At 37.7% G+C, this 72089-nt stretch overlaps 1 protein-coding gene across 1 annotated transcript; it reads right to left on the bottom strand.

Moving 5' to 3' along the window:
- Nucleotides 1-14160: 14160 nt before the first annotated feature.
- On the bottom strand, nucleotides 14161-53640 carry NAF1 (nuclear assembly factor 1 ribonucleoprotein). Its single transcript, XM_012438979.2, has 8 exons — nucleotides 53115-53640; nucleotides 50632-50806; nucleotides 35653-35746; nucleotides 31765-31847; nucleotides 26494-26654; nucleotides 25391-25442; nucleotides 21587-21689; nucleotides 14161-18543 (listed from the first exon to the last, which is right to left on the bottom strand). The coding sequence occupies exons 1-8, from the start codon at nucleotides 53477-53479 to the stop codon at nucleotides 18092-18094; spliced, it is 1485 nt and encodes a 494-aa protein (XP_012294402.1). The 5' UTR covers nucleotides 53480-53640; the 3' UTR covers nucleotides 14161-18091.
- Nucleotides 53641-72089: the final 18449 nt, after the last annotated feature.

Raw genomic sequence — 72089 nt, 5'->3', positions numbered from 1 at the left:
CTTCTATTTTGTTTTGTTTTGAAACACAAAATAAAATGAAATAGAATGGGCTTGAGCAACTGGAAGGATGGAGTTGTCATAAACTGAGGGAGCAGAAACGTCCAGTGGTGCAAGTTTGAGGTGAGCTTAGAATTCATTTGGACGTGTTAACATATCTATTAGTCAGTTAAATAAAGACGTCAGGGAGTTTGTGCATTTCTGAGTCAGAGTGATGTCTGGAACAGAGATGTGTACACAGAAAACATAAATGGACCAAGCATGAACTCTGTGACCCGCCTACCTTAAGAGACAGGGAAAAGATAATCACCTAGAAAAGAGACTGAGAAGCAGAGCCACTGCTAGTGTTTTGTTCTAGGTAGATGGCATTTCTTGGAATTGTGTGCTAGGTGGCCCACCTGAGAGTGAGCCATGAACTAGGAGAAAAACTAAAGCCTGATATCCTAGGAGCCAAGTGGGAAACATTTTAAGGAGTAGAAGATTTTATCAATCATGCAAAAGAAAATTAAGTATGACCAAGACTGAGCTCAGACCATCATAGTTTGCATTATAAAAGCCATTGATGACTTTGTAAAGAGCAGCTTCCACTAATGGAGGAAATAAGCTGCAGAGAAAATGAGAGAATAGGAATTGGGAGTCTGAGCTTATTAATAATTTTGCAAAAGAAAGCAGAACAGCACAGTAGCTGGTGAAGTGGGCCAAGGCAAGGATTAAAAAAAAAATAAGATGGGAGAGATAATAGCAATTTTACAAAAAGGAAAAAATGATAGGAGGGGAGAAAGAATTGCTAGAATTCTCTCTCTCAGCAAGCAAAGGCTGTACACAAATGAAGTGATTAGCTTTGAGCAAAAGCACTCTAAAGAAGGCAGTCAGGATATTGGGGAAAAAAGCAGTTTGGTAGGGGAACATGGTGATGGAAATCTGAATGTGTTTGCGGTACCACAGGTTGCATTCATTGGAAGCGAATACTGAGATGGAGTTTGGAAAACTGCTATGTGTTAGGATCAACACCTAGGGAAGGGAGAGAGAGGAAACAAATGGATGGAGGAGAAATTCAAACCACAGTACACGCCTGGCAAAGCATAACCACCCCAAAGAGAGCTCTGGATTTGTCCCTCCAGCCTTTACGCGGCCCTCACCACTCCTTCTGGAAATGGACATTGGATTTGGACATTGGTGCACTCTGGGCTCTCCATAAGTGAGATGGACTTTATAGTTGCTGAATGCTGGAAGATATCTGCTGACCCCAGCAGCTGCGGTATAAGGCTCTTTCTGTGAAAAGGGAGGTGGATGATACAGCTCTGTGTGCACCCAATAGAATTGTGTTTCCATTTTCTCAGTACAAAGAGGAAAGCAAAACTGCTCCCGGGGAGTGACGAGGGACAGTGAAATCAGGGAGTGGAGGGCTCGAAGAATGAAGATAGAGGAGTTATGAAATTGTCACCGAGGTGAGTGATAAGTGAATGGACTAGAAAAATAATATTGCAGCTTTAAGCCTCCCTTTTAGGTTTGGTAGTTATGAATCTCAAGTGATACCAGACAGCATGGGTGTTGGGTTTCCTCCAAGCATGTTCAACTGTTTATGTGTTGACGCAGGAGCAGAGGGAGAGAGAGGAAGAAAAGTTGAGAAATCAAACTATTGATTAGTAGGGGGCTAAATTATTTAGCCTTGTTGGCCATTTAAAGGATCTTGTCTTTTGTTTCCCAGTTAGATAACAAGCCCTTCAAGGTTCCATTTAATCCTTTTAGTTTTGAGAAATAATACATATATAGAAAATTGCAGAGAACCTAAGCGTGCAGCTCAAAAAACCATCACAAAGCGATCACGCTTGTTACCTTAGTCAGGCCGAGAAAGGGACCATGGCCAGCACAAAGCCAGTCCCCTCTGGCCCTCTCACGATTACTATTCCTTCTCCAGTTTCATAATTTCTCTCCTAACATGTATGGTAATCCGTTTCTTGTTTGTTTGGGTTTTTTTAAATAATTATACCATCAAAACTTGTAAGGTTAGTTTTATTTTTTCATCTTTTCAGAAATGGAATTAAATCATATATCCTTTTTGTGTCTGGCAGTTTTGCTCTCCATGATGTTTTTGTGATTCATCACATTGTTGCATTCGTAAGTTCAGCCACCCACAGGATCAGACTTCAACCTTGGTTTTCAGAAATTTTAACCCTGCAGCTACAGGAGATAGTTCTGTTTGTCTGTGTTTTCCAGGACAATTATAGAAGTTTCCAGACTTCAAGCTTGGTTTTCAGATATTTTAACCCTGCAGCTACAGGAGATAGTTCTGTTTGTCTGTGTTTTCCAGGACAATTACAGAAGTTTCCTGGATCCCTACCCAGGTTGTGGATTAGGATTTAAAGCCATGAACCCATCTTTTCCTTCCTTGACATTCCCCAGTACGCTTAGCAGAAATCGAATTAATACAAAAGCGTTTATTATTTATTCCCATAATAATGTTTACTGCAGCATCTTCCCGATCACTTAAAAGTTGTCTTCTCTAGACCCTAGGAATGTGTTTAGTTACTGCATGCCACGGACTACTTGTGTTTCATTTACCCTGGCAATAAGGTCACTAACGCCTTTAAATCTAGTCAGAGTCTCATCCTTAAAATTCTATTGCTTCTATTCTAATTCACTTCCATTATCGAGAACTGTATTAGCCAAGATTTGGTCAGAAAAACAAAGCCACTAAAAGTATCATGTAAAAAGGTGGTTTATCACAGGAATTAGAGCATACACCAATGTGTGGGAAACTGGAAAAGAAATGACTGGAAGAGAATGGAGAAATAACAGCATCACTAATATGACGGTGGGTATGTAGGAGTGAGACCAGTTCCAGGATGAGGCAGAGGCTCAGCTCTCCAATAGGATGTGTTCTTCCAGGCTCTTGGTCCCTCACTCACCCAAGAATGGGGGAGAGGACCCCGACAGGCGCAGTGGGCTCATAAGTAAATATCGGACCCCAAAGAGTTTTGCAGAAAGTGATTTATTTAGGCAGAGAGAGAAAAAGGAGAAATAGATACAGAGCAGCTCCCACAAGGTTGTGGAAGGGGATCCAGTAATGGAGTCCACACCGATGTGGGGGAAGGGGACTTTTAACCTGGGAGTAATTCCCACCCCTTTCAATTTTTCTGTCCTATGAAAGGAGTTCCTTTAAACTTCCGCTGGAGTGATTGACTTTTAGTTTCTTCCCGTGCCCACGAAACTCAAACATAAACCGTTAAATCTCCTGGATGGAGAGAGATGGGAGGGGGACATGGTGCTGGGAAATTCTTGCCCTTAAAACTACGCCACCTCATGGACCCGGAAAAAGAACACATTTCCTCACTATGAAAGGAGTTCCTTTAAATTCCCGCTGGAGTGACTGATTTTTGATTATTTTCCCTCACATATGAAAGTTAACAAAGACCTCTAGTCTCCTGGATGGAGACGTGGGTGGAGGTATGGAGCTGGGAAGTTCTTGCCTTTGAAACTACGCCCCCTTGTGGACCTGGGAAGAGAATAATTCCCTCAGGAGCACAAGGTCAAATTCAGGAAACTGTATCTGGTCACTGAAGTAAGACCACAAAGCGGGTGTCTGTGGAGAGGTCTGCGGAATCTACCACCTCTGAGGAAATAGCAATAAAGCACTTAGGGGTCAGCAGGTCCAGGAGCTGGGCCGAACTAGAAGGTAGAGCTACCTGTGTCTGTCACTGTATCTGAGACCAGGAGCTTCCTCCTGTTACTTACTCTTCCTTTGCTTCTACCTGTCCAATCTTGTGAGTGCCTTTTTGATTAACTCGAATCCAGAATTGTGCTGAACACAGGATTCCAGAAAATATATTTCCAAGGCTTACACAGAAGTGGGAGTGTCAAGTCGATAAATTCAGAATTTTCTATTCATGTGATGAACAACGCTGATGGGTAATCACGTGTTAAACCAATCTTGTATTCCTGGAATGAGTCCCACTTGGTAGTGATGTTGTTAATTTTTGTGAGTAGTATTTTTATATCTACGTTTATAAGTGAGATCTGCCTGCAATTTTTCTTTTTTATAATGTCCTTGTCAGATTCTGGCATCAAGTTTATGTTGTCCTCACAAATGGGTGACATTGTTTCTTATGTTTCTATTTTCTGCTATAGTTTATATAAAATTACATATTTTCTCCTAAAATATTTAGTAAAATTCACTGGTAAAGATATCTGGGCTTAGAGTATTTGCTGTGGGAAGTTTTTTTGTTTTTTTTTTTAACATGGTTTCTACTTAATAGAGGACTACTCTGATAACTTATTCCTTCTTGTATCCATTTTCATTAAGTTTGTTTTTCTAGATATTTGGCTATTTCATTTACATTTTAAAATTTTATTGGCATAAAGTTATTCATAAAATTGTCCTTTTTTATGACAGTTATTTTAACCATAAAAATATAACAGTCAACCAGACTTTCTTCATAATGTTATCATAAATAAATTTCAAAAACTAGGATTATTAGGACCAACGACATGAAAGACTCTTTGTACATTTTTTCTAAGCTTCTCTCGATAAAGTCTGACGCTATCAGTGGTATAGAACAATAATGTTTTTGGAGCCATTGCCATACTCAGTATGACAATCATATTTCTATTTTTTGCCAATTTGATGTACTCAAAATAAGTATTTTTATTAATTTTATCTTTAAGTTTATTTGGAAGGTTGGGCAATATTTTTGCAAATTTTTATCGGTAGGTTTTTTGTTATTGTTGTTGTGAGTTGGCTGACACATCCTGTGGATTATATTTTGATTTAAATGATTAAACAGGCAAAATCGACAAACAAAAGAGTCAAGTTCTTTCCATATGACCACTGACAAGTGTTACTAATAGGAAGCAATATTCTTTCCTACTGAAAATACAAGTTGCACCTTTACAATGTGTACAAATGCAACAAAATCTTGCAGCTATTTTGCATAACTCTTCCCTATCAACTGTATTTGTAGAGATCTATTTCTATGCACAATTTTCAAAGTAAAACATAAAACTACATGTTTGCCAAATTATCATGTATACTAATATCATCATTATGACACTAAATTGCCTCTTGAAGCAAAGTTGATTTAATAAACCAATAAAGATGCAACAGATGTATTCAAGATTTTAGAAGTCTAAATTCTTGCTAAACTATTCTAAATAAATTCCTAAAATTGACACACTATGGCGATTGATACTGATTTAATAACTTGAAATGTATATACGAATTTAGAAAACAATCGAGTTTCTTACTGATTACATCAATTTTTAAAACAACTAATTTGTGACTAACTTTAACAACAATCCAGTTTCCAACTAATAGGTGCCAAAATGTTATGAAGTTTTAAGCCAGTGGTGTATACAGAAACAAAACTCTTGGAAATATGTAGTTTAACACACGTCCTCACTCAGGTGGGTGCTGAACAATGAGAACACGTGGACACAGGGAGGGGAGCATCACACTCTGGGGTCAGTTGTGGGGGAGAACCAAGGAAGGGACAGCAGGGGGTGGGGATGGATAACGTGGGGACAAATGCCAAATATAGATGGGGGGATGGAGGCAGCAAACCACCTTGCCATGTATGTACCTATGCAACAACTCTGCATGATCCGCACATGTATCCCAGAACCTAAAGTACAATTTTTAAAAAATGTGTAGTTTAATTATGTAACTGCTACCACAAGTATCCTTACTATGGAATTCTGAGAAAATTATAATTGGATGAATAGAAAAATATATCATTGAGTTAACTTTGAATTATTTTTGTTCGTGTGTGTGTGTGTGAGAGAGATCTGTATTAAGGCATATGTGGGTATTAAATGTATGCTGAGTAGTTTCTAGCAGAATTTCTCAGCACTAGTGTCTCCTTAAATATATATGTAACAGTTTTTTTTCCTTAGTCTTTGTTATAACATTTCTTCTTTTCTCAATTCTAACTTCTGAAAACCTTACGGCTTACTAGTGCTTTTGAGGAAGACTACAATGGTAGCTACAAGCTCAGATCCTGGGATCAGACAACTCTTGTGTTCTATAAGATTTCATCAAGTACTAGCTGCAAAAAAATCAAACAAAATCTTTAAACTATACAAGTCCTCACTTTTCTTCTTTATAAAATGATAATAATGTTTACTACCTAATAAAATTGTTAGGAAGCTGTAAACATATAAAAGATGCAAAATATATCCCTTTTCTCAGGGATTACCACCCCACCTAGCCACTTAAACCATAAATAAAGCTGAGAGTATTCCAGACACCTTCCTTCTGCAGCACACTCCCTAACCTTGCTAGTCCTGTCAATTCATGTCCCATCACTTCCAGGATAAAATCCAAACTCCTCAGTAAGGCCCCAACGGTCTCTTGTCATGTGACTTCCAGTTGCTTTCTAGCTCTAGGAATTGTTTTCTTCTATTCCATCCTTGTACCCTGTTCATACCCGTCATACCTATCTATCTGCTGGTTTCAAAACATACCTAGCTGTTTTATAGTTTCTATGGCTTTTCTAAGGTTTATCTCTCATTTTGTAAGATTCAGCTCTAAGATCATGTTTTCTGTGTATTATTCCCTACCTTCCTCCCCTTCCCATCCTTACCCAAGATGGAATAGACTTCTCTCACCTGTGTTCCCACTATACCCTGTACAAACATACACTTGTGTCCTTATTTATCAATTTTCTACTGTTGCACTCAGCATTGCATTCCCAGGATGAAATGACTGACTAATAACAAGCACAAAACAAATGTTCATTGAATAAATGAATATATTAAATTTCAATGGCTCTCTGAACCTACTTTCACTAGGTTGGTTCATTAAAAGAAATATTAACAGCAACATATATGCATTTCCCCACTTGTTGCTCTAAGAGATTTACAGGTTTGTGCTTCTATTCTTTTTTTCCATATTTTCAAGTAAATCTAAGTGCGTGGCCTCAAATGGCTTTTTCATCTTTCTCATCCTGAAGCTATTTTACGAAGTAGAGAAAACCAGAAAGAAAAAGCAAATGTTTCCTAGGATACTAAGTCTTCTCTTATTCTTTATTTTTAAACTCCCTAGAAACATTACTTACACACACACATACACACAAACACACACACATGCATACATCATCCATTATTTGTTGCTATCTATAAAGGTCAGCATTCTGGTATATTTATGGACAGAAAAGCATGGATACAATCTTACTGAATGATCATATTGGGATTAACCTTGCAGCAGATTGATTATCCTTAATCATTTGGTAGCCAAATTTTAGCATCATCTAAAGTTGAATTTTTTAAGCAATGCTGTGATTTCCAAATTAGAGATGATAGGGCCCTCTCAAAACCAGTGCCAAGAAAAAGAGAATTCATTTTCCATTTATCTTTCCAAAGCCATTTTTGAGGAACAACTGGCCTGGAAATCTGTGCTAAATCAGGTTTATCACACCCTGTGAAATACTTTGAAGTCATTAATTAAAAAGAATCCTCACTAATGCTTGTGGCAATCATCTTGAATCCACACATATAAACCACTATACTCTAGAAACACAAAGGCGAATCCCAGGGGTGAAGAATCAAAGTGGTATCTAGAAACAAGGTTTCAGTTACTGTCTCCTATGTAGCTTCTCTGTGCTAGAGTAGGGATAGGTGTGATAAAACAGTGCTGACCCTCAGAGAGATAGTAACAGAAAAGGTCATTTAAGCAATCAATTACAATAAAATGTCATGAGTATTATGACAATGGAAGGGGAGCACTGTATGAGAACTGAAGTCTATTCTCACATCTCATGGTACAGTCAGACAGAAACAAACTTATTTTTGGCTGGGTGTGGTAGCTCAGGCCTGTATGTAATCCCAGCACCTTGGGAAGCCAAGGCAGGAGGATCACTTGAGGTTAGGAGTTCAAGACCAGCCTGGCCAACAGGGTGAAACCCCGTCTCTACTAAAAATAAAAAAATTAGCTGGGTGTGGTGGCACATGCCTGTAGTCCCAGCTACTTGGGAGGCTGAGGCACAAGAATCACTTGAACCCAGGAGGCAGAGGCTGCAGTGAGCCAAGATCACGCCACTGCACTCCAGGCTGGGCAACAGAGCGAGACAGTGTCTCAACAACAAACAAAAGAAATACAACTTATTTTAAATCAGCATTTGTAAGGGTCATTGCTATTGCCCACATTAGGAACTGTCATGACATGTCTATCCACTCCATGTAGCTAGCTATATATAAAAGAACCTGGATGGGTCCTTTGACTAGAACTCTGTGAGAACTAACAAAAATACTAACTAGCATGATTGAATCTAATTTCTTGTAAGGGCAATTTATATATTTTGCTTTTCTATAACAAAAATCAGTTATGCAACTGTACGTGTTATATACAAACTTCCAGGTCCTCTACTCTAAGTAAATGGAGACACCTTAGCCTATTAGACTCATGAGAATGGTCTCATTCTGGTCTTGTCTCATTTCTCTCCTTCCAGAGACTTTTCTGAATGATTTTCTATGTTCCATTTGGATCTTTTCCTTGTCTGTTGTTGATGCATATGAGCATTTTTGAAGTATTTGTAGAATGTCCTTAGAATTTGTGTGGACTTACTCAGATGTTACTGTTTATCACAATATGCCTGGAATGAGCTTTATAAAACAGAGACAAACCATTAAATTTGTTAAGCTGAATACAGTGTCCCTTCTTTTAATATAAGAATGATTTTTCTATTTATATCCTAAATGAGGGACTCTGTCTCCAGCCGCTCTCTTTCTCTGTCTTCAGATATTACTTTGAAAATGGCTTTCATGGAATCTCCCTCCGATAAAAATGTACATCTTACAGACTTTCAGGGAGTTCTGGAACACCAGCAACCACAGAGTTCACACTAATGAACAGCAGTTTCCTAACCTAATGTGAGAGATTGAAGATTTCTTCTGGGTCCCATGATCTTCTAATAATTGTCTTCTTAGCAAGACTAGACACATCTCCAAGAAATGTGCACTACCATGAATGTCTTCCAGCTATCTTCTATGACAGCACTTCCCATTGTGTTGTGGGGAGTAACAGTACAGGGTGATGTTCTATGAAGAAAAACAAATACAGGAAGTAATATATTCCACAGTCCATATATCAGACTGCCTACACAACAGCAATTTGATATAGTTTAAACTAATAGGATTTGAATGAATTAATAAAATTAATCCCTACAGCTATTTTCTTCTGCCCTTAAATGTTTTTCTGCCCATAATCTTGGTAAGCAGAATTCATCTGAACTTATGTTGCTGCCAACAAATATATGAGCAATTATACTTAGTCAAAAACAAAAACCAAACTGATGTTAAAGAAAATTAATCACTTGCTTTGAATAAATCAGCTATTAAGACAGCTTACATAATTGAGTCTGACAGTGCCAAACCATGTCTGAGATGAGACACTGCATGATACATAATCAAACAGATATTTGCAAGAGCTGCGGGTTGGGGGAGAGTGCAAATGTTTCCCAGTACTCCCATGTCATGGGAGTATACAATAAAACAAAGAGCTGCAATAATAAAAGGTTTAAAGAGCTACAATAATAGGTTTTGCACACTGTAGTGGCTACTGAGAACATTTTAGAATTTCATATCTATCATCCAAACACTACACACCACCATAATCTATTTATTACCTCTTAATAGGAATTCTATGCTAATAAAAATTTTATCCCTTTGCATTTGCTCTATTTTACTATTTGGGTCATATCTCTTGTTAGAAACAATGTTTGGCCCATCTATTCTCAATATAAATAAAAAGCTTTTACCACATAAGCAAGGTCAGTTTGTTCTGTTTGAAAGATGGAGTAATGGAACTAACTACAAGATATGCAATGTAAAATTTATTCCCATTTCACTTTTATATGAGTAGAAATGAAAGGTACTCAACTAAAATATGCGTAACAATTAGGCTTTCTGCACCAGCCTCCAAAGAAATACATATATATTCATACATACAATAATGTATATGTATGCTTTCTATAGAATGCACAGAAGAGAATATTTGATGTTTTTCTTCATGACATATTTTCCTTATTAAGTATTTTACCATTTGATACACAAATTTGTACTTTGTTTTGAGGACACTAAGTAATTGCATATATCTAGTCTGCCAATGACAACAATTTATGATTGCACTTATAGTAAAAAATGAGATCTAATTTCATTGCTGCTAGTAGCTCAAAATAAGTACTTTGGTCTTTTTTTTTTTTTTTTTTTTTTTTTTTTTTGAGAGAGTCTCGATTTGTCACCCAGGCTGGAGGGCAGTGGAGTGATCTAGGCTTACTGCAACCTCCACCTCCTGGGTTCAATGAGCAATTCTCCTGCCTCAGCCTCCCGAGTAGCTGGGATTACAGGCACGTGCCATCACACACAGATAATTTTTGTGTTTTAGTAGAGATGGGGTTTCACCATGCTGGCCAGGCTGGTCTTTAACTACTGACTTCAAGTGATCCACCTGCTTTGGCCTCCCAAACTGCTGGGATTATAGGCATGAGCCGTAGCGCCCGGCCTGATAGATATTAAGGAAATATTTTTCAACTTTAATTTCAGCCACACCATAGAAAATAGTTCCTTAGTTTTCTGGAACATAATTGCATGTAATCCATTTCCATGTAGGATATTATCCATATCCTAATTTATATCCATATAAATTTAGGATTGGACTGGGTCACAAAAAGAGAAGTTAAAAAAAACTTTTCAAATATTGGCAATTTATCTGCAGAAAAGGACATAAATACACGTATTTTTTTTCTTTTGTATCCTGAATGCACTAAATCATAAACAGTGTAACTGCAACATAACCTGAAAATAACTGTGAATAATACTGTTCTTCTTTTTTCTATATTTTCCAGCTTGCATTACTAAAATTATCTATTTTTTAAACATTTAGACCTCAGAGCTTATTATCATTGGTGTCAAACATGAAATGTCAGAATTAGTATTTTATGAATGCATATTGTGTGAACATGAATTTACTCTACCAATTAGTTTTTTTTTAAGATCTAATATTTAATAATACACTAATTTACTTTCCTTAGCACTTAACTATAGAAGTATATGACTACTTATTTCAAAAAATTCTAAATACCCTGAGTAGGTTAAGACAGTGTCCTAAGTAAAGAATTTCCTCAAGTCTACTTTATGTGCCTCAGCCAGATTGGGAAAGACTGAAAAGTAAAGACACACAAAGAATTGTTTATCTTCTTTTGCTTATTTTCCTTGATTTGAGTCCTCCAGAGGTGAAAGAGATTGCCTTTTCTGCAACAGAAAATAACTCAATAATGGGAAGTCGTATAGAACTAGTAGAAAGCACTGAATCAGTTTAACATACTGCCTAAAAATTTATAATATAAATTCATAAAATCAAATCCAAATGCCAAACACTACTATTGAAAGAAAATACATATAAATGACACATTACATTTGAGACTCTATGTCTTCCCAATTCAATATGATTGGTACCTTAAGAAACTGTTCCTTAAAACATACAGTAAGATTTTTAGTACCTGGGAATTTGAAATACCACTTCTTTATATTTAATAAATAGCTTAAAATTATAGCAAACTGAAATTCAGATTCTCATTTCTTCTTTATCAAATTGGCCTCAATTTTTTTTAATGTACTTACTGTTTACCAGCTCTAAACAATCAACAAAAAAATGTAGAACAATAAGAGGTGGGGAGGGAGTGACAAATCACAATTTGGTGGGAAAAAAGAGAATGAGAAAGCATTCTATATTCATTGCCCCGAAAAATGGAGACCTGTACACAGGCACCATGCTAACTACTTACAACTTCCCTATGTCCCACTTGTACATATTAATAATTTAGTGTCCCTTACTAGTCACTTACCTACACAGAAGAAATTGATACATTTTGGAATTTAACTATATGACTTAACTACATGGCTTTTAAGAAGTGTCCTTCAAGCCTGTAATCCCAGCACTTTGGGAGGCCGAGGCGGGTGGATCACGAAGTCAAGAGATCAAGACTATCCTAGCCAACACAGTGAAACCCTGTCTCTACTAAAATATAAAAATTAGCTGGGCATGGTGGCGCACATCTGTAGTCCCAGCTACTTGGGAGGCTGAGGTAAGAGAATTGCTTGAATCAGGGAGGGGGAGGTTGCAGTGAGCCGAGATCATGCCACTGCACTCCAGGCTGGTGCCTGGCGACAGACCAAGATTCTGTCTCAAAAAAAAAAAAAAAGAAGTGTCCTGCTATGGTTTGACTGTCTGTCCCCTCCAAAACTCATGTTGCAATTTAGTTGCCACTGTAACAGTATTAAGAGATGGGACTTGTAACAGGTGAGTAGACCTTGAGGGCTCCACCCTCACTGGGAGATCTGTACCATTGTAGGAGTGAGTTCACCCACCTCTTGTCCTCTCTTACCCTCTTGCCTTCACCATGTGATGACATAGCAAGAAGGCCCTCACAAGATGCCATGCGTTGATATTGGACTTCCCAGACTCTAAACTGTGAGCCAATAAATTTCTGTTCATTATACATTAAATTGTTACAACAGTACAAAACAGACTATGACATGTCCTTTGGTAAGCTATGAAATGGCACTCTATTCCAGGTTTCCCCTAGACAGTCTGTAATTGTCTGTTTTATATTGTTATAAAGAAATGCCTGAGGCTGAGTAATTTATTAAGAAAAGAGGTTTATTTAGCTTACAGTTCTTAAGACTCTAAAAGAAACATGACACCAACATCTGCTTCTGGTGAGAGCCTCAGGAAGCTTTCAATCACAGGGAAGGTGAAGTGGGAGCAGTATGTCATATGGTGAGAATGTGAGCAAGAGATGCCATGCTCTTTTTAACAGTCCGCTCATGGGTGAACTATTGGAGTGAGAACTCACACATTACTATGGGGAGGACACTAAACCATTCACGAGGGTTCTATCCCATGACCCAAACACCTCCACCAGGGTAACATTTCAAAACAAGATTTGGAAGGGACAAAGGTCCAAACTATATCACAGTCTCAACTCAGTCCTTCAATACCTATTTCCAATAAGTAAACAAGTCATCCAATTACCATGGTGTGATCACAGCTCATTGCAGCCTCAACCTCTTGGGGTCAAGTGATCTTCCTGCCTCAGCCACTTGTAGCTGAGACTACAGGCATGCACAACCATGCCTGGCTAATTTTTGTATTTTTTTATAGATGAGGTTTCACCATGTTGCCCAGGTTGGTCTTCAACTGCTGGGCTCTAGCAATCCTCTTGCCTCAGCTTCCCAAAGTGTTGGGATTACAAGTGTGAGCCACCCTACCTGGCCTACAGCTACTCATCTTAATAAAACAAATGTGTTAGCTTAGGCAATGATTTTAATTTCATTCTGTATCTGCAACTGTAGACATGCAAAGCAGTTATCCATACACAATCATGTGAATGTCAGCCTACCTTATTATACAGTAAAAGGCTAATATAAAGAATTCTCCATAGAAAGTGAGAAACTGTGTGAGTAGAACATTTTAAGTCTTTGCCTTTACATCAGTTTAAAGATCTAGGGACACAATTTTAAAAGTAGCACTGTAAGATTTAGATGAGGATGATGACAACTTCTCTCTTCCAAGTAAGAGAGAGTTGGTGACTTGTAACCAACTGTTGTAACAAAATACCACAGGCTCAGTAATGTATAAAAACAATAGAAATTTATGCTGGTCATGGTGGCTTGTGCCTGTAATCTCAGCTATTCTAAAGACTGAGAGAGGCATTGCTTAAGGCCAGGTGTTCAAGACCAGGTAAGACAACACAGCAAGACCCTGCCTCTAAAATAAATAAATAAATATATAAATAAATAAGCCTTACAGTCTAGATGCTGGCAAGTCAAGATGAAGGCATTAGCAGGTTTGGTGTCTGGTGAGGGTTGTTCTCTGCTTACAAGATGGCACCTTGTTGCTACATCCTCCTGAGGGAGAAATACCGAGTCGTCTTTACACGGTAGATGAGACTGAAGAGTAAAAGGATCTAAGCCAGTTCCTTGCAGCCCCTTTTATAAGGCACTAATCCATACATTAAGTGCAGAGCCCTCATGACTTAATCACTTTCCAATACCTATTAAACAATTTCTCTACATTATTTATGATGCCCAATATAACGTAAATTTTATAAAAATAGTTATATGCTATTGTTTAGGGAATAATTACAAGAAAAGAGTCTGCCATGTCAGTACAGGTGCAACCATACATTTTATTGTTTTCTAAATATTTTTGATCCACAATTGGTTGAACCACAGGTGCAGAATCCACAGACACAGAGGGCTGCATAGAGAGAGAGGCAATTGGACCTAAGTGGTTAAGATACCAACTTAATTGAAGCAAAGATCAAATAGTATAATTCAGATGCTTCTGTAGATATTAAATGTCCACTGTCAGATACTACAGGCATACACTGTTTTATTACACCTCACTGTACTGTACTTCATATATAGTGCATTTTTTACAAATTGAAGGTTTGTAGCAATCCCACACCTAGCAAGTATATCAACTCCATTTTCCCAACAGCATATGCTCACTTCACGTATTCTGTCACATTCTGGTAATTCTCTCAGTATTTTGAACTTTTTCATAATTGCTATTTGTGTTATAGTGATCTCAGTCAGTGATCTTTGATGTTACTATTGTTTTGGAGGCACCACAAACTATGCCCATATAATATAGTGAACTTAATGGATACATGTGTATGCTCCGACTGCTTCACAGATGTGCTGTTTCTCTTTCTCTCTCTCCTCAGGCCTTCCTATTTCATGAAACACTATTGAAATTAAACCAAGTACTAGCCCTACAATGACCCTAAGTGTTCAAGTGAACGGAAGAGTTGTACATCCTTCATTGTACATCAAAAGTTAGAAATGATTAAGCTTAGTGAAGATAGCATGTTGAAAGCTGAGGCTTTGAGACAAGCTAGAAAACTAGGCCTTTTGTGCCAAACAGTCAAGTTGTGAATGCAAAGAAAAACTTCTTAAAGGAAATTAAAAATACTACTCCAGTGAACATAGGAATAAGAAAGCAAAACAGCTTCACAGCAGATATGGAATAAGTTTAAGTGGTCTGGATGTAAGATCAAACCAGTTACAACACTCCCTTAAAGTCAAAGCCTGATCCAGAGCAGGGCCCTAACTCTATTCCATTCTATGAAGGCTGAGAGAAACTGTAGAAGACAAGTAGGAAGCTAGCAGAGGTTGGCTCATGAGGCTTAAGGAAAGAAGCCATCTCCATAACATACAAGTCCAAGATAAAGCTACAAGTTTTCCAGGTCTAGCTAAGATGGATACACTAAACACTAAACAACAGATTTTCAATGTATACAAAATAGTCTTCTATTGAAAAAAGCAGCCATCTAGGACTTTCATAGCTACAGAGCGGGAATCAATGCCTAGTTTCCAAACTTCAAAGGACAGGCTATCTTGTTAGAGATACTGTAGCTGGTGACTAAGTTGAAGCCAATGCTCATTTACAATTCCAAAAATCCTAGAGTCCTTAGGAATTTTGTGCTTTATAAATAGAAAAACAATGCTTGGATGACAGCACATCTATTTATATCATGGTTTACTAAAGATTTTAAGTCCACCCCTCAGAAAAAGATTTCTTTTGAAACGTGACTGATCATTAACGATGTACCTGGTTACCTAAGAACTCTGATGGAGATATACAAGGAGGTATTTTTTTAATGCCTACTAACACATCCATTCCATAGCCCATGGATCAAGGAATAGTTTTGATTTTCAAGTCTTATTATATAAGAATACTTTTTGTAAGGCTATAGCTGTCATATATTGCGATTCCTCTGATGGATTTGGGCAAAGTGAATTGGAAACCTTCTGGAAAGGATTCACCATTTAAGATGTCAAGAACATTCATGATTCATGAGATAAGGTCAAAATACCAATATTAACAGGAGTTTGGGAGTAGTTGATTCCAACCCTCATGAATAATTTTGAGGTGTTTAAGGCTTCAGTGGAGGAAGTTAACGGCAGAAGTGGTAGAAATAGGAAGAAAACTAGAATTAGAAGTGGAACCTAAAGATGTGACTGAATTGCTGCAATCTCATGAAAAAAACTTGAATAGATGAGCAGTTACTTCTTATGGATGAGAAAAAATGAGGTTTCTCAAGTAAAGGCTACTCATGGTGAAGATGCTAAGTACATTACTGAAATGGTAACAAAGGACTTACAATGTTACATAAACTTCTTAATTGATAAAGCAGTGGCAGGGTTTAAGAACCGATCCCAAATTTCAAAGTTTTACAGAGAGTAAAATGCTATCAAGTAGTATCACATGCTACACAGAAATCTTTGGTGAAATGAAGAGCCAATTAATGCAGTAAACTTCATTGCTGTCTATTAGGAGAAACTGCCACCTTCAGCAATCACCACCCTGATCAGTCAGTGACCAAGAACACTGAGGCCAGATCTTCCACCAGTTAAAAGATTACAACTCACTGCAGGCTCTGAAGGTCATTATTACTTTTTAACAGTAAAATATTCTTAAATTGAGATAAACACATTTGGTTTTTATAGGCACAATGCTATTGCACACTTAATAAACTATAGTAGAGCACAAATGTAACTTTTATATGCATTTGGAAACCAAAACTTGGTGTGACTGACTTGACTGTAGTGATCTGGATCTGAAGCCACAGTATCTATGAAGTAAACCTGTACCTGAGGTACAGAAATGGACAGGTTTTTAAATGCCGTGATGATCAGAACAGCTTGATGTCTAATAATAACATGTTATTGTTCCCATTCTTGTGGAAAAGGGTTTTGCATTTTTCTTTTAGTGCTTCTAGATACAATCTCATAAACTCTTACAGTATTCTACCAAATCATTAAAAGGTTGTGCTAACCTGTGAAGGTAACTTAAAGTTCCCAAAACATTTCAAGATAATGAAGAAAGTACTCACATTATAAAGTTAATATATACCAAGGCAGAGCCTCTCAACTTGTGTACTAGGAATGCTGCAAAGAGTCCCCTCAGCTCATGGGGAAAAAAAGTGGGGCCTCAGTGCAACCAGAATAAATGGGTTTCTGCTAAGTGGTATCTAGTTTATTCCAATGTGCCACACAAAAGTGTGTTAAGGAATGAAAGACTGGGAAACATCTAATTAGTGGAAAATGCTAATCAGAAAACCAGGAGATGTAGGTCCAACTCTTCATCAACTCACTAGCTGAGTGATCTTAGTTAAATTAACCTCTTTGGGACACTTGGGCTCATTTATTAAATGAAAACTAGAGTATTTCAATGTCCTCTTCTAGTTCTAAAATCCATAATTTCCCTAACATTGACACTTCATAAAATAAAGCAGTAGTCATTATTCATTTAATTAAAAACTCTAAATTGAGATATTCAATAAATACTTGTTATTTATTGAACCTAGTCTGCATGTGAGTATCTGGGAAACAAATATGGAAGATGAAATCCCTAAATAGATCTTATTATGAATAATCTTTGTATTCCTTTTAGGAGGTTAAATAGTAAAGCCTCCTGAATAGGTGCCTAAATAAAGGAAATCGCACAGATAACAGAAGCTTGCCTATGCATAATAAGTATGTACTTTAGCTATAATCAGAGCTTCTACCAATATCTAAGAATTTCCTCCTCTACACCCTTCAACTGCTTTCAAAAGAAAAATTATGGTCATTTAAATTTATTTGCAAATTACATTTATAATTAAAATTGATTTCTAAAGTATACATTTATAAAAATAAAGACTCTCAAAAGGACTTCATCTTATTTTCAGATTATAGCAAGAAAATCAATGTGCTCCATATATTTTACCCATGATGAAACTTACTCCATACCCATTTTTATATATATATATAGTTTAACTGGGTGGGTTTGGGTGGGAGAAGGCATGAATTCAAAATTTTAATTAAATATTACATAATTTAATGTTCTCCCAAGAATCTGAGCTGACATTTTCATATGAATACAATTTCACAAAGGCTACAAATATATATCAACTTACAACAGAAGGAATCATTTAGTATTTTACAGTGCTTTTAAAAATCTAGCTCCATAATCACTTTTTCTTAAAAAAAAAAAAATCCTTACTACATAATATGACAAGTCCACATTTCTCTGGAAATGCAGAGTCACCTAATAGTAAGGCCCAAAATGAGAATTACTATCTCCAGAAGAGGGTGGAGGAGGCAGCGGTGGAGGGGGAGGAGGTGGGGGTAGGGAGTACGGTAAGTTAAGTAATGGATGAGCTGCCATATTTGGTGTAGCCCAACGCATGTTTACAGGTGGGGGTGGTGGTGGAGGTGGTGGACAGAGTGAAAAATTATGCATATCAAACATTGGAGGGGGAAAGGGGTATTGTGGCATAATGGGATTATCTTGTCTCTGGGAAGGAAATCCTGAAGTCTCCTGAGATACCATAGGTTCTGAGTTATAGAACTGCTGAGGTGGAGGCCTGCCATGGCAAGATCGAGGGTATCTACTCCTGGAAAATCCTCGTGTGAATTCTCTGTTGCGATATCCTTTTGAATGTTCTGAAGCAGAGCTATGAGCATTCCAATTCTGATGTACTTCAACAAAATCTTCACCTTTGAGTGAGGGGAGGGAAAACATAAAAATGAAAATAAGTTTAATACATCAAAAAGCACTGTTATAAATTTCAATTATGCTTTTTCTTTATTATCTAGTATATCTTATGGCAGTTAAAACAGTATGTCTTAAAATAATCAATTTTAAAGGAACTGAAAAGAAAAAACTTAATGCCAAAGAAAGAGAACCTAGCAAGACAGAAAACACTTAGACAATAACTATTCTACTGCAGCCAAACACCACAGAAGAAAATGTGGCACTGTCTCTACACGCTCTCAAAGGCTGAGTACAGATCTTAGACTTCTATCCTTGACAGGCAGTAATGAGCTACTCCAACCCTTCCACCACAGTAGCATCTGGAACAAGCTGAACACGGTGTGGGTAATAAGGCCTCCCCGCAATGACAGTAAACATCACATGGGGAACCTGAACTTCTACCTCTTCTGGCAGCAACACAGTGTTCTTCCATCTTTTACACTGGGGTAATGTCAGAGAAGACTGAGTAGAGTTAGGATTTTTGCTCCCACCCAGTGATAACAAGGCCATCCTCCACTGGTGTCACTGCATGCCATATGGGGAGTAGTGACGAAGTACTCCTGTCCCTCCAGGAATAAGAAAAGACCCTATGGGATGTCAGAACTTCTACCTCATCCAGCAGTAACCAAGCACTCCTTGGCCAAAGGTGTCAACAGAGGCTAAGAGAAATACCTAGACTTCAATCTACCCTGTTCTTTCACTGCCAGAGTAGTATTTTAAAAGACAAAACAAAGAAAATGTAACAGCAAACCCAGCTAAAACAGAAGATCTACATAAGATCCATGGTCTTGTAATATATTACTCAATACGCCCAAGTTTCAATTTAAAAAAAGGTGCTCATTACAAAAAGAGCCAGGAAGATTTCATTCAATTAAAAAAAAAAAAATCAACCAAGGGCATCACAAAGATGTTAGAATTATGAAAGATAGTAAAGCAGTCATAAAAATGCTTCAACAAGATATTATGAATATTCTAAAAAATTAAAATTACAAAGTTTTAGCAAAAAAAGGAAGATATAAGAAAACAAATTGAAATTTTAGAAATGAGCATTACAATAACCAAAATAAAAAAAAAAAGAAACAATATTGAAGGAGAAGAATAAAGCTGGAGGACTGAAACTATACAACTTCAAGACTTATTATAAAGCTTCAGATATCACAGTGGTGAGGTACTGGTGAAAGAAGAGACAAATAAAGCAATAGGACAAAACAGAAAGTACAAAAACAAACCCATAAAACATAATCAACTGATATTTAACAAAAGAGCAAAAGCAATACAACAGAGCAAAAGTAGTCTTTTCAACAAATGGGGCTGGAACACCAGGACATCCATATGTAAAAAATAAAACTAGACAATAGCCTTACACCATTCATAAGAATTAATTCAAAATGAATCACAGACCTCAATGTAAAGTGCAGAATTACAAAATTCCTAAAAGATAACAGAGAAGAAAATATAGATGACCTTGAGTTGATACTGACTTTCTAGATAGGACACCAAAGGCACGATCCATGAAATAAAGAATTGATTCACTGAATTTCATTAATAAAAATTTCTGCTACACGAAAGATACTGTCAGTCAGGAAAATGAAAGAAAAAAGCTCAAGAGTTCAAGGTTACAGTGAGCTATGATTGTACCACTGCATTCTAGCCTGGACAACAGAGCATGAACACCTCAAAAAACAGGCAAACAAAAACAAAAAACCTCAGCAAGACATTTGTTCATGTACAGAACATTTGAAAATTTATAATGAAAGGTAAAAGACCTAGAATATCGCTAATATTTTTTAAAAACAGAAATAAAGTAGGAGTTATCACTCTAAGCAATTTCAAGACTAACTTCACTTTCTACACAAAATTTACCTCAAAATGAATCGCAAGTGTAAAATGTAAAACAGAAGACTACAAAACTTTTAGGGAAAAAATTAGAAGAATATCATTAGGATCTAAAGCTAAACAGCAAGTTCTCAGATTCCATAAACAAAACTGATAAATTAACATTCCTCCAAACTAAAACCTTTAGTCTTGCAAGAGGACCTCTTTAAAGGAGGAAAGATTATTGACTAGAACAAATTATGAACAAACCACGTATCTGACAGAAAGCAAGTATATCTAAAATATACATTTTTAAATTCTCAAAACTGGACAGTAAAAATCCAGAAATACTATTTAAAAATGGACAAAAGATACGGAATGACACATCACTGAAGATACAGATAGTAAATGAGTACATGTAAAGATGTTCAACATCATTAGCCATTAGGAAAATGCAAATTGAAACCACAATTATATTAGCACTACATACCTAGCAGAATGGCTAAAATTAAAAATGGTGATAACACCAAATGCTAGAGAAAATGCAAAGAAATTGTCACTCATATACTGCTGATGGAAATGTAAAATGTTACAGCCACGCTGAAAAACAGTATGGCAATTTCTTAGGAAACTAAACATGTAATGCAATTATTATACAACCAAGCAAATGTACTCTTGGGCATTTATTCCAGAGAAATAAAAATCTGTTTTCACAAAAATCTTGTAACAAATATTTATAGCTGCTTTTTTCCTAATCACTCCAAAATGGAAACAACCTAGATGTGCTTCAATGGATGAATGGTCAGGTAATCTGGTAAATTCATACCTGAAATGTTACGCTGTAATGAAGAGGAACAAACTATTATTGATAGTTTCAAATTATTATGAATAGGTTCTTCAAGTACTAGATCATAAAATTTCTAAAAATGGAAGCAAATGGGTATCTTAAGAAAAAAGTGCTGAGAAGCACAAGTAACAAGATTTAGTCTGTCTGTTACCCCAGGAAGCCATTTTTATATGCTTAAGCTCATAAAACTACCACACCTCCTGTTATGTAACCACTCTAAATGTTAGTAGAATGCTAGGAAGTAAACAGAGAGAACCCAGATGTTTCTTTCAGTTTTATTACTGATAAACTTATATAGATGTAAATGAAGATAAAGAATGACTATACATATTGTATTCACTCACCTGGCTCATTAAATTCAGATTTGAGTTTTTTCCGGCCTTGAATCTGAGATTTTTTCCTCTGTTTGGCTTCTTTTTCTTTTTCATCGTCACTGAAATCTAAGGCCTTGCAGAGAAAGGTATGTAATAGGTTTATGTTATGTGGATTTGCCAATTCAACAGTATATACTTGGAGGTGAAGAAAATAAGCCTATTATTAACCACTGACTCAAAAAAAAGTTGACTTTTTGAAACTTAATATTTTCTATATCTGAATTAGACATGGTAGAAAAATTAAGTATTTTTTGATAAATGCTTAATGACTCTTAATTAACACAGGCCAGTAATCAGCCTTCAGATATGAATCTGACTTCCAGTTTAGACTTAAGATTCATCATAGTGTCAGATGCAAAAGATACCAAAGGTAGGAGTATCAAGGACTAAGCAATTACACACTTTGTAAGAGCCAACAACAATAGAAGACAATGTTCCACAATTCATTCATTCAAAATACACACCCAAGCACTGTTCTAAACCTTCACAGGTTCATTCTTTACAGGTTTACTGTCTTTTTAAATATAATTTTAGGTATATAGCAAGGGCAATAAATAAATATTAAGGCAAAACAAGGGTATACAAGTCATGGGGATGCTATTTAGGTAAGACCATAGGCAAAGGCTTTTATAAGCAGATACATAAATGACCCAACTCCTAAAAGGAAATTATTTAAAAATTAAATGTGGTACAATTCACATGTAACTAAGAATTAGGATTCATTGTTATAGTCCACCAAGAAAACCAAGATTTGTGAGCTATATATATTATGACTGCCATGGTTGCAATACTCAGGCATTTTATTATTCTATTAACACCAGAAAACTTTTATTATTATGTTTCATATAAAAAATATATTAAAGCAGGCCCATTATGTATGCAGGGATACACATTTAAAAAGAAGAAATAAAATGTATATGAACATCTTTGTATGTAATTTTCAGTATGGCTTTGCTGGAATACATTCTAGATCAAATCCTCCATCAGAAATTTATACACTTCAGAGTCTAAAATCTAATTCGAAAACATCAACTAATTGTATGCCTTCAAAATGCACAAGTTCTTATTACTGATCTTAATGTGATACGATTTTTAAATTCAGGTTAAATCTGGTATCTGACAGACACTACTAGGAAGTATGGAGATCAGAGGGAAGACTCCTTCTGAGAAAAAAAATTAAATGTACAATGAATGAATGCCACAACTTAATGCACTATTATAGTGCTAGATAAAGAGAAAAAAGGAAAAGGAAGACTTCTTGGTATGGATAACCCAATATAAATACCTGATTGAGTTAGCTATGAAAATAAAGAAAATTTTCAGGGCATGGGAACTATATACACAGAGGTATAACAGAACATGGTATACACGGAAAAGAAAAATGGTAAAGAAAGGCAAAGTGAAAGCTGCTTCTTACACAGCAAAAACAGAAAAGATAAAATTGGAGAAGCTAATAAGAAACCTTACAGTGCCATTTGAAATAAATGAAATAATCATCTTAAGAGCAGAAGGGAGGGCTAAAAATTTCAATTGGGAATAGTTTATTTCAGAGAGATTACTCTGGTAGTACTTTGCTATCACCTCCTAAAATCAGAGAAAACTTTATGTTTCTTGTATGCAAATTAATTCAAATCTCCATTCATTAAACACTTATTCTACCTTAACGGACATGTTGGTGTATTAAAAATGGCTATGAAGATAAATATGATACAACCCAAGGTAATTTTTAGGTCCTTTGCACAGCCCAACATTTCACAGCACATACTTTTTCTTATTTTCTTTATGTAAGCTTTCTATATTCACATGATGTTTCTCTTTTTTCTTTAAGTTTAAACCAAACAAACTTCTAATTTTAATCTATGATCAATTAGGCAATAATTCTAGATTACAAGTTTCATCAACAAATATTACAAAATTAAATCCCAACATACTTAACAATCCAGTCAAGCTACCTGGAAAAAACAAACACCATGAACTATGTGAGATGCAATTTTGCAATTAACCTAGTCAAACCAATTTTACAAATAACTCACATTGCTGTAATTGATAAATTCAATGTTTAGGTCAGAAACAACAGGGATTCATTAGACTATCTGGATATTGGCCGGGCACGGTGGCTCACACCTGTAATCCCAGCATTTTGGGAGGCAGAGACAGGTGAATTACTGGAGGTCAGGAGTTTAAGACGAGCCTGGCCAACATGGTGAAATCCCATCTCTACTAAAAATACAAAATTAGCCAGGAGTGGTGGCATGCACCTGTAATTCCAGCTACTCAGGTGGCTGAGGCAGGAAGATCACCTGAATCCAGGAGGCGGAGGTTGCAGTGAGCCGAGATTGGCACTCCAGCCTGGGCAAAAAGAGCGAAACTCCAACTCAAAAAAATAAAAGAAGATTATCTGGATTTTACAAGAAACATGTTTTGAGATCTTTATAAACGTTCAAACACTTTTAAAACATTTAATTTCAGTAATAATATGCTCTAGATGCACTAAACATAATTCAGAACATTAAGTGAATATTCAGAGCCTTAAATGGAATCACATAAATACATAACATTAATTTACATAATTCCATTTCAATTCAGATACTAAGCAAGGATAATTCCCTGGTTAAGTGATTCATACCTGTATAAAACCCTTTAAGTGGGCATAAACCTGATTCATACCTCAGTATAATTAGAAACTAACACAGATCATGATTTAGCATTGCTTTAAGCATCTAAAATGACCAAGGTTAAATCTGTAAATATCAAAAATCCTACCTTTGTCTACCAGATGAGAAAAAATATATATATCAAAAATCGGTAATACTGGCTGGGCAAGGTGGCTCATGACTGCAATCCCAGCACTTTAGGAAGCTGAGGCAAGAAGACTGCTTGAGGGCAGGAGGATCACTAGGCCAAAAGCTTAAGACCAGCCTGGGCAACACAGTGAGACTCCCATGTGTACATTTGTTTAAAAAAAAAAACACTTCATCAGAACTGCTGAGCAAGTTTTAAAAAGTCTCATGTATAATTTTTACTTATAAAAATGTTTAAATACATTTTTATTTTATATTGTATAAATACATGCTATTTTTAAGAAATTAATATATTCACTGTTGTAATATTTGTATTTTAATAACTTCAAAAAAAACTCAAGATAATCTGCTTAAATACTTTCATGGAATGTTAACCAAGTAATTCTACTGAATCATTAACTTATTTACATGTTATTCTTAAATTTACTTCACATCTCTAGGAAGACTAGATTATCAAGTCATCTTGGATCATAAAACTACTGTTTTGCTGACATAGATCCAAAAAGAAAATCAAGGTCTCTTTGTAGAAAGGTAATTATATTGTAAAAAACAGAGAGGTAGGTAGCTTCCAATAATTTTGAACTTCCAAAAGAAGGGCAGCTTACTATTAAAAGCACCATGTCTTCATGTCCCATATGGTGTATTTAATAAACTGAATTAAAAATTTTTAAAATAATGACATCTTGCCTTTATCAGACAAAGTTGACAAAAATAGCAAAATATAATGTAAATGATTAGAAGATAATTATTAAAATACAGCTAAATGTAACTGAAAAAAAGTTTTTTTCTTAAATGAAAAAATCTTTCATTGAAAGGTACACAACAGTCCACCTAGGAGGGTGAGAGAATACAAAGGCTAGGACAGGATAAGGCAGTATGGCTGCTGGCCAGTATTGATGACCTCCCTAACATATTTATAAGATTAAGTCCTGCCCTACTTTCTAAAATATTGCATAAAAAGACTTATACTTACCTCTGGTGGTGGTTCCTGATCATTCTTCCACGATGCATCTGATCCCTTATCCCTAGGTGGGGTGGAGTAGGGAATCAAAAAAGTATTCATCACAATTCTGCTTATAACTTAAAAGTACAGAAAGTAAAAAGTAAAGGACATGAATTCAACCTTTAATTTTGCAATACACTTATGTTGTCTTTTCAAAAGATATGGGAAGCTCATAAGAAAAACAAAAGTTGGGTAAATATAAATATTAGGATTAGGCAACTGGAATGAAAAGCCAAGGCTATGATGCGCAGAGGAAAGGAGATGGGCAGTTCTTCTGATTTTCATGATATTCGCAGTTTTCATAAAACTCAGTTTAAAAAAATGCTTATTTCACACCAACTGTAATTGGAAGTTGTCCCACGTACGAAGGACACAAAAATGACTATAGGGCATTCCCTTTTCAAATATTTTACAGGTTTAATGGTAGAGATATCAAAATGAATTATTTTCTCCTCAGTTTACCTGAAGAATATCGACAATCCTCCATGAGTAACCAAGGTTTATTCCAACACTGATTCGCAAAGCAGAGAGGGTCAAATAAAGGCTAACTATTAATAATTTGAGGAAGAGGAGCTGTTTTAAAGATTCTAAAGGACAATGTAATGACCGGCATATGTGAAATGTGTAATAGCAGCTGAAAAATCAACAATTTTTGGTGGAGAGTTTTACACGTTACAACTAAAGAGAATTTTATACTTTACATCCAAAGAGAATTTTACTTAACTGAAAATAATTGTTAAGAAATGGTAATAATACTAAATACTAAAATACTAAAATAGCAAGTATATTAAAGAAAGTATATAATGAAAAAAAAAACACTGAACTGAAATCAGAAAATGTACATGGCTCAAATGTTCTTTTAACGGCTGATCATCTCATTTTCTGCAAAAGATATGAGTTCTACCCTACAAAAGTGATAATAAATTGTAGGCTTCAGAGATGTTATTAGGAAGATAAATGAACTCTTTGGAAGACAGACACAATATAATGATAAGAAATTACCATCACTGAGAATTATTCTTAAAATATAAACATTAGGTAAGCGAAGAACAACATGGCAGTAAAGTACTTACTGTTTAAGTTTTTCTGTGAATATATACTGGGTGAAATCTTTCATTGATGGAGCAAAATACATAGTCTCCTTTATTTTAATACCTTTACTTTCAATGTGATCTGAAGAATTAAACCGTAACACATAAAATGGATGTGCAACAGGTCCAAATATCTCAAATATCTATAATAGAAACATAAAGGCCTCTTTTAACATGTAAAATAATTATTTGAAAAGGTAGTAATGTTTTCTTTTAAAAATTCCACTGATAATTGCTAGAACAATATAATTTTGTCAGTGATAGGGCAATAATTTATTTATACTTGTCAATTTTACATATTCAGTCTTCATATACTAATTAAAATGCATTAGCTCATTCCAGATTTCCCATCTATTAATTTAAAACAACTGTAACAAGTTTGATCCTCACAAATTCAAATCATTTGGTGGTACCAACTACATGCAAATTATGATTTTGATTTTTTAAAATTGTTGCTCATTTAAGTTGTAAGGTACAAAGAAAAGAATTATAATTGGTAACTTTTGAGAAATAACACATTGTATGCATTTGGAATCATCAGATGGGAAATATAAAAGCAAGCTTCTGATTTCAATAGGTGTTAAATCACTTTTGTTGTTTACATAGTGTTAGAAATTTTGTAAAATTCAAGACTTTTTCTAATTTAACAAATAATAAAGAAGTTACTTATTTCCACAAAACAAAAGATGGTGCAGCCTTTAACATTTAACTAAAAGAACTGCTTTTAGCAGAACCACATATTTTATTTATGAAAACATTTTATCAATGATGAAAGGAAGCCTCTTGGTTTCAAACTTTATTTTCTTCTCAAAATTACCTGAATTAAAAAATATATTTTCTGATAACATATGCATATTATAGAGATAAGACCATGGCCCGTATAGATTTTTCCAGTCTTTTTTCTGTAATGCATATTTTTTTCTTTAAGACTATATTGTACTTTTGTATACCACCCCCTTTTAAAACCTAAAGTTGTTCCATGTTACATTCTTTGCAAGTAAAATTTTAGCAATTATAAAATACCCCTTTACAGATCCAGCACAACTTATTTAACTTTTTTTTTGTAGGACATTTAAGCAGTTTCCAATTTATTCAACATAATATATGATGCCATGATAAGTATCTTATATATCAATGTCTATACTTCAGATTTCCTAAAAATTGACTTTTAAGGAGTAGAAGTATTGAAGCTGAAAGTATGATAATTAACAGTAAGGTATAAAAGTTTTAATGGAAATACTAAATAGCTTTCTAAATAGCTTGGACCAATTTATACCAACTGCATTGAAAGTGGCTGTTTTATCACATCCTCAGTTCTTGATTTTTGATAATAAATATTCTTTACATTTTATGATCTTTAGTAGAGCACCGAAGCTTTTATTAGTTTTCACTAAGGCATAAAACAGTTCACCTAGCAGGGCACCACCATTCTGAAGGTATGTATACTCTAAAAACAAGTAGTGATATTAAAAACAATTAAAATGTATTATGAAATAACACTAATAGCATCACAAATTTAAGCCATTAAATAAATTTAAAAGCAAAAAAATTTAAGAAAATAGCAAGACATTTGCTTTGAAATGTTTAGATAAATCTAGTAGACCTCGTCCAGTGAAAGCTGTGAAGGACAGAAGAGCTGCACTGCAGCAGCACTCTTATCGGCCTACATGACGTGTATTTTAGTAATCTTACTTTCACTTAAAATTGTCTTTAAAATAATTCACAAATTTAACTCCCTCGAATATAGACAAACAAAATTCTTTGTTTGCACAGAGATTTAAAAATACCTTTTAAAAAGTTTCCTATGTATCCATTAATACAAGGTAAAATAATCATTGTTTGCAGCCTGGTACACTGACTGTTTCCCAGGGATTTGTTTCCTAGATATCATGAATCCATTTCCTAAGTGTGAAAAATGATTTCAATGGAAAAATTCTTTGCAAACTTCAGGTCTATGCAGTATGGTTTAAACTAAAATGTAAGTGACATTCAAAATTCTTGGACAAAAGAAAAGCATAATTTTTTAGTTGCCTGTTCCTAAGATCTGAAGTGTTTATGAGCTATAACTATAATGAAATCATTTAAAAGTTTTAAGTAAAATAACACCACAGACAGTAGGTAACAGGAAGCCATAAAATAAGACAGTATGTGGCGTGAGCCACTAACAACAGGTACGTTACAGGAAAACTTGACCGAGTTCACATAAGCAATTTAGCTAATTCAGAGTACAAAAGAAGAATTTAACAATATTTTAAATAGCTATTATCCTCCGAGTGTAGAGTTTACATTAACTAATACCTGAGAGCTAAACTGTAAAGAGCAACTTAAGACACAGCAAAGATTAGGCCAGCCCACTTCTCATACGGCTCCATATGAGGCACCTGTATTCCTGCTCAGTCAGTCCACCCAACTTAGGGGATTTTGTGACTTCCATACTCCCTGATTCAAGATAAAAGCAAAGAAAGTATAGATTGTAAGGAGAGTATAAGAAACTGAATTTGGAAAAGTAGCAGCTGAGACCTATACTATGAGGTGGGCAAGCAGCTTTCTTTTTATCTTTAAAAATGGAATTATTCTGTAGAAATGTTCATATAAAAATTTAATCCAACTGATGCTTTATACTTGCCCTGTCATTGAGAAGTGGTTTTCTAAGTATCCTTTCACTTGGCTCTAGCAGATAATACTCATCATTTTTTACTCAAAGGCATTATATTTTTGCTACAAGATCTCCAAGGATACCTATCACACACAGAGGTTAACAAACACCATGACAACAACATGGTACAGATACAATGTAGGGTCTGTTGGGAAAAATAACTGATAAGCAAAGAAGATATAGAGTGCATGCAGTTCCCCAAATTCCATCCCAGCATAGGCTGGGCTTAAATGTTCTGTGCACACCATGGCAAAAGTTTCAGCAGCGTGGAAGGCCTGTTTGAGCCAGCAGGCTGGATGTGCACAGACAATATTCCAAAAGGGAGAATGAGCTGTATTCTCCACCCCCTCTCCACACACACACCATGTCACAAACTTATGAGTTATCTAGAGGGGACTAGGTAACTTCCAGTTTCTCTATTATCTAGTGGGGACTAGGTAACTCCCAGTTTCTCTAAGTAACAAGAAATATATCAAGGAATCTCCAGGCCCAGGAACAATGCTGGCAGGCTGGCAGCCTGTGCCTGTGAAGAGCCAAGATCTGCATGCTGCCACCTGGAAACAGCCCTCAAAGAATGTCTCTCCAGGTGAGCCAGCTTTGGGTTAAACTGCCAAAGGGGAAAGGAAATGAGGAAATGAACCTTAACAACTATCCAACATGGTCTTTTATCAATCACTTTGTACTTTTTTCACTTCCCATTAACAAAAATGAAGAAAATACAGACGAATAGAGCATTCTAATCCATTAGTTAGGTAAACTGATTATTTCAATCACTGTGTATATTACTGTATCCCAAGTTACCTTGAAATATGTCATGAGAACTAAGGCAGTGGGGAACACTGCATCAATATAATATAGAGTCCTCTAGAAAATCATCATATCCTACCAAACAAGACAATCTTTTAAAAAGGAATCAGTAAAAATTCCCTACCCAGTGATATATGAGAAGGAAACAGATTTCACCAGTTATCAAGAAGAACTAGCAATTATTAGGATTAAAGGACAAAGGTAGGAATAAATATCTGAGACCGTCCTCCCTAAATCAGTGGGGAAAGCAAAGGGAGGCGGAAGGGAAATGAACCTGGGTTGGCAATCTCATCCATTTCAGATTTGTGACTTTTTAGCAAGGTTTTTCAAGTTTTAAAATAAAGGCAATTCTACTTTCTTTCAGGGTTTCAGTGAACTTAAAAAGTTAAACAACATAAATATCACCGTAGCTGATTACTATTGTGTTACTAAAGAATAGAGGGAAAAGATGTTCAACGGCTTGCTACTGAAGGTAAAACTAATTTAGTATTTAGATAACACATGCTAATAATCTAAAAGGGATTCAGTTTCATATTCGGGTTATTGGTTTGTCTAACAGATACTTTCTAATCTTCTCTACTTCCACTACTATTTTGGGGAATCATTTCAAGGCACTCAGATTTATAATCAAGTATTTTTGAAAGACTTGTCACAAAGTCTTTCAAAAGCATTTATAAAGCATTCTATGTAAAATTTAGAAATAGATTTTTTGCCAACAGGCTTATGCCATATAACTAAAGTTAGAGTTGTAAATGTTGTATTTTTATCTGACTTCTTTCAAAGCTAAATGACAGTTAAATATTAATATTATTAGCCACATTTACAAGTCTAGAAATTCAAATGTAGTGGGAAATACAAGAAAAAAATCTGTTTAGAGGTTTTAGTTTAGCAAAGTGTTGAGTATCTTCAGATGAAAACTTCTAAGCTAGGTACTAAGAAAAAAAGACAACTGTCATGAAAATCACAAATAACGCATTCTTATTTGTTTGTATTCAACTCAATATATATTTACTTGGCACAAATAATTTACAAAGAACTGCACTAGGCACAATGGGGAATATCAAGGTGAATAAACTGTCCCTATTGCCAGGAAATGCATACCTACTTGGTATCTATATTCTTGATTTTAGAAGGTTTTCTGTCTTCTGCCGACCAGTCAGAATTGCCTACTTACTGGGTAAAGCACACAGTGTTCTATATTAAGGTGGACGTGCAGGGCTGTTCCATTAGAAAGACGTTAAAAGGGACCAAATCTTATAGCAATTACTAGAGTGCACATATTTGTAATTCCCCAGGATGTGCTTACAGTGACAATTCACTGCTGTCTGTAAAATATTTTTCCACCTAGAATTAAGATTCCACAGCGAACTTCCACCTGAGGAAGTCAAAGTCTGCAAAGTCTGAGAGCCACTATTCAAAGGGGCTCACAAGTCAAAAATAGTTAAGAGCTACTATACTATGGGAAATCTTCACTCAGCTGAGTATCTAGAGGGTAGGAAACGATGTGTTATTCATTATGTAGACTCACTGCCTAGCAAATTACCTGACAAACACTAGGAAAGAATTCTATACACGTACATTTAACAACTCATGCAGCGAAGAATAATAATCAGTATTAACCAATTTAGACAGACAGAAAGTATTGAAGAAAATCAAGAATGTACTGAAACTTGACAGCTCTAGATTGTCCATCAATTAAAATCAATAAACTTTCTGAGAACTGATGGGGAAACTCAGAAAAACCAACCAATAAATAGAATAATTTGTAAGAACTGAAATTTTTTACAAACCTTTCCTGCTGCTTGTCGATCACTTTTAAAAATTACAGTCTCCTCATTAACTGGAGGTAGGTTAGTCATAGATTCAATTATTACTGAAAAATAAAATAGATTACTTTAAGATTTACTTACAAGAGAATGTAGAATTTAATGAAAATCTAAGCTTCAATTCCAACATAATTTAAAATAAAATTGAAGGTAGGATTAGTTACCTCATTAACTATTTCTCTTCAGTAAACAAAATCTTATTACCAAATAGCGCTGGGAAATGTTTTATAACTATTTTTAATACAAAAAGCTACAATTCTAAGAAAAAAATTAAAATATAAATCCCATAGAAAATCTGAATCATCCATTAAAGAGTCAACAAATTCAAGCTATGTACATATTCTCAAGTAAATTTTACCAAAAATAGTGTAATCATATTTAGTCCTAAAACTCCTGTTTTAAAAGAAATTTGTCTCCTTTCTCACTCTTAGATTCTTTTCTACAAAGCATTGTTAAGTTACTGGTATACGAAGAAGTTAAATAAAAGCTTCACAAAAGCATCTTCTTAAGAACAGAAGTAAAAGTGCTACAGCTCACAGTAATTTTTATCATTACATGAAAATTCCCTCCTCAAAAAGCAGAAGCATAATTTCCAAATCTCTAATTCTTTTAAATGACACAAATGCTACAGAACTGATCTACCACAACTAAGAGAAAATACAAACATACACACACACACACACACTCTCTTTGTGTGTGTGTGTCTCTCTCTCTCAATAGATTTTTAGAAAATCAGAGCCACAAGTAAGAACATTCTGTTACATTACATAGATAATGCCACGTCTACTTAGGGAATAAAATATATTAGCTCAGATTATTAAAATTAATTCGAATAACTTCTTTTGTATCCCAACTAATTTTAACTTCAGGCCAGATGCAGTGGCTCACGCCTCCAGCACTTTGGGAGGCTGACGAGGAAGAATGGCTGGAGCCCAGGAGTTTGAGACCAGCCTGGGCAATATAGCAAGACCTCGTCTCTATTAAAAAAACAAAAAAGTTAGTACTTCTGAATTCCAAATATACACATAACCAACAGATCATGGGGCAACATTTTTTGAGTTAAATCTGCTTCTGGAATGATGATGAAATACGGATTGATAACTACATTGAGCACTAACAGAATTCATTTTCAGTCATCATTTCTTCCTAATCATTTCTTCCTAATCATCATTTCTTCTGCAAGGGGTTGCAGAAGAGTCAAATTAATTACAGGAAAACTAAAAACCACCTAATCCAATGCCCTCATCTTACAGAAAGATAAGAAATAAAGATTTAAGAAAGTCCTTTCTAACAATTAAGGCAAGGCCAATTCCATTATCACCAGAACGTAGACCTAGTTCCTATGCTCTTTCTATAACACAACTGTGTTTCCAAAGACCCATTCTCTTATTACAATGATTCTGAGCAGCAGGCAGTTTCAGGTGGATGGATACAAATTAACTTACAGGTTTGTACCATATTAATAAACATTTTCAAAGATTTTAAAACTAACACTCTGAAAGAATGAACTAGGACAAGATCACTAATTTCATGACATCTCTCCACTTCTACCTATAAGAATACTATCTAATTATCCCCATGTTTTTTCGAAATTAAAACAAAACAAAAAAGGCATAGTTTGTAGGGCTGCAGAATGCAAACCCTAATTCTCTCTTTTCATCTTTAGCTTCTTTGAATTCATAGATTTTTTTGCCTAACATAATAATACTTATTTTTCTTTTTGTGTAATTGTTCCAAATAATATTAGATATTTTAGGCTTTCAAAACAGAGTAGGCAACAGTGGCATGTGCTGATTTTGACTCATTTGCTCTTTATTCCCATTAGGTTGAGAATTTTTTCAGTCTATGTTAGTTAAAATAGTATTGTTAAAAATGCAAAAATGGGCCAGGCGCAGCGGCTCACGTCTGTAATCCCAGCACTTTGGGAGGCTGAGGTAGGCAGATCATGAGGTTAGGAGTTCAAGATCAGCCTGATGAACATGATGAAACCCTGTCTCTACCAAAAATACAAAAAAAGCCAGGAGTGGTGCCAGGCACCTGTAATCCCAGCTACTCGGGAGGCTGAGGCAGGAGAACTGCTTGAACCTGGGAGGCAGAGGTTGCAGTGAGCCGAGAGTATGCCACTGCACTCCAGCCTGGGCAACAGAGCAAGACCCTGTCTCAAAAAAACAAAAAGCAAAAATGACATGCATTATTCCATGCATGTCATAGAGTTTACATTTATTGTTTTGAGACCTAACATTATGACCTAAAATTTTTCTGTATAGGCCCATCGTGGTGGCATAATCCCAGCACTTTGCAAGGCCGAAGTGGGTGATCACCTGAGGTCGGGAGTCCAAGAACTGCCTGACCAACATGGAGAAAACCCATCTCTATTAAAAATACAAAATTAGCCAGGCATGGTGGTATGCACTTGTAATCCCAGCTACTCTGGAGGCTGAGGCATGAGAATCACTTGAACCCAGGAGAAGGAGGTTGCAGTGAGCCGAGGTCACACCATTGCACTCCAGCCTGGGCAACAAGAATAAAACTGCATCTCAAAAAAAAAAAATTCTGTATACACCAAGTCTAATAAATGTTTAAATCATACTATATAAGAAATTAGTTGCCTGTTTGATTTATCTTCACATATTATTAAATACCATAAGATAACTCTAAAACTAGTAAATATAATGATTCCAGAATCATGGAGTTTTAATTATTAATTTTGAAAAAAAGGTTCATTTTAATCTACATTTTTATTAATAAACTGAAAAAGTATAAAATTATGTATTTTTTTAAAAATATTGATACAGACACTTTTAGAAAAAAGTCAAAAGAAAAAGTCCCATTTCAACCACTGACTCATTATACAACTGGTCCCAAGAGCAACTAACTTGAATTTTTCTATGTCCTTAGGTCCTGTGGAGGCTGGTGGGCAATCTAGGCTCTCTTCACAGTTCCAAAATCCTATTACTTTGTCAGTGCTAAGTTCTATTCTCAGGCGTACCCTACTGTAGTTAATAGTACCTACATTAACAAAATCTTACAGTTTTCTTATATAGCACTTTCATATTTTGTGCCATTAATCTATCAGTATTAAATCACTAAACTTTATAACTTACATGGTTTTAAGACAAAATCAACGGTGGTGAGCAGAATGGCGCCCCCAGAGATATCCACACTCTAATACCTGAATCTGTAAATACATTATATTTTTAAGAGCCTTTGCAGATGTGACTAAAGTTGAGGACCTAGAGACAGGGGAGATTATCCTGTATTATGCAGATACTCAATCTAAAAAGTCTTTGAAAGCAAAGAACCTTTCCAGATGTGGTTAGAGTGAGGTGAGACACTAGAAGAAGGCCCAGAGACAGACACTCCATTACTGGCTTTCAGGATGAAGAAAGAGAACCAAAAGCCAAGGAATGTGGGAAGGCTCAAGAAACCAAAAAGAGCAAGGAAATAAGATTCTCCCCTAGTATCTACAGAAAATAACTCAGCCCGGTTAACACATTTGATTTTAGCCCACTGAGACCCACATGAGAACTGTATGATAAATTTGTGCTGTTGTAAGACACTATGTTTGCAGTAATTTGGTAGAGAAACATTAGAAAACTAATATATCAAATTAAAAGAAAATTCTGAAGTGCGTCAGTAAAGCCAGACATTTAAATTTCTATGAAGAAACTCTATTTATGTATAATTTTAGTACATGAAAACTGAATTTTATCCCCTGAAACTATGAAGTGTTAATTACGTATTTAAAAAACAATTTACTAGTCATAAAGCCACTGATTCAATTATTAGTGTGTGTTCAGATATAATTAATTTTTTAATAAGATTTTTTTATTAATAAAATTCTTTACATACCTAGTTGTTCAATAATACTTGAAACCATCCCAAGAGGCTTTAATTCAATATCTTCAGGCAGAATAATAGTGAGTTCTTCAACAGAAGGCAGTTCCTACAATTTAAAAAAAAAAAAAAGCATTAATCTTCCTCCAGCTTCAACAACTTAAAAAAGATAAGATAAATTTTCCATTTAAAGTGCTACACATATCGGAAGATGTAACATTAAGTGCTTAGAGCATCTCTTTAATGTTATCCTTCTAGTGGTTGCAAAGACTTGTGATAGCACTTCTCTCCGTCCAACACTTCTCCACCTAAGTGACTCCACAGGTCTTAAGTATACACCCCAAATTCAGTTATACTAAGAACACAGACATAAGTACTGTTCTAGATTCAATCACACTTGAACAAGAGACTCCCTCCTTCCTGTAAAAAAAGGCTATTATCAATCAGAGACATTCTATTTGAAAAGAAGTAATTCTACTGGTGACTATAATTTCCATAGAAAAGTTCTTTCAGCTGTCTTGTTAAATTGGTTAATTAATTAGTTTGACTGTGATTAAACAGTAGAACAAAGAAGCAGCAATCTTTGCCCGGACTGTGCGGAGAAGAGCTGAATGACTGGCCTCCTTCAGGAAAAAGAAAAGGGCACCTATCAGTGAAATACTAAAGTCTTGAAAAAAAGAATGTAGGCTTTAGCCTACAAAAACTGTGAAGGTATTGCTGGATACCTTCTTTCTCTAGGTTAAAAAATAAATTTCTTTACACCTAAAGATTTATTTTTTCTTATCCAGCTGCAAACTGCATCTCAGTTGCTATGGAAACTAGATACTGAAGTACCGATGAGGTTGAAGAGAAGTCTAAGAATAAATCTACCTTAGCCTTTAGATTAAAAATAAAGCTTTCTGTTCTTGACCCTTGCTAAATGATATTAACTCTCAGAAGAAAGCTTTTCCTCAAGAAGGCTTGAAGCGCAAAGACCCTACCAATGGCATTTTAAGAGTTAAACTGAGAGAAGGGTAACTTTTGGAGAAATGTTGGAAAAGATGGAAAAACCTACATAATACGAAGTGTGCTGCAGATGAAATCTTAATCATATTACCCCTATGGAAACTTAAACTAGGTTTTAACCAGAGTTGATAAGCAGACATCTAAAATACATTGTATCTGGAATATGCTATTTTCCGATAAAGGATAACTTATGGAGAGCAACACTATGAGTCTCAACCAACTGATGCAGAAGAAAGTCAGCAACATGCCTTTGTACGGTTAGTCTGCCTGGTGTTCGAGGAAATTATTTTGTTTTATCCATCGGAAATTTTCTGAGTACTTTTAAGGAGAGAACCACCACTTGTCTTTTCATTACATTAAATGTAGAAAGCCTAATCTTGGGAAGAGCATGGTTTGAAAGTGTTTCATGTGTATATCAGAATGGAGAAGGGAGTTCAGTTGTTAGAACAAATGAGAGACTGAATAGCCTTTTTACAGAAGTTCTTAGCTAAAGAAATCTCAGACCTTGTTAAATACAAGACTGGATAATTATAATTTTGGGGGACTGCAGAGTAGAGGGCTTTAATGATATTTTAGAGGGCAACTGTGAGAGGAGTCTCACACAGACTCTGGTTCTGGAGTGGTACCTCTTGTAAAGTGGCAAATGTCACTGGCTAATCCAGAAGTACAGTGATAAAATCTGCTCCATTGCCTAGCCAAATTATAAGATATAGAACAAAAATTTCATTACTTTTGGATTTGGATGAAGCCTACTGTTTAAATATTCTCAAATAAATAAGCGCTATTTTACCAGCATGAAAGGCTCCTGGTTTTGTATTTTCTATTATGAAGAATAAAGGCCCATGTAATGTAATATTTATGCTTTCATATAAATCTAAACTGATATTGTTTTGCTTCTGTTGTTGTTTGTTTAAAGTATAAAAGTAAAACATGTTCCTATTTTAAAAAAAGGAAAAACTCAAGCAGTATGGAAGGATACAAAGTAAAAAGCAAAAATTCCTTTACTCTATTCCTTTCAACTACCCAATTCCAAGCCACATAGATAGCTAATGTTATCTTTCAAATATACTTACTATGCAGATATAAACTTTAATTCTAACTTCAAAGTATTTTTTACTTAAATAAAATATCCATATTTTAATGGAACCAAAAAAAAGTTCATATAGCCAAGACAATCCTAAGCTAAAAGAATAAAGCTGGAGGCATCACACTACCTGACTTCAAACTATACTACAAGATTACAGTAACCAAAACAGCATGGTACTGGTACCAAAACAGACATATAGATCAATGAAACAGAACAGAGGCCTCAGAACTAACACCACACATCTACAGCCATCTGATCATATAGCAAAAACAAGCAATGGGGAAAGGATTCTCTATTTAATAAGTGGTGCTGGGAAAACCTGCTAGCCATATACAGAAAACTGAAACTGGACCCTTTGCCCACACCTTATACAAAAATTAACTCAAGATGGATTAAAGACTTAAATGTAATATAAGACCTAAAATCATAAAAACTCTAGAAGAAAACCTAGGCAATACCATTCAGGACATAGGCATGGGCAAAGACTTCATGATTCAAACACCAAAAGCAATGGCAACAAGAGCCAAAATTGACAAATGGGACCTAATTAAACTAAAGAGCTTCTGCACAGCAAAACAAACTATCATCAGAGTAAATAGGCAACCTACAGAATGGGAGAAAATTTTTGCAATCTATCCATTTGACAAAGGGCTAATATCCAGAATCTACAAAGAACTTTAAATAAATTTACAAAAAAAAGTGGGCAAAGGATATGAACTGACATTTCTCAAAAGAAGACAATTACGCAGCCAATAAACATATGAGAAAAAGCTCACCATCACTGGTCATTAGAGAAAGGCAAATCAATCCCACAATGACGTATCATTTCATACCAGTTAGAATGGCAATCTTTAAAAAGTCAGGAAACAACAGATGCTGGAGAGGATGTGGAGAAATAGGAACGCTTTTACACTGTTGGTGGGAGTGTAATTAGTTCAACCATTGTGGAAGACAGTGTGGCAATTCCTCAAGGATCTAGAACCAGAAATACCATTTGACCCAGTAATCTGATTACTGGGTACATACCCAAAGGATTATAAGTCATTCTATTATAGACACATGTACACATATGTTTATTGCGGCACTGTTCACAATAGCAAAGACTTGACACCAACTCAAATGCCCATCAATGAGACTGGATAAAGAAAATGCGGCACATATACACCATGGAATACTATGCACCCATAAAAAAGGATGAGTTCATGTTCTTTGCAGAGACATAGATAAAGGTGGAAGTCATCATTTTCAGAAAACTAACACAAGAACACAAAACCAAACACCACATTTTCTCACTCATAAATGGGAGTTGAACAATGAGAACACATGGACACAGAAAGGCGAAGATCACACACTGAGGCCTGTCAGGGGTAGGGGACTAGGGCAGAGTTACCGTAAGGATAAATACCTAATGTAGATGATGGGTTGATGGGTGCAGCAAACCACCATGGCACATGTATACCTATGTGACAAACCTGCACATTCTGCACATGTATCTCAGGACTTACAATAATTTTTAAAAATCCATATTTTAATACAAGGTACCTTTTTTACCTATCATACCCTCCACATCTTTCTATACCAAAACATAAACATGTATCTAATTTTAACAGTTATAATGTATTCCACTGTATCGGTGGTACTATACTACACCAGCCACGTGACACAACATGTATCTGCCCTTTTAAAATTTTTGCCACTACACACCAATGATACATCAAACATTCTTTAACATGTATCTTTGTGTAACTCCTGTGATAAATTAAAGTGGTCCTGATAGATTAAAACATATGAATGTTTAAAACTTTGACAGATACTGCTAAATTTCTTCTTAAAAATGTCACATCAATTCACATTTCCACAATGTATCAGAGATTTCTCCACACCCTTGCCATTATTGACAAGTAAACTTTAAATCTTTGCCAGTTTTATGAGTATACGATAGTATCTTGCTTTGATAGGAATTTCTTCATTCATAAAGAAGAGTGAACATCCTTGCATGTATCCTGGCCATTTTTATGTGTGTTATGAATTGTTTCTTGTATAATGTTACACATTTTTGGAGGGCTTATCTTTTATTACTTTATTTTTTTTTAATTAGATTTTTAAGAACATTTGTCTTTTATCAAATATGTTGCAAATATCCACTCTCTTACGCCCCAGAATGTTTTTTAGCTAAACGATTTAAACTAAATAATTTTGGTTGTCTAGTCAACCTCTGGCATTTTTATTTTTATGTAGTCAATATGTAATTTTTTATTTTTATTTTTTTGGCTTTTGAAACTTGTGTCACATTTAGAAAAGTCCTCTCTATCCCAAAATCACTTAAAATTCACTATTGTTTTCTTTTTGTAGTTTCATTTTTTAAATATTTAGATATTTGGTCCATTCACAATTTTACTCTTGTATGAAAGTGAGGCAGTGATTGGCTTTATCTTTATCAAACTACTAGCCAGTTATCCTGACATGTTGTAGAATAATCCATCTTTTCTCTTAATAATTTGCAAAACAAACTTTAACATATACTAAGTACACTTATGTAGTTGGGTTTTTTACTGAATCTCCATTCATTTTCACCGATCTAGTTCGGTGTCAGTACTAAACTATTTTAACAACTGTGGCTTTCATAAAACATTTCAATTGAGATGGCAGGCTAGTTCCTTTACTCACTCCATAAATATTTTTCCTCTTGGAATTTTTTTAATTGTTCTCACATGTTAATCTTGCTAAACTTCCAGAACTATTTTGTCATACTGGTGTCATTAGTATTGACTGAGATCACATTTAATTACAGCTGCCTTTACGAAGGGTCCTCCACAGTGCTTAGGCTTATTTCACTCTACTTTACATATTACTTGCTATAATAAATTCCTAGTTACTGAATATATTTTACTGCTATTGCAAATAAACACTTTATAGAGTATTGCCTGAACATAAGTATCATGCTGGAAATTTACTTTTAGTAATTTTCTGGTATATTTATTATACAACCATATTTTCAAAGAGTAAGTTGTCCTTCTTTTCAATATTAGTACAACATGGCTTTCATTTTTCAGATGATATTGGTTGACAATTCCAGCATCTCAAATATGAAACAACTGTGATGACAGTGGACTTATCTAATAGGAATGTTTCAAATCCTAAGCATAATAATGTACTTTTATTGGAACTTTCTTTTTAAAGAGTTAAGAAAGTATCCATCTATTCCAATTCTAATAAAATTTTTAAAATCAGAAATGAGTTTTATCAAATGCTCTTTCATCATTTTGAGATCATTATAACATAATTTTTTGTAAGTTGAGCAGTTCAGTCTACAGGGTCTAATGAAGTCCTGATGTTCTGCTCTAAGGAATATTAGGAGACATTCAGTATGAGGAAAATAAGGGAAATATATAAAGCCAGATTATTTGTAGTGAGGCAGGGACTCACAATTTTGGTCAAAAGCAGTGTCTGGCAGGTCCTCTTAGTTCCTGTTGCTGTACTGTGTTTCCAACCTATATACCAGAATAATGAAAAACTCTGCCCACAAAGGGGAAGGTTCTCTGCTTTTGTGTAGAATCAAACTTAGGGGAAAACAAACAGACACTGTTCTCTGTAATCACCACTGTATTTCCAATACCCGTTTATTGATCCTAGTACTCTGTAATATAGGAATGTACAGTTTCCTGAGCATTACTAAAAAAGGGTGTGGTGGTAGGCACCTGTAATCCCAGCTACTCGGGAGACTGAGACAGGATTTGAACCCAGGAGGTGGAGGTTACAGTGGGCCAACGTTGCACCACTGCACTCCAGCCTGGACGACAAGAACAAAACTCCGTCTCAAAAAAAAAAAAAGACCAATGAAATCTCACCCTAAATACTCCACAAAACATAAAAGGTATATAAAAAGTAAATAATATACACAAAACATGTAAGAGATAAGTAAACCAACCTTGTACAATTCCAGGTTAAGAGTCTGTTATAGAGTCTGCCTTTGAAAGTCCAGTTAAATGAAGCCATATATATTCATTTTGAGAAAGGCACATATTTGGGGGGACTGAATTAAGGGAAACCAGATCTATTTCTTTCTTTTAAATGAGCATGCTAAGAGAGGAGGACAAAGAGGAAAAAATAACCCAAACTCCAACAAGAAGGCACCCAAGAGATGTGCTTTCCATGAAAAATGTTGGCAGGTTCAGAGAACTTAAGAAGGTTTGAAAGGGATAGATCTCTGAAAGGTTCTAAAAGTAATTTCCTTTGGAGCATGTCAGACAAGGTAATAGATTTCTGTCTTGATGTATGAATGCCAAATGTCATCATCTCTTTCTCAACTAGCAGATTTAATGTACTGTATCACTACTAAGCCTAGTCATCCTTTATCAAATTATCCTGCTGCTTTGCTTTTTTCTAAACGCATTGTTGTCTAACATTTCTGTATTTACTTAATGTCCATTTCTCTAACTAGACAATAAAACCAACCATAACTAGGACCTTTTTAGTCCTAATCATAACTAGGAACTACTTAGTCTTGCTCATTGCTATAGTACCCAAAAGATGGCTAACGCATAGCAGGCGTTTAGTATTAATATATATTTATTAAATGAACTCATCTACCTCATCAGTTTAAGTTTAACAAAAATCTCAGAAGTCAGTCTTTTTTAGTCTGAGCAGAAATCAGCTAATGAAAATATAACCTGATATAGAATCCTCAAAGAATGAGAAAGACCTGAACCTAATCTCAAAAATAAAATTTAAAAGCCAGGCTTCCAAGGAAGCTTAACTGCCTAGGATTGATGCATAGATACCTCTGGGTTGCAGCAGTGAACATTAATACAATTATAGATTAACACTTGGTTCCCTGATAACACAGCTGCTGCTCCTCCTATGATAATGACTAAATCTCAGATACATAATCCCCTTTGAGGAAATAAAAAATCAATCACTTTGCTTTTCCACGTATCAGGGAAGGATGTATATGTGTGACAGAGAAGAGAAACACATTAATACAATCCAATAAGGGGGAAAATATGGCCAGAAAACATACTGTGAGACATTAACATTTTGGCAGTGTATAAAAGATATAAAGAATCAGAAGTAAAAGGCATACTAATAAATTGAAAAAATTGAAGGTAGAGGTGATAAGAGAGGCCTGGGATAGAAAGACCTTCTTCATCACAAACCAAGGATACTAAAAATAAAAGACAAAGCGATTTAGTGCAGATTAATTTATCAGCCTGGATTACCCCACAGTCCTTGTTAAAAGAATGGTGAGTAGATAGGAAAGACTTTTTTATTTTATTTACTCAACAGTAGCTACAAATTTAAATTTAATTGATTAAAATTAAATAATATTTAACATTCAGTCTTCAGTCACACTAGTGACATTTCAAGACAGCACAATACAGACATTCCCATTACTGGAGAAAACTCTATTACACAGCACTGCTTTACATTCTCACAGATCAAAAAAGCCCTCCATTACAAAACATATACCCAGGTATTAATAATATCAATTTATTGCTGGCCTTAAAACAGGTATAATTTTAAGACCACATTTTAACAGCATGTACCATATTACTAATGAAGTCTTAATGCTAACCTGAATACTCAGGAAATGAAGATTTGTGATAAATCTACATTTTAATTTTATTGTTTTCCAAAATTAAAATGCAACCAAAAATCTATTCTGGATGCATATTATCTGCAGTTAGAAATAATTGTTTTACCATGCAAATAAAATTATGATCATAAATGTTTACTAACAAAAAAAATCAAAGAACAGGAGAAAGTTTTTCTGGACCCATTTATTCAAGACTTCTATACATAACAAAGGGTAGGAAAGGAAAGGAAGAAAACTATTTCATTCACATCATTAGCAAATGAAAAGGCTGCAGGGAAATAAAAATCCCCAAACATCACAGCACTTGGCACATGAACCACTAAAATCCAACCTACTAAACAAACTCAATCATTTATTTTCTACACACTACAGAGTTCCAAGTCAAAGCCTTTAATGAGAGGCAATATAATCCAAGCAAATACAATTTTAAAAAGCTTACATTAGATGATACATTCATCCTTCACTTTGAGAGAATATGCTACATAATTATTATTCAGGAACCAAATAATGAGAAGGTCCAAATGACCAGATTCCAATGTTGCTATGCAGGTCTCCACAAATACTAAAAACACATCAGTTTAGCATGTACTTATTAATAGTTCAGAATCTGTTCCTCCCCACTTATATGACTCAGACAAGTCTCTTTCTTTCTGGTTTCAATTTTCTTATCTATGAATAGTAAGGAAACTGAGCAAAAGTTCTAAACAGTTGTACAAATGGTTAACAACAATTTAAATGTCCAGTTGCATGTAATCAAAAAGACAACACATTAATACAGAAATTACATACTAGATTTGAACAAAAAATTACCATCCTCTGTGATAGCAGATACTCATAACTATGGCACTAAAGAAATGCAAGATCCTAACCAGACTTCTGGAATACCCATGAAAGAGCAATTATTGTCTGTGTTGTAAAATCATTATATTTTAATTCTCTGACATCTGTATGGCCTACAAGGTTACTCAGTTAAGCAAAATATTCAAAAGAGTAACATCAAAAATCCATCCTATTAAAAATTAAGTTATAGACATATCAGTCAAAAAATGAGTGCCTAAAACTTTCAGTGCAAAAATAGAAGGAGGTAATATGTCAAAAGTCTCCCTCTGAAAAGACAACACTTAAAATTTACAACACCCTTGACTTTTCTAGCATTTGTGAAGGCTTATGGAGCAAAAAAAAGGAATATCAGTAATTTGACGACTTTCTAAAGCAAAATTATCTAAAGAACCTTCAGTTGGATTTTCACTCACAAATATAGCAAAAGGATAGCAGAGGTTGGTAGGGGAAGGAATCAAACATTCCAAATGAAAACTAATCCTTTTTGGTGTCAATTTGGAGAAAACTGAGAAAAGTGAGGAAAGTGGAATGAAATTATTTAACCACTTTTCTCACGTTACCCAACATAGGACATGCATGTGGCAGCCAATTACCTGATGCTATTAGGTGAGCCTTCACAGATATGGTTGGGAAGTAGGATCCAATCTCTGGAGTACTGAGAGCCATGACTGAATTTTTTTTTTCTCTATAGCTGGTAAAACATTGGAAAAAAAAATGGATTAGGTCTGTACACTTTGTGTCAACTATGACCATACTTAACATGTAGTCTAATTCATTAACTTCTTCAGGAGAAGTAATTTTACAAGTTTCCATGGAACTCAGCTATTTATCACCAGTAAGCATTAGTGCCCTCATTACCCTATTGTGTATGACACTAAACTTAAGACTCAGACAAGCCAATTAAAAAATGAGGGTCAACACTTCCTTGAAGTGTCTTGATATTTTTTTTTTAAATGAATACATTATCAACCTGTTTTTCTCTAAAATTACTGTTAGAGAAACAAAGTTCATAAGAATACCTTCAAAATTTGATTTTTGTAAATATAAAACCGAAATAAAACTATAATCCATCTCAATAAGGAAAAAATCTCTAGCAATGAATATAATTCTACGCATCATTTATGTTAATTGAGTCCATATTTCATCAACTTTAAGACACTGATTTTATATATCCCTAAGATAAAAGGACTAGCAAATGATTGTAAAATGCCATGGATTATTGGCCCGATTTTTTCAGAAAACCTTATTATTTAACTGACACAGGGAATAAAACTGTCATGGGACAGGCTTGGTCCTTTCCTTGGCAAAGTTTACAATTGTTCCTTTCCAATCTATTGTTCCACCTCAGTTCAAGCCATGACGCCTTCCTTGACCACTGCAGTACAAGTTACCTCCCCTTCCACTCAATCCTATCACTTCTTGTGTGCAGTACTTATCTGACATTCAGCCATTAACTCTCTGGTGTTACTTTGCTTTCAGCTAAACTGTGTATGCTCACTCTCTAGTTCTATTGCTCTTCCACAGACATTTGTCTTTATCTTCTAAAGCAATCAGCAGAATTGATTTATCGGAAACTACTGAGGAATGAGGGATTCTAAAAAATTGAATGTTTCTGTGTAATAATAATTATATATGTATATATACAGGACATATATGGATACTCTAGTGAATAAAGCAGTACTTCTTTGATGTTTACGGATCATTCATGCCTCATGTAAGCTTTATTGAAATAACTCTATAAAATGAAATATAAAACTTTAATTAAAAAAAAATCCAAGTATTATTTTTGAAGAACACTGAATATTAATGAAAAATGATCTCCTTTAAGTATATAAACCATTGTTTAAATAACAAGCACTTTGGAAAGAATGTTAGTGCTAGCGAAGTGTATTCTAAAATAGACTTTAACAGTTCCAAATATACCTACAGTCATAAAAGCCTAAGTTAAAAGAGGCCTTCATTCGGGACAAAACTTACAAACCAAGTTAGTCCTTGAAAACAATATATTCAATCGATAATTACTAAGTGTAGACCAAGATGCAATACAATTTCCTATATGATGGGAGATCAAATCGGCACGAAATATTCTACTGCAACTTCTAACCACTTGAGGTGGTTCAGGTATTTCCATACATGCATGTTAGGACATTTTAGAACGTGTTCACACTGCTACAATCAGGAGAATAGCATGTACTCAACCTAAATACCAAATGCACTTATCTTATAAAATAAGCAGTCACCAAAGTATGACAGCTAAATTTCCCCCAAAATTGCCAACAAGTGTTAATTTGTTTTTCTTGGTCATGCTATAGTATATGCCTAGATACACATTATTATCCCTATTGAAGTATTATCCGTTTCTTATCTCCATAAACATTGTGCTTATAATTTTAAAATGTTACGGCAAGCCTTTCAGGTTTTCAGAAAATAATGGGCACTAATTTATAAAACTCATTTCTGATTAAAACCTTAAAAATCATAATCCCAAATGTTTTTATGACTACATTTTTAATTACACTTGATACATTTGAATGAAGAGTTCAGGGCATAAACCGCTGAAAAAATTGTTCAAAAAGAACCTCAATTTTCCAATTCATTGAAACACTGAATACATTCTACGTAGTTCAATGTAGTTCCAAAGCTGTCATATGTATGCTGCATTACAGTGACTGTGTAGGTTATATATAAACCTTCTGAGCATTAAAGAAGAGTTTATGTTTAAAAAAGTAATTTTATCTGGTTAAACTTACATAATTGTGACATGAAGAGAACCGCTTAAGACTCTCCTTTTTCACTGCCACTACAGCTCACTAATTCCTCTTTTATTCTCTTCCTCCTTACCACACCCTCCCATTAAAAAAATTACATCTTTCTAAGGTTTAAGAACAATCATAAAGTTACTTCACTGCAGTTCTGTTGTACCTAAACATCTGCATTGTACATAGATCACAGAGATCTAACAACCCACAATGCAGAGTTAAAGGAATAGATCCAGAGAGGTGACATTCCTGCTTGAGGCACAGACTAAATGGAGATAAAAATTAAGTCAAGAATGCCTGAGTGCAAGAAACTGCTAGAAAACACTTTAGAAAGTGGTTGGACATAAAATTGGGTTAAATTGCGCTAAATTGGGCATGTCTATGTCCAGATCTCTGAAGGTCCAGCACAAATTCTAAAATTGGTTTTAACTGTTTGGCACATTTTAATTTGTGTATACCTTTTAGCAAAGACAATATGGACAGAATACTTCATTAATTTTCTTCAGAATTTCATTAGATAAATTAATAGACCACATAGAGCTTGAAGCTCCATCTAGCTGAGATACACACAATCTCGGAGGCCTGAACAAAATGGCACATACCACACCAGCTAGGACTAGTTGTGGAGAGGAGACAGTTCCCTGAAAGAGTGAACTGTCATTTTCTTTTAAAAAAAAAAAAAAATCTAAGCTAAACAGGATTGTCCCAAAAGTAAGCAGAGAAATACAACACTAATTAGCCAGTTCACAGGATATAAAAAGAAACAGATGCCATATTTAGAGCCAGAGATACAGAAATTCATGTATAAACTGAATTAAAAAGATAAATCTGGCCGGGTGCAGTGGCTCACACCTGTAATCCCAGCAGTTTGGGAGGCTGAGGCGGGTGGATCACCTGAGGTCAGGAGTTCAAGCCTGGCCAACATGGCAAAACCCCATCTCTACTAAAAATATGAAAAAAGCCGGGCGTGGTGGTGCATGCCTATAATCCCAGACACTTGGGAGGCTGAGGCAGGGAATCACTTGAACCCAGGAAGCGGAGGTTGCAGGAAGCCAAAATCCTACCACTACACTCCAGCCTGGGCAACAAGAACAAAACTCCATCTCAAAAAAAAAAAAAAAAAAAAAAGATAAATCTACAGATAAACAGAGGAAGCCAGCCAATAATGAAAGACTAAAACGACATACAGAGAACTGTGAGACTATCCAAGAGGGCATGTAAAAGAAACAGTGTGACTAGCCCTCATAGCTGCTTTAGTTCCCAGCTGCTTTCAAATAAACCTCCAGTCTCTGTTCCCCATAAAGAGTCCAACATAAGTCACACATGATAACCACTTCCAAGTATTTCCCTTTCCCTCTATAGAGTATAACCTATTATTACTGTCTGCCCAGCATCCCGTTTTGGAATGAATATAAGCTCCCTTTCCTGTGAAAGATAAACCATTCCATGTGGTTTATATAGGGCTGATATCACATCCAACACCCCATCCTTCGCATAATACATACACATTCACACTCCCTTTCTGTCAACTGGCTGTTATGCACTCCCACCCTCTCTCACTAGCCCATGTGCTCTTTCAAGTGTTCATTTTCCTACACATGCTCTCCCCACTCTCTCCTACACGCTCACCTACACAAACAGGAGTGACTATGTGACTCACAGCCCAGCAACCTGAATACCCATTCCACTAGCCTCAATGATTTGTTCAAGGCTGTGTAACAGACCACAGGCCAGCAAAAGTCATCTCCATCACTTTCATGCAGGAGTCTATCAGTGGTCAAACTGCCAGCCCTGAGAAATGGACAAAGAGGCAGACTGCTAACACACTACATACTTGTGACTATACACTATCCTTAGTACTCAGGACAAAGCCATTCTTTTCCCTTAAACTTAAGATTTGAAACCCTGAAGAAGTCCTAATATCTTTAGGATCTAAAAGCCAGAGATTTAGGGCAGACTCAGGAACTCATCCATTCCTCTACCTATCTCTAGCAGCAGAGTAGTCTGAAGGATTTCTAATAAGTTTCCCAAATAAAGACTATAAATTGCCTCTTCCATCATTCCCAAAGAGCTGTTGAAATGGTCCCAGAAAGAAACAGACCAACCCACCATTCCAAGTTTGAAAAGCTAACAACATTTACATGAAATTTTGTCTTTTGAGGCAAACATACACTTACACAATTCAATAGCACTTTAGCCACTAAATTTATTTGTCTCCACTTGATTTACTGTCTATGTCCCTCCATTAGTCACTATGAGAGCAGAAATTGGATTGGTCTTGTTTACAGCCCCTGGCAAATGGCAGATGTGCTATAATAATTTCTTAAAAGAATAAATATAAAATGCCTATTCACACACTCATTCTATAATCATATATTACTTTGGCCTGAGAACTCATTATCTGTAAAGCACTCTACTAGGCACTATGGGAATTAAAAGGACCACATATGAACTCAATCATCAAAGAACTTGTACCTGGACTCTTTGTGGCCACAAATCCTTTTTGATCTTCTGATGAAAACAAGAGCATTTTGTCTAGAAAAATACCTAAACAAATATGCTAACACTTTGCATTAAATTTGAAGAAATTCTTAAGGTAAGAATTCCAGATCTAGTAAGATAAGACAATGATACATATGCATTTACAGAAGTACTGTGGTCTTTTCTTTGTTGGTTATTATACTCTAATAAGAAACTTATGTAGAAAGATGATCAAGAGACAAGCAAATAAGACCAAACAAGTCTCCTACTTTCAGAAAATAGCTATAAGTTGGGAGCCTTTGTGTACAGACCACTAAGAAATACCAACATTATTGTAGCACGAAAACATGAGCCACTGATGAAGTTGCAAACAAATCCCAAGGTTTTCAATGTATAAAGCATAAGTGAGACAAAAAATTTTTTATTATGAGTAGAGAAAAAGACAAATAATTAACATTGGTAGAATCCATTCATAAAAAAAGGCTCCAGAGTCCTGTAGGCTTTATTTTTTCAAATCTTGCATTAAGCTATCTCAAGAATTTAAGTGTTATATAATAATTATGATTGGGGATCATTAAATATTTTTAAAGCATTAACAATTAAAAACACATGCAGGGGTGGAAAAATTACAATGTGGTAACATAGCCTACATTCTGAAATTCTTCTGAGAAGCCTTTCCTCTTGGGTCACAGGTTTCAGTCAGACTAGTATCATACTCCCAAGGATGGTTTACAGCACAGGAGGAAATAACCTTTAAGAGTTAACTTTGCAAACCAAACCTATCAAGTGCCGATAAATACCATTCTACAATTAACTGTAATAATAAAAACACTCCAAAAACTTCAAGTAAACAGGAATCCTAACAAGCTCAACCCTTTGAACTTCACTCTCTACTTCTCTAAATGCAATCAATAAATTTTCTGACTTATAGACCAAAAAAAAAGCAACTCTACCTAAGAAATCTTCTTTAGAGAATGCAAAAAAATGTAAAGTTCAAAGCTGAAGTTGATGTCACAATCAGAACAATTATCAAATGTGAGAGTCAGATGCAAACTTATAATTATCCAGATCACTACTCTCTTTTACATAAGAAAGCCAAGACATGGCAAAAGCATGCCCATTACGCTGAGAATGGACTTCAAATTTATGGAGCAGATATAGGCAAAATTAGATCAATATCAGTACCAGAATATATTTTAAAACATTCAAACTAAGTAAGTACTTACGTTAAGAAGTAATTCATCTTTTGTTTTAAGAGGAAAATTCTTATTTTCTTTCTCAACTTGTAAATCATCTTCTCCATCTGACAGCACTGGAGGAAGTGATACACAAGAGGAAGAAGAGGAAGATGATGAGGAAGATGAGGAGGAAGACGAACTTGAACTATCTGAATCTGTTTCACTGTAGGGAAGAAAAAAGTTAAAAAAAATAGTATAGTATTATTATAATGATATTAAAATAAGATTATTCAACTAAGAAATATCATCTTTACCACATCTTTACTATTGCTGTTCTAATTCAAAAGCTAGCACCTCAGAGCTGATATGGTATTGGGAGAATAGTCTTTAGTCTACCAGTAACATTTTCCAACCTCTGCTATAACCCAGATCCTCCTATGACAATAGTCTCACACATCATACACCTGTCTGAGTATAAGCAAGCATGTGACAAATCACCAACAAAAGGGAACAAACTCTGGGCATGGCACCTCACTTAGGCACCAGATCGCTTAACTGCCAATGAGTTTCTTCTCAATCTACAGACAACTTGGGGAATCCTCAGTTACTAAATTATGTGGACCGTTCCACTTTCTGAAAACTCACTTGGTCCTTATCTTCCACAGAAATTATCGTTAACAGCAACCATTGTCTCAGTTTAAATTTTGTTTGTTGGCTCCCCATTTCAAGCCCTTTTATGTACTATTTTTTTTTCATGTAAACTTTTTTTTTTTTAATTGCATTTTAGGTTTTGGGGTACATGTGAAAAACATGCAAGATTGTTGCATAGGTGCATACGTGGCAGTATGATTTGCTGCCCTCCTCCCCTTCACCTATATGTGGCATTTCTCCCCTTGCTATCTCTCCCCAACTCCCCACCCCCCGCTGTCCCCCCAACTCCCCCCCAACAGACCCCAGTGTATAGTGCTCCCCTCCCTGTGTCCATGTGTTCCCACTGTTCAACACCCGTCTATGAGTGAGAACATGCGACGTTTGATTTTGTGTTCTTGCAGCCATCAAAAACGATGAGTTCGCATCCTTTGTAGGGACATGGATGAACCTGGAAACCATCATTCTCAGCAAACTGACACAAGAACACAAAAAATTATGTACTATTTTTAAGGGTTCTCTCACTTCCTCCTCTTTCTGCATTACTTCCATGTATAATACCATAGACGTTAATGATTTCAATCATCATCCATGTGACATTAACGCCTAAATCTTCAGCTAGGACATCTCTGAACTCCATATCCAATTCCTCACTGCAGTAAATACTGGCCACCTTTGTATGAATGGCCTATACATACCACACTTGCAGCAAGTTAAAACAAGGAAAAGTGCATGATCCTAACTAAACCTGCTTCTCCCCTTCAGTTTCCATTTGATTTCACTGCTGATAACAGGCAAAAAGTTTTATCCCTTTTAATTTTTTCAAATATTTGGTATTCTCTGCCATCACCCACAAAGAGAGTCAAAAGTGATATCCTGACACTAAGTTGGCCTATTATGATGCTATATTCCTTCTGCTTTCAAAACTTATCCTCAAAGCGTACACCATTTATTTTTCTTTGCTAGTAAAATGAACTCTGAAATCCCACAAAATGATCATACAGCAATCTTAGTACTGCCAAGAAATCCAACCTTGTTTACAGTTACTTCCCCCCTCCCAGTGTACTTCATACCCTCTCCTTCTACTCAAATCTTTCAGCCTTCTTCACTCACCCTCTCCACCGATGACCTTCCTGAAAACTAAACTTCTCACTTTTTCACCACGTGTCTATGTTGTTAACCTGTTTAGTACCCCACTCAACTCACTCAACTATTTGTGGACAATGTTCAGTGTGGTTTAGTAATACCCCACATGCTGGAGTTCTCTCCAGCCCAAAGGTTTCGTATTTAAAAGACAGAAGTGGGGGAAGGGGAAAAGGCTCTCATAAAACGTAAGAAGCATAAAATACTCCTAAACAACACTGTTTAGCTACTTTCATGAACACGTGTTACCTACAAGGACTCTATAAATTAACGTAATTATCAAGAGTCAGCTTTGAAACAAGATAATCCTTTTTCTGATCCTCAATGTATCTGGTTCAAAAAACAAGGCCGAGAAGTGATGTAAACAAAAATCAGAACTGACATAAAACTCAATTATAACTACAAAAGTACAGCCTAAACTGAATAGTTACGGAAATAACCTAAGATCCTCGAGTTTTCTAAAACTAATACGATCTATATACTTAGAACCCTTCAGGTTACCAAATTTAGGAAAGAAGTGAGAACTGATTACTAAACTCAGATTCACAACGCGACCTGCTGAAAGACGCAGAGAATAAAGGGCAGTCACAGCCAACACGTCAACACGTGCGCCCGGAGCATCAGCGACCTGCCCACCCGCCAGGGCCCACACGGGCAACCTCTGCGCTGCTAGGCCCCGGCTTCCCCTGCCCGTCCTACAAGACCTCTCCCCGCAGCTCCGGGTCCTGTAGGAACCCGACCTGTCCGAGTCCGAGTCCGACTCCGAGGTCTCCAAGGGGTCCGGGGCCCGTGCAGGCTCTGCGGCTCCTGGGGAGGTGACGCAGTCCCCGCAGGCCGGCGATTCAGCTAGCGGCTGTGGCTGCGGCGCTGGGGTCCCGGCCGGGACGGCGTTCAGAAAGGGCTGCAGCGGCTGCTCCCCGGCAGGCTTAAACTCCACGGTCTGCCCAGTGTCCGGGGACCCCTCACGCGACTGTAGCGGCGGCTGTGTCCCTGGCGCAGGAGCAGAGCCTGGAGACGCCGCCGCTGGACCTTCGCCAACTCCAAAGCCGGTGCCATTGAATTTCAGAGTTTCCAGCTGAGCGGCAGCGGCCTCCACTACCTCCATCGCACCGCGCCAAAAAACCGAATCGGCCTGAAGACCTGGGCCCGAGGACAACCTCACGGCTCTCTCCAGAAATAAAACAACCTAGGATACCGGAGCAACAGAGCCCCGACCCAACTTCCCGCGTTTCTCAGGTAACTACATGCGGAGGGATCAAAAGACACGCCCCCGCCGTTTACGCAGCGGCGCTTTCCGGAGAGTGTGTGACGTATGTGGCGCGACGGCGCTCACCCGGGACGGGACGCGACGCATGCGCCGGACCTCCGGCAAGCAGTACTGGGGAGGCCCTAAGTCGGCCGTTTTCATGCGTCATGTAAACGGTGCAAGGCCTAAACCGGGTTTTCCTGTTGCTGGATGTGAACCAAATCTGCTCGAAGCGCCAGAATGAAGCAGGGATTATACAACAGGGGAGATGCCTGAAGAATGCTAGGTTCTGTATATTAGAAACTTGAGCCAGAAGTCCTGACGAGACACCAGTAACTTCATGAAAGTTAAATGAAGTTGAGCCATCGATAGATCCATCTACAGATAGCTCATTAACCATTTATTTCAAAACTGTAACTACAACTATTCCATTTTCCTTTCTCCAAAATACCCTCAAGAGAGAGCAGTAATGGACGAAATTTTGCTGTTAGTTAATGTTACAGTGATGTCTATATCATACTTGGGAGAAAGGAGAGATGAGACTGAAATGTACTCACTTAATATTGGAAACCACTAATCTAAATTGTGAAGAGAGCAAGCAAAAAACAGTTCCTAGGACTGAGGAAGAGATCAGAATTTTCTGGTTTCCTAATAGGTCTTCAATTCGATGCATCAGTCCCTACATCATAATAATTATCATTGGTACCATTTGTTAAACATGCATATATTCTTGTTTAGCCAAGAACTGTGCTAAAGATTTTAGAAATTATTCACTGAGAATTTACTGTGCCATCTACAATAGTAGATCTTCGTAGAAATGCAAGGCAAGTGTAGTAAGAGTAAGGTTTTAAGAAGCTTACAGTTTACTTGAAGTAGAGAAGGGCAATGCCCAGGAGATAACTAGAAAGATATTTGAAATATGAAATAGAAAATCCAAGTGCAGCAGAAATGGGAAGTTAAGAAGGATTGGTAGGCTATACCATGGAAATCCTCCAAAGTGAAGAGGAATTTAAACTTGGGATATTAGTAGCACAATGATTAAGCAGAGCTCATAGTTTTCAGCTAAAAAGACCTGTGTTCAGCCTTCAGCTCTACCATCTGTCATTGGTGTAACTGTGACTTTGGGCAGGTAATCTAAATCTTAATTGTCTGGTGGAGGACCTTTGGGCACCCCCTCCCCCCAGCCACATGGAAAGTGCCTAACTTCCGGATGAGGAAAGCCCCTCCTCCCTCGCAAGGAGGGTCCCTTATCTCACTCTGTCTACTGCCTTGGCTTGGCCGGATTCCAGCAGCCTTCCGGCTGGGCAACCGACTGAACCAATCACCATCCGCCCCATCAGCTCTCCAGTAACTTCCGGCCCGACAAGCTCCCGCCCGGCAGACATCCCCCCGCCCGACAGCCAACCTGACCTATTGCCACCTGCCAAATCAGCTCTCCCACTCTCCCAATCCTTCTACCCCTATAAAAACCGCCGAACAAAGAAAGCCGGCGTGAGACTGCTGACTCTTCCCCCGTCACGAGTCCAGTCCGCCCGGAGACTCTCCAATAAAGCCTGAACTCCTCGTTCATCTGGTCTAATTCGGTCGCGCCTTGGGGTCCAAGTTATGAGGGTCCGGGCAGGTCAGACATTAATTCCCTTATCTGTAAAATAGAGATAAAAATACTAACTACCATTTTGTCATTGGTGTAACTGTGATTTTGGGCAGATAACCTAAATCTTAATCCCCTTATCTGTAAAATGGAGATAAAAACACTATCTCATTTAGTTCATGTAAGCATTAAATAAGGTTACATATAAGGGAATGGAATGTCATACATTCAGTGTGCAAAAATACTTGGAAAAGAGAACAGTGTATGAACTCACAAAATATTTCATTGACAATGATCTTGCAAAGACATGCAGTACAGATTTGAGAAGGGAAGACATTTGAGCCAGAATTATTCTCCAGCCAGTCACTTAGTTGCATTTTTCCAAGAATTAGGTGATAAAAGTCTGAACTAGGGTTAGAGTCAATGAAATAGAGTAAAGCAAGTCCCCAGTATCAGGAGAAGAATAAAAGTACTCTAAAATTTCTGACAAAGTAAATTAGAAAGAAGTTGGTATTACCAATAGAAATGGAGAAGTTGGCCAGGTACAGGGCCTCACACCTGTAATCCCAGCACTTTGGAAGCCAAGGCTGGCAGATCACCTGAGACCAGGAGTTCGAGACCAGCCTGGCCAACGTGGCAAAACCCTATCTCTACTAAAACTACAAAAAATTAGCAGAATATGGTGGCAGGCATCTGTAATCCCAGCTACTTGGGAGACTGAGGCAGGAGAATAGCTTGCACCCAGGAGGCGGAGGTTGCAGTGAACTGAGATTGTACCATTGCACTCCAGCTTGGGCAACAAGAAGGAAACTCCCTCTCAAAAAAAAAAAGGAAAAGTTGGAAAGAGATGAGTATGTGAAGTTGAGGCTGAAGAAAATCTAGACAATTGAAAATGTCAATAGGTATTTGAAAATAAGAAACTGGAATTTGACAGAAATGTTAAGACCAGAAGCATAAGTTATGAGATAAAACACTCATTTATTCATTCAGTAATCATTTTCTTAAATTACTATATGGTATGCACTACATTATAACCTGTGCATACAGGAGATAAACACAGTCCTTACCCTTAAGGAGTTAACAGTTCAATAGAAAAGACAAGTTGGAAAATAAGCAAAAAGTATTACAGTAGAGAAATGTATCATGTAAAGGTGAGAATGTATGATATGGGAAAACTGAAAACAGATAAAATACTTGGAAAATTAAGGAAAATATACTACAAGAGATGTATCATGGCTATAAGATTAATTATAGCCATAAGGCTCACTCAGGTATCTTGAGGGGCTGATACTAAATGTATTTATCAATATGACACAAACCAGCCTGAAGATTTCCACCCCTGGCCCAGGGATTTCCAGGAGACAAGGCTGCTTCAGCACAGATGCAACTTTCATGAACCTTAAAACAAAACTTAGCCTCATAAAAATAGCTTCAACTGCCTTCATGAGAGAAACACCTGATAACTGACCAAGCTGAATACAGGTTTTAAAAAGGGGGAAGGGTCTCCCAAATACTGAGAATGGTCTCTGGTTGGAGACTCTCTTGATCATCTGAGCCCTGACTGTATCTGGTCTATGCCCCAACCTCTTCTCACTGACTATCTTGTAAGAGGGATGCCAGAATCAGCTACTTAAGCATCATACAGTCTCTAACACTCATCTTTGACTTGAATAGAACTGAATGGGAGAAGTCACCCTTAGGAAAGCTGGTTAAACAGGACCCCCCAACCACCACCCCATGAACATCACAGAAGGCTTTACAATGTATCTGGTATTTGAGCTGGACTTTCAAAGAGAACCATGAATTTGTTAATCTGAGAAAATAGGAGACCTTCACAGGGGAGAATAAATAACATCATTGTAATTTCCTGCTTAAAACTCTTAAATATCTGTAAGCACACTTAGAATAAAATTTAGACTCCCTGCTTTGGCTTTCAAAACTCTACCTGATCTGGCCACTACTTACCTCTCCGGTTTCTATCTTTTACCAACTTCTCCACTCTTGTGCCCCTGATCGCTGGTCTTGAGCTCCCTTCAACTCACCATGTTAATTCTTCACGTCTGGCATTTTCACTTTGCTGTTCTCTCTTCTCATCATATCAACATGCCTTTTTTACTCATTTATGTTTCTACTCAAACAGTACACCTAAGAGACACCTTTTCAGATCACTCAATCTAAGAGTACCCCCAATGCTAATTACTTTTTAGCTTATTGATCACTGTTTTTATTTAAATAGTATTTATCTTCCCATGAAACTGTATTTACCTGTTTATTATCTGTTTTTCCATAAAATTAAGTCTCAGCTAGGCTGGGTGTGGTGGCTCATGCCTGTAATCCCAGCACTTTGGGAGGCCGAGGTGGGTGGATCACCTGAGGTTGGGAGTTCAAGACCAGCCTGACCAACATGGAGAAACTCCACCTCTACTAAAAATACAAAATTATCTGGGTGTGGTGGCACATGCCTGTAATCCCAGCTACTCGGGAGGCTGGGGCAGGAGAGTCTCTTGAATCCGGGAGGTGGAGGTTGTGGTGAGCCGAGATGGCACCATTGCACTCCAGCCTGGGCAACAAGAGTGAAACTCCGTCTCAAACACAAACAAACAAGCAATTCTCAGGTACCCAGGATCTTTGTCTAATTCACGGCTGTTTCTCTAAGTGCCTGGAAACATAATAAATCCTACAAGGATTTTTGAATGGATGAATGAAAGAAATAATAAAGCTCAATGGGACAATCAGAGTAAGGAATATGACTTAACAGATAAAGGTACAGATAATACCTAAGTTATTCTTTCAATTTAAATTAATCTGATGATACCTAAGAAAGGATACTGTTTTTTTTTTTTTTTACTGTTGTGGTTAAATTCATATTTCATTTCCAGATAGCTTTACCATTGCTAAGTTAGTTGAAGACAGATCATATACTGTAATGATTTTTTTTTTTTTGAGAAAGAGAGAGAGAGAATAGGAAGGAGGAAAAAGGAAGAGAAAGAGAGAGAATGGGGAGGAGGGAGAAGGAAAAGAAAGAGGGAGAGAGAATGGGAGTATTGCTTTCTTGCCCAGGCTAGAATGCAATTTAGTAATGGGTATTGAAAACCTCTTTTATACTGATAATTATACTTAATGATGTAGTCAGGAAGGAATAAGGGAAGAAGATAACAAACAAACAGCCAACCAATATTTAATTTAAACCTATGAAATGCTATGCGATTACTGAGGAGTGATTTACTTCCAATTATATAGTCACCTTTGGAATAGGTGTGAGGTGGTAATGTATGTTTTGTGTATTTGAAGTGGAGAGTTCTATAAATGTTTATTAAGTTTACTTGTTCCGGGTCTGAGTTCAAGTTCTGAATATCCTTGTTAATTTTCTATCTCGTTGATCTATAGAATCATTAGCTCTTCTTGTTGCATTGATCCTTTTGCCATTATGTAATGTCATTCCTCGCCTCTTTTGATCTTTGTTGCTTTAAAATCTACTTTATCAGAGGTGAGAATTGCATCTCCTGCTTTTTGTTTATTAGTTTATTTTTACTCTCTGTTTAATTGGTAAATCTTCCTCCTTCTCTCTGAGTCTTTGTGTATTGTTGCATGTAAGATGGGCCCGGATGCAGCATACCGATGGGTTTTGGCTTTTTATCCAATTAAAATATATATAAGTTTAATACCGGCGTTTGATGCTAGCTGGCTGTTTTACCCATTAGTTGATGTAAATTTTTTATTGTGTTAAAGTTCTTTGCTTTTTGATATATTTTTGGAAAGGCTGATATTGGTTGTTCCTTTATATGTATAGTGCTTCTTTCAGAAGCTCTTGTAAAGCAGGCCTGGTGGTGGTGAACTCTCTAAGTACTTGTTTGTTCGCAAAAGATTTAATTTTTCCTTCGCTCATAAAGCTTAGTTTGGCTGGATAGGAAATTCTGGGTTGAAAGTTCTTTTCTTTAAGGATGTTAAATATTGGTCCCCACTCTTTTCTGGCTTGTAGGGTTTCTGCTGAGAGATCTGCTGTAAGTCTGATAGGTTTCCCTTTATGAGTAACCTGACCTTTCTCTCTGACTGCCCTTAGTATTTTCTCCTTCATTTCAACCCTAATAAATCTGGCGATTATGTGCCTTGGGGTTGGTCTTCTTGAAGAATATCTTTGTGGTGTTCTCTGTATTACCTGGAGTTGAATATTACCCTGCCTTGCCAGGTTGGGGAAATTTTCCTGAATGATATCCTGAAGAGTATTTTCCAACTTGGATTCATTCTCTTCATCACATTCAGGTACACCTATCAAACATAAATTAGGTCTTTTCACATAGTCCGATATTTCCTGGAGACTTTGCTCATTCCTTTTCATCCTTTTTTCTGCATTCTTGTCTTCTCGTTTCATTTCACTGAGCTGGTCCTCGACTTCTGATATCCTTTCTTCTGCTTGATCAATTCGACTGTTTAAACTTGTGCATGCTTCGCGAAGTTCTCGTGTTGTGTTTTTCAGCTCCATCAATTCACTTATATTCTTCTCTAAATTGTCCATTCTCGTTAACATGTCGTCAAACCTTTTTTCAAGGTTCTTAGTTTCTTTGCATTGGGTTAGAACAAGTTCTTTTAATTCACAGAAGTTTCTTATCACCCACGTTTTGAAACTTGCTTCTGTTATTGGAACACACGTGTAATCTATTAAGCCTTGTTCCGTTACTGATGAGGAATTGCAATCCCCTGTAGAGGGAGAGGCATTCTGATTTTGAGTATTCTCTACCTTTTTACGCTGGTTTCTTCCCTTCATTATATATTTGTCCGTCTGTCGTCTTTATAATTACCGGCTTTCTAACTGGGTCTCTGACGTCCAACTTGTTGATTCCCTGCGCCGAAATCTGAGCAATCCACTGAGCCGGCCAAAACAGCGGTGTTAAGATTGATGGTGCTTTTCTGCCCGGAATCTCCGGACTCTGCACCAAGAACTGGCGTGCTAAGGCACCAGCAAAACCGCCACGCCGGCCACAAGAGTCGCCCTGGCGACCCGTGGAGCTCCTCCACTGGGAATCTCCTGGTCCGTGAGCAACTAATATTCGTCTGAAAGTGTGGCGTCCTCTCGTTCTTTGCGCTTTCACTGGGAGGTACATGCCCGAGCTGCTAATCATCAGCCATCTTGGATCTCTCTCTCAGGATACTGTTTTTAAATAAAAATTTTTTGATCCTGTGGTGGGAATGTTTCTGTGTTTCAACATAGTGATAGTGGTACCTATACCGAGCTTTGAAGTAGGTCAGTGTTTCACAAATGGTAATTTTTCTAAGTGCTTGTTTCAAAATGTCCTGAATTTACCTACTTCCACAGGCTTCCTCTTGACTGCATTATTTCTAACAGCTGCTAAACTTAGCCTGAGATCTTTAACCTAAGACTAAATAATAAAAAATACTTAAAATACTGTGTAGCTTACAGAGTCACTATTAACATTATGAGAGAATTTACCTTTTAAATTACAAGTTAAATGGTATATTAACATTTCAAAGGGAGCCTGTAAAACTAAAATGTATTTCTGTAGATGTCGCTGATTGATCTTAGTCTGTTTCAATGTTTAAAAACACATGAATAGACACATTTCCATTTCAAGAAACTTACAATGCACTTGCTAGATAAAAATGATGAGATTTTGGCCGGGTGCGGTGGCTCAAGCCTGTAATTGCAGCACTTTGGGAGGCCGAGGCGGGTGGATCACGAGGTCAAGAGATTGAGACCATCCCGGCCAACATGGTGAAACCCCGTCTCTACTAAAAATACAAAAAAAAAATTAGCTGGGCGTGGTGGCGTGCGCCTGTAGTCCCAGCTACTCAGGAGGCTGAGGCAGGAGAATTGCTTGAACCCAGGAGGCGGACTTCAGCCTGGCACCTGGCAACAAAGTAAGACTCTGTCCCCGCCCCCCCCCAAAAAATGAGATTTTCTGATATATGTCACAAAATCATTAAAAGCAGGTTATGTGACTGTTTAGATGGTTGCTATTCCTATATATATACTGCAGCACTAATTTAAGTTAAGGTCATATTTTTGCATTGCAAACTAATGTAGTAGGGAAAAGAGAGGTATAAGTGCTATTTTAGTCCAAAATGGACTGGCATTGTACTGTACTGGACTCATTTGAGAGTATGGACTGAAATTATAGACTAGAGACGAGGCACTTCTTGCCACCTAGTGTCCTCTCTTATGAGATAAGCTCATAAGAGAGTGACTTACCTGACTGGTGAACTTGGGAAAAGGAACTGAGCATACTTGGTCCAGTATCTTTGTGTTACAGGAGATAGAAATTATTTAGGTAGATAGTTAGGGTGAGTCCCTGGCAGAAAACTTCCTTCTAACAAAAAGCAGCACAGATATAGCTCCCTTTTTAACCTTAAGCAGTTCAAAAAAAAACACTTCTTTTCTAACAAAGCGCAGCCTGGAAGATCAGGCTGTACAACACAGATAAGCAACTCAGGCAGACAGTGAGGAGTTTCCTGGGTAATCACCAAACTTCACACACATACGATGGGCCCAAGTAAAAACAGTGGGCCTTAATAAGCACATCCCTTTCCATTTAGGCACACTAAGATAGGAAACCTGGAAGTATGCACAGGGGAGATACCTGCAGCTGCAAGAAGGTGCCTGGGAGCAGGCACAGAAACTCTTCCCTCCCTTTTAGCACACACCAAAAAACAGCACAGAGCAGATAAACTAAGAGTGTGCCTACATGATCAGAAAATGGAGTGGGTGCTGATAGAGACTCTCCTCTATACAGATAGTACACTTGGTTCTAACCAGTTCTTCGGGCCCTAGGAAGATAAGACACACCCTCCTCACTAGTCCATTTATAAAACCCTGACCTTTTTTACTACAACTCAGTAGCCTGTTCGGGACCCTTCTCTGTCACAGAGAACTGTTCTTTTCTTTTGCCTAATAAACTCCTGCTCCAATCTCACTGTGTGTGTGCATCTACGTTCTTGATTTCCTCAGCTGTGAGACCATGAACCTTGGTATCTACCCCAGAAAACAAGGGGTTTTTTTTTTTTTTTTTTAGACGGAGTTTCACTCTTGTTACCCAGGCTGGAGTGCAATGGCGCAATCTCAGCTCACCACAACCTCCGCCTCCTGGGTTCAGGCAATTCTCCTGCCTCAGCCTCCTCCTGAGTAGCTGGGATTACTGGCACGCGCCACCATGCCCAGCTAACTTTTTGTATTTTTAGTAGAGATGGGGTTTCACCATGTTGACCAGGATAGTCTCGATCTCTTGACCTCGTGATCCACCCACCTTGGCCTCCCAAAGTGCTGGGATTACAGGCGTGAGCCACTGCGCCCAGCCAACAAGGCCATTTTATACTTGGGGGTCCATTGAGATTTGAAGGTAAAATCATTGGAAGGGTGGGAATAGGAGCAGACTCTATACTTTCATTTCTGAGGCTTCTCATCCTCAGTTTTTATTCTCTCAAAGAACTATAAAAAACCCAGGCATCTGACAGCTGATTAAGGAGCCACCAGGGCAAGCTGCTGGTCTTGAAGACTCAGAGGAGAGGCTTGCTGGGGAGGACTTAGTCAATCCCCCAGTGTCCTCTGGGTGCTGGGAATGTTGGCCCTGTTCCAAACTAGTTTCCTTTCATGGAGAGCCTGGCCATCATGTGGAGCTGGAAAAGGTCCTGGGGCAGCAACTGAAAATTTCTGGCCAGGGCTACACCCTGGAGTTATCTAAAGGCTTCTGGGCTGACCCCAGCCCCCAACTGCCCAACTAGGTGTCGGCCCACAGGATCTCCAAGCTTTCCTACTGCAAATCATACTTTCCTCCTTTTTTTTCCACAGTCACCATGTCTCCCATCCCCTCTCTGTATGTGATGCCCTGGGAGTTTTTACAGCCCTGGAAAATAATTCAATTAGGAGGCTTAGTAACCACCTTAGAAACCAGGAATGCAGATCAAAGGATTGCTGTTTTTGTGACTTTCTACAGACGGAGATTTTCCAGTTCTCCTTTTGCGTCCCTCTGCTAGAGACCAAACTTTATGCCCCCTCTGCAAGTGGGAGAACTCTGCTTTCAGCAGTGAGGAGAAAAATGTCCTGCAAAACAAATTTTAGTTTCAATACTCTTTCCATTAGTAGGAAGGCCACCATTTTACCCTTATGTTCTCTTGAAACACCTGTTCTGCCAGCAACTAGAATGGCATCTAAATAGAGCGGGGATTTTGTGTCTCAAAGTTAACTGGAACCACTACCTAAGAATAAATTCTCTAGTCTGGTCCATAATAGCTGATTATAAAGCTCAATCCTGTATACTCCCTCCATTAAGAGGCCTTGCCCAAATGCAGCTGTTACATAGTCTCTCCCGAGACCCATCCATCAAGGGGTCATGCAGATCACACAAGTCTAAGAGGTCAAAGGCTAATCACAAAGCAGAGGACTAAGGTCACAGGGGGTAGCATGACTAGCTCCATTGCTTAGCTCCTCTGGTACCATGGTTTGACAATCATACCTGCAACTGTGGGTGGCACATATGGTGCCAGGACCCAAGAACTAAGGAGGGAGAACAGTTGGGGGGATGCTCCCACTGTCTTTCTCCTCTACCCTGGGTTACACTGAAAAGAACAGGGAGACTGAGGGATGCCTCTTGTCTCTTTTCTATGTGGGTAACAAGCCATCTGTGGCCTGCACTCCTCTGGAGTGCATTCTGAAGCACTTGAACTTCTTTGACCTTGAGACTTTGAAGAAAAAGTGGCTCATCTTCTTTCGCACAAGGGCATGGCCTTCCTACCATCTTGGAAATAAACAGACCTGGCTGGCTGCAGGAGCCTTTCTTTTAATCTTATCCAACAATTAGATCTTGTTTGTAGATGGAAGGGCAAGTGGTCCAAGGTCCCCTATGTACAGGCTTTCTTTGCCTTGCCTTTCTTTGCCTAAGCCCTCTTGGTAGCCGTATTGGGCAACTATGTAGAGAATAGTTCCCCTAAATCAGAAAAGCAAGTTTTTAAGGAGCCATTGGAGGTAACTTCTAAGTGCCCCATGAGTTCTTTCTGTCTCCCTTATCCAGGGCACCCTGTGACTATGGCATCGGCTCCTCCAGCTCGGGCATCTCCAAAGCTCTCCACTGCCCCGTCTTTACTCTTATCCCTACAAAAAACGCCAAATGGAAGGGACACCACTAGGGTGTAACTTCCCTTCTCATTACAGGATCTTAGGCAAATAAAGGGAGACTTGGGCCAATTTTCTGATGACCCTGATAGGTATGTGGAGGTCTTCCAAAATTTAACTCAAGTGTCTGATCTCACATGGAGCGAAGTTATGCTGCTTCTAAGCCAAACCCTCACTGCAGCTGAAAAAGAGGCATCTCTGCAGGCAGCAGAGAAGTTCAGAGATGAACAACGTGTTTTTCATAGTAGGCCGAAAAGGAAAAGGGGAGATATGGAAGGTGAGAAAATAACAGAACAACCATTACCAGTATGAAGAGAGGCTATACTCTTGACAATCCTGATTGGAATCCCTGTGACCTTATAGGAGAATAGAAAAGGAATGTGTGTTTTAGAGGCCCTTAGAAGAACGAGGGCCAAACCACTTAATTCCTCGAAGTTGTCCATGATAGACCCGCAAGCCAGATGAGAATCCCTCAGCTGTCATGGAACGGCTGAGAGAGGCACTAGTAAAACACACTTTTTTGTCCCCTGATTCATTTGAGGGACAGCTCATTCTAAAGGATAAGTTTATTACACAGGCAGCTTCTGATATTAGAAGGAAACTACAGAAACAGGCTATAGGACCAGATAGCACCTTAGAAGACCTTCTGAATGTGGCCACCTCAGTCTTTTACAGTAGGAACCAGGAGGAGGCCCTGGAGAAAGAAAGAGAGAAAGACAGAACGCGTAAGAGAAAGACTGAGGCTCTAGTGGCTGCCTTGCAGGCTTGCAAAGTCTAGGATCCCTGAGGAGCATCCACGAATTGCTACTGGTGTGGCAACCTAGGGCATTTTAATGAGGAATGCCCAAACAACAAAAGAAAGCCACCTCAACCCTGTCCAACCTGTGGTGGGGACCACTGGAGATGGGACTGCCCTGGAGATGGAGGTCACTGAGTCCAGAACCAGTCTCACAGATGGTCCGGCAGGAATGACAGGTCCTGAGGTCAAACCCCTGGCTCCAGCAGCTCAAACTGCCATTACTGCTCAGGAGCCCAGGGTGATTCTGGAATGGAAGGGAGGAGGGTGGACCTCTTCCTGGACACTGGAGCCAGTCTTTCTGTTCTCCTCTCCAATCCAGGCCTCCCCTCTTCCCATAGCGCAACCACGGTGGGTGTCTCAGGAAAGACTCTAACCGGATTTTTCTTTCAACCCCTTAGTTGTAGTTGGAGGGACTTGTTGTTTACACACGACTTCTTGATCATGCTTGAAAGTCCTACTCCTTTATTAGGTAGAGACATTTTAGCCTCCATGGGGCCCATCATCTTCATGGCCCAGGGACAAACCTTTTGTCTTCCCCTAATGGAAGCCAATATTAACCCAGAAGTGTGAGCAACTCGAGGAAGAATAGGTGGAGCTAAAACTGCTAGGCCAGTTTATATCTACAGTAAAAATCCTACTTCTTTTCCTAACCAGAGACTCTGTCCTCTAAAGCTAGAGGCTAGAAAATGGCTAGAAACCATTATTAATAACCTGAAAATGCAAAGCCTCCGCAAACCCTGTTAACAGTCCTTGAAATACCTCGATGCTAAGAGTGCAAAAACCCAACGGTGAATGAAGACTAGTTCAGGGCCTCTGCCTCATTAATGAAGCCATAGTCCCAATTCATCTGGTACTCCCTAATCGCTACACCTTGATAACCTAAATACCTGAGGGAACGAAATGGTTTACAGTCCTAGATTTAAAGGATGCCTTTTTCTCCACACCATTATAGCCTGACTCTCAATACCTGTTTGTCTTTGAGGATCCCTCCGGCCAAACTGCCCAGTTAACCTGGATGGTGCTGCCTCAGGGATTTCGAGACAGTCCTCATTTGTTTGGATGGGCGCTGTCAAAGGACCTCTCTGAGTTTTCCCATCCTCAGGCCAGGGTCTACCAATATGTAGATGACCTTCTGCTCTGTGCCCCAATTTAGGAAGATTCCCAAGAAGGCATTGAAGCCCTCCTTAATTTCTTAGCTGACAGAGGACACAAGGTTTCAAAATCTAAGGCCCAGCTTTGCCAGACTTCAGGACAGTACCTGGGTTTGGTGCTGTCTGAGGAAACCAGAGCATTAGAGAAAGAAAGGGTTAAGCCCATTTCCTCCTTCCCTCTCCCCAAGACCCTCGGGCACCTAATAGGATTTTTAGGCATTGCACGATATTGCAGACTATGGATACCTGGGAATGGTGAGCTAGCCCTACCTCTATATCATCTCATGAAGGAAACACAAGTAGCTAAAACTCACTTCCTAACCTGGGAACCTGAAGTCCAAAAGGCCTTTAACCAGTTAAAGCGAACCTTACTTAAGGACCAGCCCTCAGCCTTCCCGTAGGGAGGGCCCCCAATCTTTATGTATCAGAGAAATGAATGGCCCTGGGAGATTTAACTCAAGCCAGGGGACCAGTTCAACAGCCAGTGGGCTACCTGAGTAAGGAGCTTGATTATCAGCCAGGGATGGTCGGCATGTCTTCAAGCATTTGCAGCGTGGCCCTACTGGTAACCACCAAGTTAACCCTGGGAAATGGCTTAACTGTTTACACCCCACATAATGTAGCAGGATTGCTGTCCTCTAGGGGAAGCCTTTAGCTAACAGACAGCCGGTTTCTTAAATACCAGGCTCTGCTGTTAGAGGGGTCAGCAGCTCAGCTAAGAACTTGTTCCTGCCTAAATCCAGCTATTTTCCTCCTCGAGGAAACTGGGCAATCTGAGCATAATGGTGGACAAATTGTGGTACAGAGCTATGCAGCCAGGGAGGATCTCAGGGAGATTCGCCTAGAAAATCCAGACTGGACCCTCCTCGTGGTTGAGAGTTCTTTGTGGAACAAAGAGTCAGTAGGCAGGATATGCAGTCGTCACTCGGAATAATGTTATTGAAAGTGCACGTCTCTCTCCAGGCACAAGCGCTCGACTAGCTGAGCTGACAGCTCTTACAAGAGCACTTGAATTAATCAGGGGAAAGGTAACTAACATTTACACTGATTACAAGTATGCTTTCTTAGTTCTCTCTCCATGCTCATGCTACCATCTGGAAGGAGAGGCACTTTCTAACTGCTAATAGGTCCCCTATAAAATACCATCAATGAAGTTAACAGGTTATTATCCTCAATTTTCCTTCCTTGAGAGACAGCAGTGATGCATTGTAAAAGCCATTAGAAGGAAACGGATGGAATAGCCGAAGGAAACAAGTTAGCTAATCAGGCAGCCAAGTCAGCAGCAAGAAAGCCTCAGGGCATCAACACACTTCAAGCCCCGTTAGTCTGGGGATGCTTTAAGCCTCAGTACTCCTCTGAAGAGGTGGAGTGGGCCACTTCTTGGGGGTACATTTTCCAGCCTTCAGGATGGCTACAGCCAGAGGATGGCAAATTCCGCTTGCAGCCCTAGACAATGAAAAGTCATTAAAATACTTCACCAGACTTTTCACTTGGGAAAAGATAAAACTTAATCAGCCCAGAGATTGTTTTCAGGAGATAAGTTACTGAAAACAGTCAAACAGGTTGTTAATGCTTGAAAAGTCTGTCTTAAAAATAATTCCCTCAACAAACGGCTTCTCCATCCTTAAACCCAAAGAATGGAAAGCTATCCAGGGGAGGACTGGCAAATAGACTTCACCCACATGCCAAAGACAAAGGGCATCCAATACCTCCCGACGTGGGTAGATGCTTTCACTAATTGGGTAGAAGCATTTCTACGCTGTACAGGAAAAGCCTCTGAGGTAATAAAAGTTCTGGTTAATAACTCCCTGCTTTGGCCTACCTAAGTATCTCCAAAGTGACAATAGCCCGTCATTTAAAACAGCTGTCACCCAGGGGATCTAAAGGCCACTAGACATACAGTGTATCTCCATTGTGCTTGGATCCCCCAGTCCTCAGAGAAGGCAGAGAAAAAAACATTATCAAAAGACACCTCAGAAAACTGTCCCAGGAAACTCACCTTCCTTGAGTCACTTTTCTTCCCCTAGCTTTACTACAGGTAAGAAATACCCCTTCAAAGTCAGGCCTGAGCCCTTTTGAAATGGTGTATGGACAACTTTTCCTTACAAATGATTTCCTACTAGACCAAGGAACCTCTGAATTGGTTAAGCATACAGCCTCCCTAGCTGACTTCTAACGGGAATTAAGCAACTAGAGGAGGCCCAACACCAGAAAATAGGACCACGTTTATTTAACCCAGGAGATTTAGGACTCATGAAGGCTCTCTCCTCTCTCTCTCCATCTTTAATCCCAAGTTGGGAGAGACCTTACCCTATTCTTCTCTCCACCCCCTTGGCAGTAAAAGTCACAGGAATCGGCTCCTGGAGACATCACAATCCAGTCAAGTCTTGGAGACCTGAAGGAGAAGTCCCTGACAGCTCAGAATGCCCTCAGTATCGCTGTGAAGAAATAAAGGACCTAAAGCTGAGAATCACCAAAAATAAGTAACTGAGCGAGGACTACTCATTCTACTTAGTCCCACCTTCGCCCTCCCAGATACTGTCAGTTACTTCCATCTTTCCCTTTGAGATTTGCCACCAGGTATTGGAACTCCCCTTTGACACACACCTGCAGGTGAGGAAGGAGACCCTTAATCCTCTTAAGCTTCTAAGACCACTTCCCCCTAGACTTCTAAATCGCATTTCAATAGGAGAAGTAAAGGCTGGCAGACTGGGCACCACCCTTAATCGCACTCCTGTAGATTGCAGGCATGGAATGGAGGAATCTTTCCAGAAGGCATTTTTTTTTTTTGCTTAAACATGATCAAACCCCCACCTAGTCACGTACCCCTCACCTACTTCATGGATCAAGACCCTTTCACACATAATTTCTAGAATTGTAAGCCTTTAAAAGGGCAAGGATTTTCTTTGTCGGGGAGCTCAGTTGTTAAGGTATTTTCACCTGCCGCAGCTCTCAGCCGAATAAATTAACACTTTGTCCCTGTTCGGTGTTAGAGAGGTCTGTTTGCGGCCTCTCCTTCTTCACAGGGAGATTTTGACTATCTGTGGGATTACATCTGTAGCTTCATAGACTCACAAGGGGACATTCTATATCCTGGTGAATAAAATTTTGAATAATTTACTACATTACAATTGCAGGAATTCGTATACTCACTCTGCTGTTTGCAGTGGGACTATATACTGTGGCACCTGCACAGTGGAATTCCAGACAAATAATTCTCCTTGCTCTAATATTCTGCCTATCACCTTTATAGCAGGCCTAATAATGACAGGAAAAAGACAGATATGAGGGCTTTGTTGCTAAAACTTTTCTTCCTCCACTTAATAGTGCAGGTTATCTCCTAAACCCTATAACCCAACAGATCCAGCACCTAGCCTTGGCAGTCAACCTAACTTCATGTTATATCTGTACTTTAGACTCACCGTCAGCTGAAGTATTACCTCTATCATTAGAAGATTTAGCCAATGTTAACACTAAAATTACCCTAGTCACTCAGTCCAGTGCAACTTATCCAGATGAGCAAGTGAAAAACATATTTCTCCCAATCATATCACAAGTTATAGAGGATGGCCCAGATGTGAATTTTACAGAAACTCCACCTCTTGTAAGACTCTTTTGCACTGTATTTCCAAAGTACACATGACCTATTTGTTTCATGTCCTTGAGAACAAAGGGAACTTATCTGGGAACCTTGTCAAGTGCTCACATGAAGTCTTTCTTAGTTAGACAACTCAGGAAAGGCAATAACAGTCCTCAGAAAAGAGAGGCAAATGGTATCTTAAAGTAAGAAAGCAACACCAGTTCCTTCTCCTTAAAGAACCAAATTCAAGGTGATCTCAGTAGTAACACCAGTGTTGATAGATAATTCACTTTTACCTCTAGCCCAAACGTTAGCCTGGGGACTACAAAGAATGTTCCTTTTTTTTTTTTTTTTTTGAGACAGAGTCTTGCTTCATCGCCAGGCTGGAGTGCAGTGGCGCTATCTCAGCTCACTGCAATCTCCGCCTCCTGGGTTCAAGCAATTCTCCTGCCTCAGCCTCCTGAGTAGCTGGAACTACAGGCATGCGCCACCATGCCCAGCTAATTTTTGTATTTTTAGTAGAGACGAGGTTTCATCATGTTGGCCAGGATGGTCTCGATCACTTGACCTCATGATCCACCTGCCTTGGCCTCTCAGAGTGCTGTGATTACAGGCATGAGCCACCATGCCCGGTCAGAATGTTCTTAAAATTCCACCTCAATCATGTGTTCATTCCCAATATTCAGGCAGAATTTGCCTCAATATGGGAGGACCTCCCTGGAAACTAACTAACTGCATGGGACCCTCCCTTAGAGCTGGCTTCTTGGGGATATGAAGTGTCTCTAGATCACAAACGGGAACTATACTTCATATGAAGAAATGTGGGATGCATGAGCCTGCCAAGTGAATGGAGGAACCCGTAGTGTTGCAGCAACACTTCCAAAAGTATCCTATGCCAACGCCTCTACACAATTCCCATCCTTACAAAACATACCCACGCTGTAGTAAAATGGGCAGCTCATGTAATTCTACTCCATTGAGCAGCTGTTGTAGCTGGACTCCTGGGAACCACCCTCGGGTCCATCTCTCTACGTTAATCCTCTCGACAAACCCAGGCCCTAGCTGAAATTATGGCTGCCATTCAGGAACAACAACGGCATAGACTCACTCGCAGGTGCTACCTTGCAAAACCGAAGAGGACTGGACTTCCTAATGGCAAGTCCGGGAGGGATATGTGTTTTTCTTAAGAAAGAGTGTTGCTTCCATGGTAATGCTTCTGGTAAAGTACAGCAACATCTAGTAGAGGCAACCAATATTGCAGCAGTACAATCCATCTAAATGGCTCACAATTATTAAACGCACTCTGCTGTCATGGTTATAGCCTATAGCGCCCCCACTGACAATGGTAGTCTTAATACTCATATTTGGACCCTATCTGCTAAACCTCCTTGTAATATTTTCTCTTTTCGCCTAGAAACCATCAAGCTTCAGATGGTGCTGCAAGTGGAGCCAAAAATGAAAACACCCTTCTACAGGGAACCCTTAGATCCACCCAGAAGGAGCCCTGGCTGCTATTCTCATACTAAGCCCCTCTCCAGCGGGAAGTAGCCAGAAGTCACCCCTTACAGCAGTTAGGGATTTCCTTCCTGAGGGGTGGAAATGTGTTATAGGAGATAGAAAGAAATTATTTAGGTAGATACATAGGGTGAAGAGAGTTCCCAGCAGAACTTTCCTTCTAACAAAAAGCAGGTCAGAAATAGCTCCTTTCTAACCTCAAGCAGTTCAAAGAAATCACTTCTCTTCTCCCAAAGAGCAGCCTGGAAGATCAGGCTGTAAAACACAGATAAGCAATTCGGGCACAGAAGGGGGTTTTCTGGGTAATCACCAAACTTCACATACATACAATAGGCTTCAGTAAAAAGAGTTGACTTTAATAAGCACATTCTTTTCCCTTTCTTTAGGCACACTAAGGTAGGAAAGCTGGAAGCATCTGTTGGGGTGATACCTGCAGTTGCAAGAAGGTGCCTGGAAACAGGCACAGAAACTCTTCCTCCACTTTTAGCACATGCACATAAGCAGCACAGAGCAGCATAAACTAAGAGTGTGCTGACATGATCAAAGAATGTGGTGGGGGCTGACAGAGATTCTCCTCTATGCAGATTCCACACCTGGTTCTATTTATAGAACCTCACCAGCCCATTTATAAAAACCCTGACATTTTTAGTATGACTTGGCAACCCATTCAGCACCCCTCTCTGTGACACAGAGCTGTTCTTTCTTTTTGCCTGTT

Source organism: Aotus nancymaae, unplaced genomic scaffold (genome assembly GCF_030222135.1).
Source record: "Aotus nancymaae isolate 86718 unplaced genomic scaffold, 86718_ANA_hifiasm-v0.15.2.pri h1tg000033l, whole genome shotgun sequence".
In the NCBI taxonomy this organism is placed as follows: Eukaryota; Metazoa; Chordata; class Mammalia; order Primates; family Aotidae; genus Aotus; species Aotus nancymaae.
This window is presented reverse-complemented; position numbering and strand designations above follow the sequence as displayed.

Coding starts and splice junctions, on each gene's coding strand:
- NAF1 (XM_012438979.2), bottom strand. CDS start 53,479: ATGGAGGTAGTGGAGGCCGCTGCCGCTCAGCTGGAAACTCTGAAATTC. Junction 26,655..31,764: donor ATCGACAAGCAGCAGGAAAG/GTTTGTAAAAAA, acceptor TTTCTATTATAG/ATATTTGAGATATTTGGACC. Junction 25,443..26,493: donor TTCACAGAAAAACTTAAACA/GTAAGTACTTTA, acceptor CACCCCACCTAG/GGATAAGGGATCAGATGCAT.